General features: G+C 44.1%; 1 protein-coding gene across 1 annotated transcript; it reads right to left on the bottom strand.

Annotated features, from left to right (window-relative positions):
- Positions 1–46,482: 46,482 nt before the first annotated feature.
- On the bottom strand, positions 46,483–67,832 carry TNFSF15 (TNF superfamily member 15). The gene is made up of 4 exons (XM_058694378.1): positions 67,537–67,832; positions 56,083–56,125; positions 55,312–55,359; positions 46,483–52,062 (listed from the first exon to the last, which is right to left on the bottom strand). Exons 1-4 carry the CDS (start codon positions 67,756–67,758, stop codon positions 51,608–51,610), a joined length of 768 nt encoding a protein of 255 aa, XP_058550361.1. The 5' UTR covers positions 67,759–67,832; the 3' UTR covers positions 46,483–51,607.
- Between the last annotated feature and the right edge of the window lie 4,257 nt (positions 67,833–72,089).

The following is a 72,089-nucleotide window of genomic DNA, read 5'->3' as shown; positions in this document are numbered from 1 at the left end:
CCTCTGTGCCAGGCACCTGCTCAGTGCTATACACGGCAGCCCCCACCTTCTCTTCACTTTACACGTGGGGCCAGGGAGGCTCACGGGGTTTCCCTGGCTTGCCCAGGACGCCGCCGCTTGTAGGGACTAAGGTAGAGTGTGAACCTGGTTTTGCTCGCTCCAGAACTGAGTCACGCCGGCCAACTCAGAAAGAATGGTGTGTAATATATATACACACACAGCTGATGTGAAGGGGCGTTCATCAGGAGAGCACTCCCCCTCCACAGTCTGGCCTTTGTGAGTCCCTGGAGGGCACTCCGTTCCCCGTAGCCATGCTTGTCCGAAAGTGATTGGTAATTCTGGAATTGGGGTGAGGAGAGTAAGTATGTGGTTTTTTGTTTTTGTTTTTTTTTCCATTTCTTGAGCGAATAGGGCACAGTGGTTAGGAGAACACACCCTCGAAGCCAGCCTGCACAGATTTAAATCTCAGCTTCATCATTGCCAGTTGTGTGATCTCTGGGTGCCTCGGTTTCCTCACCCACACAGGAGGTCGTACTCACAGAGCTGTCCCACCTCCCGAGACTCTTGGGAGGACTGGGGTGTCCATGCTCCCAAAACTCCTCACGGGCCCCCATTCCAGGCGGGGTAAGGACCACCATTGAGGGGCCCAGTGTGCTGAGAGTCTGGAGATCCAGACACATTCGGGGCGGTCTAGGGCGGCTCGGCCAACACCTCCCTCTTGTCGCTCCTTTCCTGGACATCCTACCCGATCGGCTCTGCTTTGTTCACTATCTTCCTCCTCGTGGAACCCAGTCTGATGCCTGCAGATCACCCTTCCAGGAGTTTGGGAAACCAGGCTCTTCACTCACATGTTTGCTCCGTCCGTGTGGGGTCTCATCTCTTTGCTTTTGGTGACTTGAATCCTTTTCCCCCTCTCTAGCTTCGAGGCCTCTGCACATGCATTTCCCTTTGCTTGGAAGCTTCTCCTCCTCCTCTTCACCTGCCCCACCCCTACTCATCCACCTGGTGCCAGCTTGAGTGCTGATCTCTCTGAGAATCCCAACTTCATCCTGGGTTTTGGGCCCCCACAGATCCGCCCATAGAAATGACCATTGCACGGCAACTGCTCCTTCCTTGTCGGGGTCTCTCTGCCCCCTGAACCGCATTAGACATGAGTTCCCCGAGGGCTGGAGCGGGCCCTCTTGTCCACTGTTGGACCCTCAGTGAGTGTCTGATAACACAGCATGGGCCTCACACATTTTTATGGGCTGGGTACATCTGAGGTGATGTTACACAAGACAGCAGAAGTGATTGCCGGCCCAGTCATTCCTCCTCCATTTTGCAAGGGGTGCCTTTGATTGATATTGCCCGCTGGGGTGTAGAGGGAAACAGGGTGGAAGTCTCTGGGGGTGGGGGGAGGGAGAAGGTTCTGGAATTTGAACAAAGTGAGAAAGACTGGGGAAGAGGACCCTGTGAGCAGTCCATTTAATTTCTCAATGTCCTCAAAGGGTTTTCAGTAAAGCAATAAAGGATGTTCAATAAAGTGTGGTCCCCAAAGCAGTAGAGCAGCAGCAGCATCATCACTCAGGAATGATTAGATAAGGGAAGGGAAGGAAAAGAAAGGCAAAAACAGAGGGGGAGGCAAGCCGTAAGAGACCCTTAAATACACACAACAAACTGAGGGTTGCTGGAGGGGTGTTGGGTGGGGGGTGGGCTAACTGGGTGACGGCCATTAAGGAGGGCACTTGTTGGGAGGAGCACTGGGTGTCATACGTCAGTGATGAATCACTGAATTCTACTCCTGAAATCATTTTTACACTACATGTTAATTAACTTGGATTAAATAAAATTAAGAAAAAAAAAGATTAGAAATGCAGATTCTCTGACTCTGCCCTGGATCTATTGAATCAGAAACCCAGTGGGTGAGGCCCTACAGTCTGTGCTGTAACCGGCCATCCATGGGGGTTCACATGAACCAACTGCTGTAGAAACTTACGTATCTTTCATCACTCTTTGGAGCCACTCTTGGGCTTGGGCTTGGTCTTGGGGAGGGCTGCCCGTGAGGAGCTAGGCTGCAGGGTGACGCAGCAAGGCTGAGTTCTGTTTCCACTTACCCCCGAGGTCTCAGTGTGCATTTGCTTTAACCTCCAGGTCCTGTCAGTGACCTCTGATGGAGAAACTGAGGCTCAGAGCGGTAAGGAGCTTGGCTGAGGGAGATCGCCAGAGTGAGTGAGTCAGGCTTTAGGGTTTGGAGCCGACTTCTAGCATCAGTTGTGTTTTCCTAAGGCATTTTGTCGCTGAGACCAGGTTTCACGGTCTGCAGAATGGGAATATGGGTGCTTGGAGCCAGCCATGGTTAAGGATGTGGAAAGAAAGTGCAAAGAGCGTCATGTAGAAGACGCTGTAGAATTCCAGGTGCACGCCTATTGCTCACCGGGGAGGTGGCTTCACTGATTTGACCCTTCTAGTAATTTGGCAGTTGCCATCACCAAAGCGTACTGTCCAGGACTGGGAGCCTGTCAACATTGCTGCAGTTTCTGCTGGAGAGAGAGGGAAGGAGGGAGGGAGGGAGAAGATGCCGGAAGCCTCCTGTTTGTTAATACATTTTGGAGGAAGACTTGGTCTGTATCTGATATCAGTGCATTTGTTCAGGACTGGGTGGACAGTCAGCAACCTGAGTCCTGGGGTGTGGCTGCAGACCTGTGGTCCCCAAAATTGCCTGCTTGCTGGAATCTCTGGGCAGATTTTAAAAACTTCATTGCCTGGCTGCATTTGAGACCAGTGGCTTTAGAGTCTTGATGGATGGGGTCTGGGCTATTGATGAGGCCTCCCTAGGAAGAAATGACTTCTGACTGACATGATAAAGCATCCAAAATAAAATCCCAAAGATGGTGACAAGGCAAGAGAAGAGGGGAGAGTCTATTTATTGAGCACCTGTTCCTCCATGGTCACACCTTCTTCTGAGCACAGCTGGGAAAGTTTCTTGGCTGTCAAGGACCCAGTGCTTAGACTGATAATCCAGATTAGGCCCAGATACTGCACCATAATCTCCCCACCTCAACGTGCTTAACTTAATCACACTGCAATGCCCCTTTTGCCATATAAAGTAACATATTCACAGGTTATAGGGATTAGGACATAGACATCTTTGAGGGTCCATTATTCTGCTTAAAACAAGTGCTTAGCACTGTCAGGGCTCAGTAAAAGTCAGCCATATTCCAGCAATGACTTGGAGAGGCAGATACCATTAACCTGCACTCTGACCTTGGGCTGGTTACTTGGCATCTCTGAATGCCAGGTTCCTCCTCTGTATAATAGGGATAATGGTACCTGTCTTATGGTGTTGTTTGTGATAATTAAGTGAAGTAAGGCAAGCAAAGTGCTTCTAACATTGTCTGACACATAATAAGCACCCAGGAGACATAACCTAAAATAATAATAATGACGACAAAAATAGCATCGTCTTCAATTTCCATGGCACAGAGAAACAGGCCATTGAAGATTGAAAGGTCTGTTACAGACACAGGCATGTGACTCCAAGCTCTGTGCTCTCTTTAGGAGAGGCAGAGTTCTGTGTAGTTCCCTGGGGAAGGACGAAGGCTGAGTGGACTCTTCAAGAAGCAAATTTCTTTTTTTTTTTATTTTTTTATTTATTTTTTTTTTCAACGTTTTTTATTTATTTTTGGGACAGAGAGAGACAGAGCTGAACGGGGGAGGGGCAGAGAGAGAGGGAGACACAGAATCGGAAACAGGCTCCAGGCTCCGAGCCATCAGCCCAGAGCCTGACGCGGGGCTCGAACTCACGGACCGCGAGATCGTGACCTGGCTGAAGTCGGACACTTAACCGACTGCGCCACCTAGGCGCCCCAAGAAGCAAATTTCAATTCATGAAAGATCTTTTTACCAGGCAAGGTGTCGGGCAAAGGCGAATCTCCTTCCCTGGCAGCTGCAGGGAAACCCCTCCACAGCCCCTTCTTCCAACGATCTCGTCTGTGAGTCTGGCAGAGGAGCAGGGTCAGGGCCCAGGGAGGTCTTAGGATGCACTTTGCTGGCTTCCAGACCTCCCCCCTGCAGGAAAGGGGCTGAGGGCCCATGGAGGCTCCCTGTGTAGTGGGGTGGTTTGGCTTTCCGTGAGGAATGCTAAGCTCCTGCCCCTCCTCTGTCCGTTATCTTCTCTTTCTCAGGAAGTGACAGCCCTGTGGATGCACTGTTGGCAGAGGCGTTTGACAACACAGAAACAGAACAATAGAGGTGGCGGCCCCTGCCCATTTCGCAGATGAGGAAACTGAGGCTCAGAGAGGTGCCAGGATTTGCCTGAGGACATAATGCAGAGGGGAGAGAGCTGGGACCAGAGTCCAGACCTCCTGGCTTCAGGACCAGCTCCTTGTTCCCCCATCCCTCCCAGGACAAACAAGTGCGTTTGGGGCATCGTGCCAGGTGCTCCGTGCCCAGCCCCCCACCTCCACGCAGTTGCCCCCTCCTGCAGCCCTTTCTCCATGGCCTCCTGCCCATCACCCCAATGTGCCAAACTCTTTGCAGCCTCTGGTATCTTTGCCCCTGCCAGTCCCTCTGCCTGGAGCCCCTGCTGCCTGCTCTGTGCATAGCTGATGCCTTTTCCTTTACATCTTGCTTATATCCTTACAACCAGGGCAGTCACATCCGTGAGGCCCACCTCTTCTTCCTGTCCTGGTCTCGTTTTGTTTCTTTCTTTTACTCCCACATCCCAACTGGCTTGCACTGACTTGCTTGCCTGTCGGCGGTGCCCCCTCAAAGCCTCAAGCCCCTCAAGAGCTGGGGGTGGGGGGCTCTGTCGTTTCACCATGGGTTCTATGCAAGCTCTGCATTTAAAATATACCTCGTGACTGGGTCACCTGTGCAGCTCGGTCGGTTAAGTGTCCGACTTCGGCTCAGGTCGTGATCTTACGGCTGGGAGTTTGAGCCCCGTGTTGGGCTCTGTGCTGACAGCTTGGAGCCTGGAGCCTGCTTTGGATTATGTCTCCCTCTCTCTCTGCTCCTCCCCTGCTCACACTCTCTCTCAAAAATAAATAAACATAAAAAAATTATTAAAAAAACACAAAATATACCTGGTGACTGAATGAATAAGTCTGTTTCCAGCAGGCAAATAAGTAAATACTTATGAATCGTGGCCACTGCAAAGAGGGAGGTTTGCAGCACACACAGGAGGCAATCTGTAGGGCCTGACCTCTGTCGAGTTTCCACTGAGGACACTGTGGGGTGATAACAGGGTTCCTCTGAGAAGCATCCCTGATCCCCCAGACCAAGTCAGGCCTCCTTGTCCTGTGGCCAGATGGCTCCCTGAAAGTTTTCCCTACAGTACTTATGCAATTATACCCGCTTGTACACTTAGATTTATTTTTATTGGGATAAAATGCATGTGATATAAAACTTACTATTAGTGACATCTCATACATTCACAATATTTCTCGACCATCACCACGATTTGGTTCCAGACATTTTGCATCACCTCGAAAGAAAACCGCACACACCTTTAGCAGTCAGTCCTCCTTCTCCCGCCCCCCCCCCGCCCCCCTGCAACCACTGATCTGCTTTCAGTGTCTACGTATTTGCCTATTCTGCATAAATTCACATTCATGGAATGAAGTTAGCACCAGAAAAATTTTTTTCTATGTTGTCATCTCCCCCAGAGTAAGAATTGTGCCAGTCTGCCTGCTTGCCTTTGCTAAGTCCCTGGCCCAGGCAAACAGCTGGCGTGACAGGAGTATGTTTTCTCTACCAGGCAGCATGAGCTGGTTGGAGGCAGGCTCTGTGTCTTACGGGCCAGGCCAGCGCGAGTGCTGGGTGTGGTCCCTCCGGCTGCCTCTTGCCACATCGAGTGTTACCTGAGGACAGTTACTTAATACTTTGAAGCATCAATTTTCTCCTCAATAAAATGGGGATAATGACAACGGTTGCCTCCAAGGGGTGACATGAAGACAAATGACCTGCTGTCTGCACGCGTGTACCTGGCCCAGAGTAGATTCCTGTGAACATTAGCCATTATTCTTATTGTCCCTGTGGTTTTCAACCCCAAGCTCTGGCTGGGTAATAGAAAGTGTCCAAACTTGGTAAATACATTTTCATTGGAATGATGCCTAAAAGGGTTTGCATATTAGGAAGGTGGACGTTTAGGTCAGAAATGCAGAGAATTTCGTGGGATGGGGATAAAGAAGAAATTCTTTGCATTAGCTTTTGCGCAGTTATTCTGTGGGGTCGAACGCCACCATCTCAAAGGCTTGCAACAGCAAGAGTGTTTTGCTCACTTGGTAGGTCCTTGTGGGCAAGTTGTGGCTCTCCTCCATGTGCTTTCTTCGATTTCGGGGTCCAGGCTGAAAAAGCAGCCCTCATCTGGGATGTACCATTCCTGCAACTGAAAGAGGAGGCAGCGGATGGCTCCCCAAACTGTTGCTTACATCATCATTGCTCACAGCCAGAGGCCACACCGATCACATGGCCACTCCTGATGTCTGCAGAGGGGTGGGGGCAGGGACTGGACCACCCTCTTCTTCTGAGGATGCGCTGCAGGTCACAGAGCAGTGAGGGGGGCAGCATAATCCTCTTCCAAGGGAGGACAGCCAGTAATTGGAAATGCTAACACACTGACCACCCTCTGTTCTGAGAGCTTCGGTTATTTTGGGAGTGCGTTCTGATGTATTCCTTCTGCTTGCTCACGTTGAGTCTCCAGAACCGTGACCCTAAGAGACCTGGGTCAGGGGCAATGTCAGCTAAGAACAGGGCAGTGAGTGGTCTGTCAGGGTCTCTTGCTTTATAGATTTGGTCCACAGACCAAAAACTTTGAAGCTCTCTTCATGGCAATGTGATTTATGGCAGTTGAAAACTGGGAACCACCTAAATATCCAGGAATAGGAGAATGGCAAGTGGACAGTGGTTTGTTCGTGCAATGGCATCTATACCACCATTAAAATAAATGCACTACAGCTAAATATTAAATTGGAAGACTCTCCAAAACATAACGGTGAGCTGAGAAGGATACCAATAAAAAAACATGCAAAGTCGTGGAAACAGGTTGGCAATTCCGCCGAATGTTAAAAGTGGGATTACCATACGACCCAGCAATCTGTTCCTCGACATATAACCAAGAGACTCAAAACTGTTTGCCCACACAAAAATGTACATATGATTATTCATCCCAGCATTATTCACACTAGCCAAAAAGTGAAAGCAATCAAAATGCCCAAGAGATGAGTGGCTCCATGAAATGTGGTACGTCCGCAAAAGGGAATATTATTCAGCCACAAAAAAAACAATGATGTGCTCACATATGCTACACCATGGATGAACCTTGAAAACACCATGCTAAGTGGCAGAAGCCAGATTCAAAAGACCATATGTTGTATGATTCCGTCCACAGGAAATATCCAGAAGAGGCCAATCTGTAGAAGCATCGATAAGATTTGTGGTTGCTAGGGGCTGGGGAGAGGACGGAGTGACTGTTTAAAGCATTTCCTTTTGTAGGGATGAAATGTTCTGGAATTGAATAGTGGTGATAGTTACCCAACATTGTGAATGTACTGGAGTTTATACTCTCCAGTGATTAAGATGATAACTTTTTATTATGATTGCTTTACCACAATAAGAAAAAACAAAGCAGAACTCATATAGATGTGTGTATGAAACCCTGAATGGAGCTGTGTATCTTGGTATCAGGATAGTGGTGATCTCATCAGAGTAGTAAAATGAATGGGTGGCTGGATGGGCAGTGAAGGAGTTTCAGTTGTATCTGTAACATTTTATTGCCGAAAAACACCCTGTAGTGAATGTGGCAAAAGGTCAACACTCCTTAAATCTGGGTTAATGTGTATTTATTGTATGATTCTCTGCATTTTTCCTCAATATTTGAAATCTCTCATAATTAAAAGAAAAGAAAGCCTGGTGGCTTTGAAAACCATTTCTGAGCAGCTCTGAATGTGTACGTGCCTCCCACCCACCTGTACTCCGAGAGTAGGTGACTTAGGGAACAGGGAACATTAGATTTCATTGTATTTTTGCCTGGCTGTATCCTATTATTTTAGATTCTATTGAAATTAATGATGTGGGCACATTATTTTTTCCCACCTAGACCTGGAAATTTGACTCTGATCAATGAGTCCCATCTTCCAGAGGCATAATGATGGGCTGGGGGTTTTCATCTCAGGTAATTGCTTTTTCTCCTTTATTTGGTAGAAGACAGAATTTTCCTTTCAGGCCCCAAGATAAGGCAGTAAGCTTGTTTTCTCAGTTTGCGATTTTTAAAGTGAGTTATTCCATCGTCATTATAAGCGATTCTCCAATCTATAGAACCTCTCAGAGATGATGAAGTGGGAGAGGGGAGAAGCATGGGTGCTAATTTTAGATGGTACAGATTATGTCACGGAACAAACAAATTTGGAGAGTATCACTGCAGATGAGGCGGGAGTTGGTTGGGGGTTGCTTTTCCTCAGTAAGATTTAATACCTTTCACATCCTGTTCTTTTTGCCTGTAAAATAAAGTGATTGTCCTTGTTATTTTGGAAGCCCCTATGCAATAAAGCCAATGATAATTTAAGAGAGATTTAGCTACATATCCATCCATCAATAAGAATAAGGCCGCTGGGATGTTGTTGTTCAAACTTTTCCTGAAGGTCCCTTCAAGGTCATGTTGTCCAGCAAACTCATTTTACAGATGAGGAAATGGAGGCCTAGTTTGGCAATGAGCCTTGCCCCAGATCCCAAAGTCTGATTTCCTATGTCAAGGTCAAATTCCTACGTGGTCTGTTGTGCATTTCTTAAAAAACAAACCCTTCCTTCCAAGGACAGATTCCCCACCGAAAAGATTTTTCTATGGGATAATTGTGCTGTGAAAAGAACCCTGCATATTGGAGTCAGAAAATCTGGTTCAAAATCTGCGTGATTTGGGGCCACTTGTTTCTTTTGTATGTGCATTCGTTTCCTCTCCTACAAGCTGGGCTAAGGATCTCCAAGTCCAAGGGTTGTTGCGACACGGCAAATGTTCCCTGGGCTTGAGAAACTTGGAGTCAAAGAAAAGGGTCCAGCTGGCAGGAGCTGGGCCTGTGCACGAGTCCAGATGGCAACACAGAGTTGGGCTTCACTCGCCGGCACATTCCTGGTAAGAGGCTTCTCTCAGGCCCTTGCTATGTGCTAAGCACTGTACTGTCACCGGCTGTGGACTTCCTTCTTTCTGTGAGCCTCATACAACCCTACAATGTAGATGCTGTCATTATCCCTTTGACTGGCGGGAAGGAGCCTCCAGTGCTCCCTGAATGTGGCCCCAGAGCTGGGGTTCCTTTCCGCTTTTGTGGCCTACGAGACACTTACGGATCAGTTAACATCCTCAGGCTGGGTTAACATCCTGAGGCTCAGGTGGGCCCCAGCACCTTCTTGTCCCAGTCCTAGGAATCTTTGGAGCATCTTCATGGGTCAACACATCCCTGCAGAACCCATGCTTCCGCCTTCTCCAGCCTCTTCTTATCCCAGGAAAGTGAAAATGGGCAGATTGTCTAATTGCTACCGTTTCTGGCATGTCCACTGTGTGGCAGCCAGCCACCTCTCGACACTCATGGATGGGTCTGAATGAATCCTCATGATGGTTGTAGAATGTTGACATTATGGTCCACGTTCTCTAAGATGAGAAGAATGAGGTCCAGAGTGAATACATACCCAAGGACAAACAGGTAGCAGAGACAGAAGAGTTGGGTTTCAAATGCAGGTCTGTTTTATCCCAAAGCCTTTATTCTTCCTAAAAAATATCACGTTGCCTTCAGAAGGAGGAAGCACCAAATGTGCTCTGCATGTGGTGTCACTTCCTCTCTGACTCTGATTGTGCGTAAACACCTGTGCTTCTGGAAGGAGGCATAATGAGGACAAACATCTTAGAATGAGCATGGAAATTCCAAAGGCATTCTAGAGGTGTCTTTGGGAGGTGAACAGAACCTTTAGTGCTTATGACCTTTAAGCCTTGATTGACGCCCCCCTCCCTACTGGGATTTAGCTGAGGGATGTAAAGAAGTTGGTGCACCTCTGCACAGATCATCTTCAGAGTGAGACTGAGGAATGGCTCTGAAGTTGGGTGGGCTTGGCGTTAATTGCTGACTCTTCCACTTAAGTGCTGTTTGATCTTGGGTGAGAGACTTCACCTCTCTGAGGCTCAGTTTTTTCATCTTTAAAATGGGGATAATTTTTCTGGCGGAGTACTGGTGGAGGTTGAATTGATCTATGCAGACCTCTTGGAATAGCGCCACATCCAAGATTAGCCACTGCTATTGCTGAGTAATAATGACACAGAGGCGTGAATCAAGCTAGGCTTCAGGGTCCTGTAAATAAATGAGAGGAATACTCAGGCTATTCCTTCTCAGGGTGTTTCTGATCCTGGAATGAAGCCCACTAAATTCTCTCAGTGGCCCTACCCTGCCACCCATGAGAAAGCTGGGGTGGGGAGAAATGGCTCGCTTGAGGTTTGACCTGCTGTGTCCAGGGACAGAGCTCAGGTGGCTTATTTGAGCCTTACCTTAGACAACATCTTTCCGTGGCCTTTCCAGGTTCTGGACAGATCCAGGGGCTAACACAAAGGCTTCTAAGAATTGCCTTTGGCATTTATTAAGATGGCTAACTGGACATCGTTAGAATGTGGGTTTTAGGTAAGTCATTCTCGGCAGCTGTGTTGATGAGAAGGTGATTTGCTTTTAATCCTTCTGGACTGTTCTCTCTTCAGAGACAACCACCTGTGGGAGACTGGTGTCTCAAATAACGGACTTATCTAGTTCATGGAAAAATCAGTCATTCTGGTCTTATTTCTCTTAGATTATCCAGTCATGCTTGAGAGTGTTTTCTTTTTAAGTTGCCAAGAAGTTGCCATAGTTACAGCCAGGTTTGTTTGTACCCAAATCAGAACATTAACATGGTAGGTTTTAAATAGAAGGAATGTAAATTTTTGACAATATAATGGGGAGGGGAAATACCCAATCCCCTGATGGCATGGCTAAGCTGTGCCAAGGATCCAGGGACATGTGAACACCGAGCAGTGAGGGCTTCTGTGTTTCATTTAGGAGACAATGATCTCGGCCCTAAATGGGCATCAGGGTCTGTGGTCTGCCCTGGCTTTGATGTTCATTCTCAGTGTGACCTCAGACAAGTCATTAAGCCTTTTGTCACCATCCCAATTGTAAATGAGGAGGTTAGACTAAATGGTCTCAAAACTTCCTTTCACTTCTGGAATTCCAGGATTCTGAGTTCTGTTTTGTAGCTTTCTAGCTCATTCGAAAACCATACCCTTTCCATCTAAGCCCACCAGAGGGCACTATGCCCCGTGTTTTGACCGCACCCATGGGCTGAGAGACCGGCTCACTAGAGTAAGAAGTAAGCGCCTGGAAGAGGAAAGACCCAGTCCCTGCTCTCCAGGGGAGGTAGATGAAAAAAGACACTACTGAAGTTGTCCTTTAGGTCTGCAGTTGACAAGGCATCTTCAGATCTATTGTAATTTTGATCTCACACCAGTTGCCTAGGCCAGATGCTATCTTCCCATTTTACAGGCCAGGGAACCAAGGCCCAGGGTATTGTAAGGACTTACTTTGGACCATGTGGGTTTCCAAGGGTGGACTCAGACTTCACCTCATCATTCCCACTTACTCCTTTGGTCATTTTCCACTGGACTTCAAGAAGCCACCTCTGTTTCTAAGGGGCTACTGTTGAGCTGAGAAGGCAATTCACTTACTAGTTGATTGGGTTAAAATTTGAATTCATAGTAGGTCATGTCTAGACTAGGAGCTGAGCTGCATGGGTAGACTAAAACCTTTTTTTTTTTTTTACATTTATTTATTTATTTTGAGAGAGAGCGGGCAAACAGGGGAAGGGCAGAGAGAGAGAGAGAGAGAGAGAGAGAGAGGGAGAGAAAGAATCTCAAGCAGGCTCCGCACTGTCAGCTCAAAGCCCAATGAGCAGCTTGAACCCATGAACCATAAGATCATGACCTGAGCCAAAACCAAGAGTTCAATGCTTATCTGACTGAGTCACCCAGGCGCCCCATGGGTAGACTAAAACTTCTTTCCAGTGAGGCTCTTCTTTTGGGATTTAGACCAAATAATCTGTTTGTGGTGGGTGAGGGAGCTATAACAGTCCTGGTCCTGCAAACAGCAATCTATCCTGGCTCATTTAAGTGGCAAAGGAATTTTTGAAAAGGTATCAGGAAACTCTCAGAATCTCCAGGAGGGCCAGAGAGCAAGAATCTGAAATTACATAGCCAGAAACCATGACCATCCCACTGTGGGGGCTTTTCTAGGAAAAAAAAACACTGCCACAGCTGCTTGGTACTTATGGTGCTTAGGGACTGGGTACCGCCACGGAACTACTGGTGACCGAGCCCCTCCTACGTGCTGGGCATGTAATTTATCTCAATTGATTCTGCAGGATCCCTGTTGTCCTTCATTTACAGATTGTTGCTCAATTAAACCCAGACCTCTCTGATTTTAATGTCTGGGCTCCCGCAGCGTAAGATACAGACATTGGGCTGGAGCTGGGGTTTATCACTGGTCCTCAGTGGGCGATTTCAGAAGAGAAGGGACTTTCTGGGTGTTTCTTACTGCCTTTGTGATGCTTTTGATTTCTGGCAATGTGGAAGGAGTGGAACAAAAGGGAATACTACATTCTCATTTTCTGTTTATTTTATCTTCTTGTGCCTCTGGTTCTCCTGACAGTAGAAATAACCCCGAAGGAAGGGAGTCCTTCCCACCTGACACTCCATGGATGTTTTTTGGATTTGGCTGTGTTCAGATAAGAAGTCCTTGAACTTGGAAAAGGCCATGACATAGACTCATCTAATCCTGTTAGTTTATAAACCAGAAACTGAGTCCAGAGCAGGAAATTCCTTGCTCAAAGTCATATAATAAGGGAGTGGTTTTAATACATTAAACAAATATTTAATGAGTGCCTGCTTTAATGCCAGGTACTGTGCACAGAGTGAGACAGACAACCTTGCTGTTGCCATGAGCTTAAAGTAAACGGGGGTAGGGTGGAATGGGGGCTCCACACGTAGCCTCGCCTCTAGTTCTGCAACTGAAACCCGATCTGGAGCAAAAGCACCTTTGGCTCTTTATTTTAATTTTCAAAAATAATAAAAATAAAGAATAGCCAATGGCAGGTTTATAAACAGAAAAAAATGTTGACTTTATTAGTACCACATGTACAAATGAGACTTCTTTTTCCTTTCTATTAAATTGCAGTGTTTAAGAGAAAAGACTACCCAGGGGCGCCTAGGTGGCTCGGTCGGTTAAGTGTCCAACTTCAGCTCAGGTTGTGATCTCGCGGTTTGTGGGTTCAGGCCATGCGTCTGGCTCTGTGCTGACAGCTCAGCAATACAGGCCTGGAGCCTGTATTGGATTCTGTGTCTCCCTCTCTCTCTCTACCCCTACCCCGCTCATGTTCTGTCTCTATCTCTCAAAAATGAATGAACATTAAAAGAAAAATTAAAGAAAAAAGACTACCCCATGATGATGAGGCATGTGGAATTCTGATCTCATACACTATTGATGTGAGTGCAAACTATAGGAAAAAATTTGTAATGTGTATCAAAACATTCTTCACCCAGAATTAACTTCTTAGACCTTCTCCTAGAAAAATAGCTATGAATGTGTCTGAAGGTATATCTACTAAGGATCACTGTATCCAGTTATAACAAATAGCAAACTCTGGAGAAAACCTAAATGTTCAATAGTTGATTGCTTATACGAAGCATGCGATAGGCACTCTACCAGTCAGGATTAGGTTTGGCTATGTGTAACAGAAAACCCCAAATAACAGTGACTTCACATGTATGGATTTACTTTTCTCTACTGGAAAGAATCCTTGGGGGTCGGTGTGGAGGAGTGACAAAGTCGTCTGGAACCCACGTTCCTTCTGTCTTTTGGCACTGCTATTCTTAGTGCATAGTCAAAAGTGGCTGCTGGAGCTCTAGCCATGTGTTCACACCCCCTGTGGAAGAGATGAATGGCAAAAGTGAGCATGTAGTTAGCCACCACTTAGTCCCTTGGCCACATGTATCTTCTAAGAGACTTGGAGGGTGGATTTTCAGTTGGGTACATGGCCTGCAGTTCTGGCTTAAGAGTAAAGAAAAGAAGAAAAATGCATATTGGGTAGGCACATGGTGTTAGTTTTTGCTCGCATATCCCTTAACAGAATTTTGAAAATTATTGACCACGTTGTACATTTTTAGATTGTCCCTGAAATTTTTATTTTTATTTTTTTTATTTTTTTTATTTTTTTTATTTTTTTTTTTTAATTTTTTTTTTTTTTTCAACATTTTTTTTAAATTTATTTTTGGGACAGAGAGAGACAGAGCATGAACGGGGGAGGGGCAGAGAGAGAGGGAGACACAGAATCGGAAACAGGCTCCAGGCTCCGAGCCATCAGCCCAGAGCCTGACGCGGGGCTCAAACTCACGGACCGCGAGATCGTGACCTGGCTGAAGTCGGACGCTTAACCGACTGCGCCATCCAGGCGCCCCGAAATTTTTATTTTTTTAAATCACCGTGTATACACATGTGAAGGAGACAACTTCTGGTTCACTTTTATATTGGCACAAAACAATTATATCACCTTTAAAAATATGTCCAGTGGCACATACATGCCGTTGCGATATGATAGTACAATTCTCCATCTAAAAAATAAACAGACAAACTCTTAACCATTTGGAAATTTTCTTTTACTCCTTTTTTCTCATTCTACTTCCTCTACAGACTTTTTTTCCTAATATATATTTTTCTAACATATATTTTATCACTTTATCATACCCCTCAGCTACAACAGTATGTACAGAAATAGAAATTTTGCTTTTAATTTCATGTGGCTATAAGACTCCACTAAAATTTTTCTTTGAATTAGCATTACAATAATAGATACTGTACAATTGATACAAATAATATAAACATAGCATTCTTTTGGCAATATAAAACATAAAATGAGCCTTATTGATTGAAGGATTGAAGGATAACTAATGTACATGGTTATGTTAGTTTCGGAGTAATGCGGCTTTTAAAAAATTTATTTATATGTCTGTGGATGACTATTTGTGCTGGGAAGAATGGGCACAGCCCTTAATTATATTTCTGATTTTATCCTCACAGATTCAAGCATTGAAAACCTTGTTCCATAAATAAATAAGCAGAAATAGAAGGTACATTGTCAGACAGGTCAGTTGTAGGAAAGTATCCAAAGGGACATAGAAGATCATTGATTTCTTTAAGACAATCCCTGCCCAAGTACCCTTTGGAATAATCCCTAGGAGGCAACTAGCAGTTTTCGTTATATCTAAGCAGGTTATACAATGCCATTGTATCCTAGCAGGTGCCATGTTATTGAAGGGTAAGATACAAGATACGTTGTTAATTTAAAAAATGACTACAAACCAACAGGAACAGAATGATCCTATTTTTGCTATCTGTGTGTCTGAAAGGTTAAAAGAAAATTATTTTACTTAGGCAAAGGAAGTAGACAGAATTTTAATTTTTCTTGCAATCCAAGAACATCTAGGTCTCAAAAACGTCCTTCCTCCCTGTCTCCCTTCTTTATCTTCCTTCCTTTCACACTTTAATATATATTTTAAATTAACTTTATAAATTTTAAATTTCAAATGATCTTTTGTGTATTTATATACATTTATTTATAATGTAATAAACATATGTATGTTTGTATTTATAATATAATATTTATAATATATGTTTAGTTTATGTATAATCTTATATATTTATATATATTTATTTATAATATATACTTAATCTATATGCTTAATTCAGATCTTAAGTGTACCATTCAAGTAACTTTGATAAATGCATATCAAAACACCAAACATTTCCAGCAGCCCAGAAAATTCCCTCATGTCCTTCCTGGTCGACTCTCCCCTTTTTGGTAATCCCCAAATAACCACTGATTTGACATCTATTGCCATAGGTTATTTTTGCCAGGTTTTTTGCTTATCCTAGAATGCCAGGTAAATGGAATCATATGGTATATGCTTTTTCGTGTTTGGCTTCTCTCACTCAGGACAATAACCTTAAGATACAATAATGTTGTAGCATTCACTAGCAGTCTGTTCCTTTTTATTGTTGTGTGGTATTCCATTATGTGAAGATACTACATTTTGTTTCTTCTCCTGTTCATGGACATACGTTCGTCTTTTCAAAAATAATGTATTTGTTTTAGAATAGTTTTAGATTTACAGAAAAGTTGCAAGGATAGTACAGTTCCCCTATTGTTAACATCTTACATTAGTATGGTACATTCATGCCGACTCATGACGCCATATTGTTACAACATTAAGTAAGGTCCACAATGTATTTAAATTCCTCCCTTTTCCCCTAATGTCTTTTTGTTGTTGTGATTCTAGAATTCCATTCAGGATACCACATTACATATAGTGTTTTTTTTGTTCTCCCTCTCTTTTTTTAAAGTCTCCTCTGAGCTGTGACAGTGTCTCAGACTTTCCTTGTTTTTGATGACCTAGAGAGTTTTGAGGCCAGATATTTTATAGAATGTCCCTCAACTGGGATTTGCCTGATGTTTTCCTCATGATCAGGCTGTAATTATGGATGTTGGGGAGGAAGACCACAGAGGTGAAGTGCTATCACATGATAAGGGTACATGCAATCATGCGTGTGCTATCAAATGCACATGCTATCAACATGACTTAACCACTGATGATGTTAAACTTGATTACTTGGCTGAGATACTGTTTGTCAGATTTCCTGCATATAATGCTATCCTTTCCTCCCCTTTATACACTCTGCTTTCTGGAAGGAAGTCACTTTGTTCAGCCCACACTTAGAGAGTTAGGGAGTTACGCCCCACTTCGTTGAGGGCAGACTGCATAAATTATCTGGAATTCTTTGTCATAGGAGATTCACTTATCCTTGCAGATTTATTTGTTTACTCAGTCACTTATTTATATCAATATGAACTCATGAATATTTATTTTATACCTTGGGGTAAAAATCCAACACTACCTATTTATTTTGTTGCTCGAATTGTCTTGACTTTGGACATTGGGAGCTCCTTTTAGTTGGCTCCTATGTCCCTTGGATATGCCTCCAGCCATTTGTTCTTTGAACATTTTTTTACTTTTGGCACTATAAGATGCTTCAGGTTTATCTTTTATATCTCCTGCTCCAGCCATAGAACCAGTCATTTCTCCGAGGAGTCCTGTGTTTTTGTTTTAATTTTTTTTTAATGTTTATTTATTTTTGGGAGAGAGAGAGAGAGAGCAAGTGGGGGAGGTGCAGAGAGAGCGTGAGACACAGAACTCAAAGCAGACTCGAGGCTCTGAGCTGTCAGCCCAGAGCTCGACATGAGGCTCAAACTCACAGACTGCAAGATCATGACCTGAGCTAAAGTCGGCCATTTAACTGACTAAGCCACCCAGGTGCCCCTTGTTTTTGTTTTTAATTGGAGAATGGAGTTATAAACCAATATTTGGGTGCTGGGTCATGCCTTTTTTTATATACAAAACTTTTTACCATTCACAGCTCAACTCTGAAAGGCCGTTTTTGATCACACAGTCTAAGATGGTACCCCATCCCCAACCAATTGCTGCCTATGATTAAAATATTTTTATAGGACTTATTATGACTTAATACACCTAACCTATCTCTCTCTCTCTCTCTCACACACACACACACACACACACACACACACACACACTTGAAATCCAGCTGTATACGGTGTTCTGCAGCTTGTTTTCCCCAATCCCACAATATATTATGGATATTTTTGCAGATCAATATATATGATTCTATCATATTTTTTTTTTTTAATTTTTTTTTTCAACGTTTTAATTTATTTTTGGGACAGAGAGAGACAGAGCATGAACGGGGGAGGGGCAGAGAGAGAGGGAGACACAGAATCGGAAACAGGCTCCAGGCTCCGAGCCATCAGCCCAGAGCCTGGCGCGGGGCTCGAACTCACGGATCGTGAGATCGTGACCTGGCTGAAGTCGGACGCTTAACCGACTGCGCCACCCAGGCGCCCCTCTATCATATTTTTAAAAGTAACTATTTGGTATTCTTTCTCTTTTTCTGTTTCTTTGCACACACATGTAGTAAGTGTTGCATTGATGGAACTTCAGAGAACTTCAAATTTTCTAGTAATACCAGCAGTGCTATGAAGAATGTGTATGCCATTGTGAATTCTTTTTCTCTCCTGTGCTGACAGCAGAGAGCCTGATGTGGGGCTCGAACTCATGAACCATGAGATGATGACCCGAGCCTAAGTCAGAAGCTTAACTGACTGAGCCACCCAGGTGCCCTGCCATTGTGAATTCTTGAGTGTTTAATAGCAGCTAATATTTTTAAAAGAATTAATGAATGACTTCTACATGTAACTCTCATATTTGTGGGATAACTGCTGCCATCATTCATTATTTTACGGATGAGAAAGGCTGCGTTGGGCTGGACAACTTGTTTTATGTCACACACTTGATGGGTGGCCATCTGGATTTGAATTTCAGATATGTCTGATTCCACAACCAAGGAGCTTAAATATTATGCAACTATTGCATTTAAAGGCAATTCAAGGTCACATGGCATGCACATTCTTAAAATTGCAATCTGTATCCAAACTGCCTTTCCAAAAGCTGTATATGGTTTTTCAATCTATAGTTCTGCTCTGTATCTGGAAAAAATAAGAATTCCTACTTTTGTGAAGAGTTATATGGCTACTCCTCTAATAAAAATATTTCCCAGAGGAACGTATGTTTCTTTACTTTGATTTCCAGGACGCTCCTCTTTTGAACCTATAGTAGCCATTACTGCTGTTTAGCAAGTATTTCCAGATCTTTGTTTTCTGGGTAAATTGGTAGAATTGTGTTTGCCCCAACTTTGAGCTTCAGTGTGGTGATATTACTTTCCTTGACCAAAAAATATGATCGGAAGTGATGTGTGTCTAACTCCTGGGAACCTGCACTGGACATGTGGTGTGAGCCAGAAGTAAACTCTGGTTGTGTTGAGTCACTGAGATTTTGATTCTGCTTGTTAATGCAATGTGGCCTAATTTACCCTGTTATACCTCAATCTGTATTTCCAATTTTCACTCCTGTAACACTCCAGCAAAGAACATTTATTCCATTCTTATTCCTCAAGAATACTTTATTGTCCTCTTTTCTCTGACTCTTTTCACTGCTACCTTCCTTTCTGTCCTTATAATCTTATTTGCATAATGAAGTTAGACTTCCTCCAGGAAACCTCTGTAGACCATGGGCAAAATGTGTGACATGGCGGCTTTGGAATAAGGTAAACTTAAATTCAAATCTGTTCTCTGCCACTAACCAGTTGGTGGACTTTGTGCAGGTGGTTTGATGTCCTTAAAGCCTATCGTACTCATTAACGAATGTTAGGTACAAGAATGGATAAATCCCTGAACTTTGGTGGCTTATCACAATAGAAATTTGTCACTCGCTTGAAGTCCAATGACAAGGCTCTGTGCTCCAGGCAATGATTCAAGGAATCAGACCAAAAGAGTCTCAATCATCTTCAACATGTGACTTGCAGCATTCTCCTGGGTATGACAGAGAAAAGGGAAAATGAAAGATCGCACAGAACTTTCATGGGCCAGGTCTGGAAGTGACACATGTGACCTCTATTGGTCATGACTCATACCCTCAGTCGTACCTACAAGGGAGTTTGAGAAATGTAGTCTACATGCATGAACAGGTAGAAGAGAACTGAGCTTTTTCAGGATTTACTAGTCTTTGCTATATTGAACTTCTTCTCCCACTGTATATAAAATGTGGAAAATCACTTCCCTTTCATGGCTTGTGGTGAGGATAGAATGAGTTACCATATGGAAAGCACTAATGTCATACCTGGTGTCTAGTAGGTGCTCAAAAGTGTTGTTGCCCCAGCTTGTGAGTCTATGACTTTAATTTGGGTCTTATACACAAAACTGCCCTGGCTTATAATGAGTCCTCATTACTGGGCTTTCCGTGGTGCCAGACATGATGACTGGCATAGAGATGGTGTTGGATATAAATCTGATGGTTGACTGAGTTTGCTGGGAGGGGAAGAAGATGAGGTCTGCGTGCTCCAAAAGTCCAGAAGCATGGGTTGAACTAGGCTCATATCTGAGCAGAGAGAAGTAGTTTAATAATTGTGGTGGTATGTTACTTCTTTTTTGCATGATTCAGAAGTGAGGGGAGTGGACATTGCTGTAACACCAAGACCAAGGAACTATGCATGTGCGAGGTGAGCCTAGGGAGTAGGTGGGGACAATTCTCCCACAAGAGGAAATGCTACCTTTTGCCTGATGTTAACTCCCTACATATAGGGACCATTTTAACCATGGGCGAAGGGCTGGCAAATTGTGCAGTGGAGATACAGAAAGTCCAGGACCCAACCCTGTCTGGTGGGGAATTTCAAATAGACAGAAATGACTATGGGTGATATCTCCTGGATTTTCTTTCTTTGTTCTTTTAAACAGGAAGAGTGAGTTCCAGGATGATATTAATGATGATCAGCCCCAACTTGGTCGTGGGAATTTGGCCTGCTGAGGTTTCCTTGTTCCTTGGGGCCCCTGGAGTCAGGAGGAGTTCTGCCCCAGCTCCTCTTCTTCCGGGTTTCATGACCTTTCACCTCACAGACTGTTCGTGCCTCCATTTAAGGGATGGAAAGAGTGTTATCTATCCTCCAGGGTTGTTGAAGGGAGTATGTAAACCATGTACACTATTAAATACACCACCTTCCTAGCCTCCAAGCCAAATCTGTTTTCTCCTGGGGTCATCTAGCTTTGAGAGTAGCACTATCACGTACTCAATGACTCATGCCAGAAACATGTGCATCATACTTGCTTCCTTCTCTTTCAACCACTACATTCTACATTCTACCAGCTGTCAGGGGCTGCTGGCTATGCCTCAGTGTCTCTGGTCTTCACCTGTCTCTCCATCCCTCTGACAATGCTTTAGTCCAGGCCATTGTCCTCTCTTCCCTGGGTGACAGCAGTAGTAGCCCAATAGGCTTTCCTGACTCCAATCTTGCCCCCGACCAGTTTTTTTTGGTCTTAAGTGTGGCCAGAATAATCTTTTCAAACTGGAAATTGTATCAGGTTCTTCCCTGGTGTCAAGTCCACTCATAGCTCCCCAGGACTCTCCAGGGAAAGTCCAAAATCATCAATATGCCCTGCAGTGCATCTCATCTCTGGCTCCAGCTACGTGTTCAGCCTCATTTCTCTCTGTGCCCCTCAATCTGCCCTCCCACCCCCAGTGCTTTTCTCTCCATCATATTAAGTCCCCCCAAGCTTCCCAAACACGCCAGTCTGCCGGTACCTCCAGGTTTTTCCTGGGCTCGTTCTTCTACCTAAAACTTTTCTTTGCCAGTCTCACTCCTCTTCAGCCTTGGCAGAGTAGCTCTGTTGTCCCTTCCACTGGGATACTTGCCTGCAACACCCCCTTCACTCCTTCCTCTCCTGTAATCGCCTGGTTCCTTGTTATTTCCCAAGCTAGGCATAAACTCCTTGAGATAATGGCTAGCTGTGTAGTTAGATCACACAAGGTCTTTAACTGATGATTGTTAGATTGAATTGAAGTGACTTTAACAGCATACAGTCTCTTTTCTGAAAGAGTCCCCAGTCAAGACAAAGACAGTGATGACTGGTGTTGATTACTACACAGTAACACTATGATAGGTACTTGTTTTCTCTTTCTGAAGGAATAGGTTAGTCTGAAACTGCATATTCTCATGTTGCTGGAGGTTACCAGACAGGACTGGGTTTGCAGTAGAGACAGAACCCTGTTGAGTTAGTAGACTCCTCCAGATCTAGGTTAAAGAAAGTCTAGTTCTTGGTGAAAGACTTCCCCTGTGTCCTCAGATCCCAGAGGGTGGGCAAGTTTGATGGTCTTTGCTAGTGAGAGGTGAAGGAGTGGGGCATAAGAGCCAGGAGAAGTGTGGGGGCAGGGAGAAATGATTTTGCGGACTTTCCACTCCCCTAACTCTTCCCTTCCTCATGGAAGAGAGTCTGACTTGCCCCTCTCCTTCCTAAAAACTGGGAAAACCCAACATCTGTTCCCCCACCCTCCCACAAAGCTAGAGAAGACTGATTATTTCACTTCTGAAATCGTTTGAACATCTGGACCTTTAGAAAACCTGATCCTGTATGGCTGATGGTGCTGGTTGTGGAGAAGAAGGAGGTGAAAACCAGTGGATCTGAGAGAAGCATGGGGAACTTCATTCCCACGGAAATGATAGAGAGGTTTCCTTTGGGTGTATTGAACCCCAAGGAGACACTTGGAGCTTGAATCTTCTTGCTGATTTTTCTAAGTGGACCACTGATGGGGGAAGAGGCCTCTGCACACAGAGGGTGTAGAAGGGGCTGCCTAGGGGTAAGATGTCCACATCCCCTGGCTTCCTACACCAGGGAGTTGAGTAGAGGGCACTCCAAAGAACCACAGAGTGCCTCTGCAAAACAGCCTGCATTTGAACACTGACCCCCAGAGAGAAATAGCTTCAACAGACAGACCGAGAAGCAGAGACATCCGACAAGAAGGGGACTCATCTTCTCCCTGAAAGATCCCTGTGGGTTTGCTCACACAAAGGAATGGGTGTCATGAGCAACAAAGAAAGCAGACAGTCCCCTCACCAATAGTTTGTCAAGGACAACATCGCCTTCCTTCTCCCTTCTTTCCACCCTAAAGGTGGAGGAAGAGAGGCAGAGGAGATGGAAGAGCTGAGCCATGCACCATATCCAACTCCTTCTGCTCCAACTGTGGGTAACTCAAGCATGACTGGGCTAGAGGGCAAGGGAGGAGGGGAATTTTACGAGATGGGAATTAAAAAATTAATGGACCAAGTTATAATAATAGACATGAGACTCTTTTTAATACTGAAGGCGACTGAGCAGAAGTAGAGTTGGATTGAACCATGTTGAAGGAAGCCCATTACCCAGTGGGAAGGGAGACCTGGACAGAGGGTAAAAAGAGCAAGAATTTGAAAAATAGTCATCGGTTGTTTACATACCAACAAATTGAGAGTGTCTTAATTTTCCAACAGCCCTGAAGAATAGGCATTAATTTCATTTCAGATGAAGAAATTGAGAGTCTTCTAAGAGACTTGCTAAAGGTTTTACCCAGCTAAAATGTGGATGATTCTGTTGCAGCATAACAGCAGTGCAGACTTGAGAAAGGTACAGAAACAGTAAGAGGGAAGGTATGATTTCTCCTATCTTAGAAAGAAGTGGGTTTACAGAAGTCTTGCTGGAGGAATTCACAACTGAACTGGGTTTTACATGACAGTGGGATTTTCCTACTAATAGTGTGGGGGTAAGGAACCCAAGAGAGGAGATTCCTTCTTGGGAAAGGCCTGATGATAAGGAAGAACAATTTGTGTTTGTAGAGCAATAGTACCTGTATCCAGCTTGGAATTTTGATAAGGAATGCTGAGTTTTCCTTCTGAAAAGTATGTTCCAATTCATACTTTTTCTGGAAGTATCTGATGGTGCCATTTTCCTTGAAATTTGCCTACCTCGAGTGATCACTTAAAGACAGTTGCTCATTACCTTTTCGGAAAATGCCATCTCAACATTTTATTTTGCATTTTTTAAAATTCTGGCGAAGCTTAAATGTTTCATTATATATTTATTGGATGTTTTGTTTTTTTCTTTTGTCTCTATATCCTTTGCCTGTTTCCATTGGGGTATTTGTTTTTCTTGATTTGTAGGAATTTATTAAATAGCGATTTTATTAATGTTTCCTAGTTTGGGGTTGATTTTTTAAAATCCTACTTTTTGATTTATAGAAATTTTAATATTCATCCCATCCAAATGTCGTTTACTTCCTGGCTTCTATCGTCGGAGCTCTTAGGAAGATCTCCACCTTTTTATGCATAACTATTTTATCAATACTTTCTTCCAGTACTTTTGCTGTTTGATTTTTTATTCCCAAATAATTTAATATTTCTCAGTTTTGATAGGTTGTAAATTGGGAGTTAAGCTTGGAGGAATTGTTAGTAGGATCAGAATAAAGACCTTATTTTGTTTTGTTTTGTTTTGTTGTAGCCAAGTTTGTGTGCAGACAATTATGAGTTGTCTGAGGATTCTCACTCCCCCTCTCGTCTCAAATTCCTCTCTCAGCTTACTTCCATCAGACTATGGTAGCTACATATTCTTTGCTAATCTCCTATTGGAAGGTGAAATTTAGAAACCGACCCACAAAACAGAGAACGAAGTGGCGGTGGTCAGAGAGGAGGGATGGGGAGGTGCACTAAATGAGGGAAGGGGTATGGGAGGTACAGGCTCCCAGTTATGGAATGAATAAGTCATGGAATAAAAGGTACAGCATGGGGAATATAGTCAATGATACTGTAATGGTGTTGAAGGGTGACAGAAGGACTTGTCAAATCACTATGTTGTACACAAACTAATGTAACATTGTGTGTAACGTATACTTTAATAAAAACAAAGAGAAAAGTGAAGTCTCTTTCTCCTCCCCCCTGATCCTGGGCTTACTTTGATCAATAGAACATGATACAAGCAGTGTTCCGTGATTTCTGAAGCTAGCTCATAAAAATAATAAGCCTGCAGCTTCTGCCTGGGTGGGACTCATGGACTGGTCCCCTTGGGACACTCTTTCTCAGAAGTGATATGTTGTGAGAAACCCAAGCCACACGGAAAGGCCGCATGTAGCCTCTCTGGTTCACAGTCCAAGTGGAGCTCCCAGCCAGAAGTCAGGATCAAATTCTAGCCATTGAGTGAACCGTGTTGGATGTTCCAGCCCAATCGATTCCAGATGACTGAAACCATCCTGGCTCACCCCTGACACCATGTGCAGAGGAACTGCCAGTCAATCCACAGAATTGTGGGAAATAAAAACTTGTTCTTTTAAAGCACTAAGTACTTGGTGACTTGTTGCTCAGTGATAGGTAACTGAAGCAGACCCCCACCACCATGCCGAAACACTACTTATCAAACACACCAATGGTCTTCATGTTATCAAATCCAGTGGTCATTTCTTGGGTCTTACCTTATATGGTCTCCAGAAGCATCGCTTCTTGAAAAACTCTTTTCTTGGCTTCTCTGACCTCCCATTCTCCTGGATTTTCTTATAGCTCACTGGCTGATACTTCTGTTTTCTTTTCATTCTTTTATATTCAACCTCTAAATTTTGGGATGTCTCAGGATGGTCTTGGATATCCTTCTTCATCTGTATCTATGCAATCTTTCTAGGTAACCTCACTCAGCCCATGTCTTTAAAAATATCTGTGTAGTCAACTATACTGTACTTGAAAAAAAATCTCTTTGTTGGTGGTACCCAAATATATTAGCTAGGGTTGACTTCCTGTGGGACTGTAGATTTGTAATGCTTATTACTTGTCTGACATCTCCACCTGTTTATTCAAAAGACATCACAAAACTTACATAGTGTAAGTATAAGTATAACTCTGGATCCTCGCCACACAAGGCCATTTCTCCATTGGTTGACTTCACTTTAGTAAATGGTAACAACATTCACCAGGGCTAAAGCCCAGACACAGACAACTAGGTGTTACCTTGACTTCTCTCTTCTCTCTTCTCTCTTCTCAATCCCCATATTTAATCCAGTATTAAATCATGTGGAATCTATTTGAAAGACGTAGTCCCAAATAACCCACTTCTTTGGATCCACATCTATAGACTATATTCCCATTTTGTTGCCTTGGATCATCCAAATGAATCCTGCTTGGTGTGTTTTTTCCCACTTTTGCACCTCTGCAATCCATTCTTTAAACTGCAGGCAGATTGCTCTTTGAAAATACAACTTGGATTATGTTACTACTTTGCTTACTTATAATAGATTTCTTTAAAAAATTTTTTTAATGCTTTTTATTTATTTTTGAGAGAGGGAGAGACACAGCACGAATCAGGGAGGGGCAGAGAGAGAGAGAGACACAGAATCTGAAACAGGCTCCAGGCTCTAAGCTGTCAGCACAGAGCCCGATGTGGGACTCGAACTAATAAACCATGAGATCATGACCTGAGCCAAAGTCAGTTGCTTAACTGACTAAGCCACCCAAGTACCCCTATAATAGATTTCTGGTTGCCTGTAGATTAAAGCCCTCCTCTTCCTCGTTGTTCAGAGCCCTACATGGTCAGGCCCCTATATTCCTCTCTGACCTCATCTCCTACTTCACTGCTTGCCCCCTCCCTCCTCTTCTTAGACCACACTGGCTTTCTGTTAGTTCCTTGAGCACTTTAAACTCATCACATTTTAAAGTCTTTGCATTAGTTATTCTCTGTATCTAGAATCATCCCTCTCCTGATCAACTGCAGTTGCTTCCTTTCTGCCCACCCAACCACTCCTGATTCCATCACCATATTTTAGTTCTCCAGGAAGTAATTGATTTGTTACCAGTCTCCCCCATGAGAATGTTATTTCCATGAGACCACAGAACTTGTCTGTCCTGCTCACGATGGTATCTCTGGCAATAATGTCCAGACATTATTATTTAACTATGTAATGCCTAGGCATTATTATTTAATCACTGGACATCCCAGTAATGTCTGGTGTATAGTAGACACTCAACAAATATTAATTGAAATGAATATTCATGGATCCTTCTTTCTCACTTCCTCATTTTTTGTTCTGCTCCCTTTGGGCCAGAAATAAATAAAATGCTATTAAAAGTAAGAAACACCAGCAAGGCCCCAGGGCAAAAAACACACTGGATAAAACGTGTCTCCCAGAAGCACCATCTTGCCTACCAGCATCGGTGACTTTTGAACACTCAGGATAAAGTCCAGCTCAGGAGGGCCACACGAGCTTCACCTGCTGCTTTGGTCTTATCTGGCATTCCCGCTCTGGGCCAATCTCTCTCCCCAGTGAAGTCATCTTCCGCCCTAAATATCAACTCTTTTCTTTGTTCCTGTATTTTTCACATTGTTCCCACTATCAAAATGCCTGTCCTTTTTGTCTTGACGTATCCTTCAGGATCCACCCTCAGCCCAATCCCAACAGGCTGACACATCTTTATTGAGCTCTGGCTGCAAGTTAGGCCTGTTTAGTCATAAGATCTCTGGCAGTCCTCACAGTGGCAAGTGCCACATCTTCCATGCATTTTACAGATAGCTCCAGACTCAGTCTCTAGACAGGTGAAGAGAGTCAAGGAGGCTGCACTGAGGAGGAGAAGGCTCTTGGAGTTTCTCCCATGTAACTTCATCAGAGCAGAGGTGCTTTATCTGTTTTCATCTAATGGAATCCCATCCTAACCAGGGTGAGATTTTAAAGGTAGCCTGTGAAAACCCCTTTGGAAGGCACAGCTCTGAAAGGCTCCAGAGAGGCTTTGGAAGGCATGGCTCTCAACATTCACTCACAGCCACTTTTATCTCTAAGTGGGCTGCTCTACCTTCAGCTGAGTGACATCATCCTCAAATTGCTGGGTACGTTGCATGGATAACGCATAACCCATTCCTTAAAATGGCGGGGCCACCTTTAGCTCATATTCTTTAAGGACATGTGGGCTGAGATGTCTGCATCACACCTGTTCACCTAGTGAAATGACCAGCAGAACCTCACATGATCTACTGTGGTTACTGCCATAGTGGCCTGGGGTCTTGCCCACTGGCTGTCTCATTTTCAAAGCATCTCACATTTCATTTAAGCAAAGGGCTCTGCTGTTAACATGTTGAAACCACAGCTCTATATATACACCGTCTTCATACTTCAGCAAATTGTTGAATTTGCATTATGCAATATGCATATGCAATATGTCTTGGAGAGGACCTGAGGCCCTCAGTATAATTATTGCTTTGAAGTTTTAGGAGCTGGGAATTCATCACCTTGCGCCATAAATACAATCATGAGAAATACAGTCATGAGAAATGTGTACCCATAGAATTAAATAAAGCTGCTTTGGCTAAAAAGAATGCTATTGAGGTGCTTCCCCCCTTTCTCTTCTCACTTCTCAGAGTTTAAGGCTATTAAATCAGCAAGGTCTAGAGAAAGAAAGGTTTTTAATAGAATAAACTGAAAGCAGCTTCATTAAACATTGCATGAACTGAGTAATTAGGATTTCCAATCCTTTGTTAAAATAACCCAGTGAATTTCAGCAAGGGAATTTCCTTAGATTCACAACCTATCAACAGAAAGCACCTATGGATTTAACATCATTTTAGGAGGTCAATGCACTCAGTTCATTTATTCAATCAGTATTTGTTGAGTGCTTAGCTTGTGCCATGCCGTGTTCTGTAAACATTGGCAACATACGCAGGGTCTCTGCTCTCAAGGAACTTACATCCTAGTGGGGGTTGAGATAGATAGACAATAAAAACAAACAAATATGATTCTGGATAGTGCTACATGGTGTGCATGGAAAGTAGGATACAGTAGCAGTTGCAGGGTGGGGATCGGGCTTGTTATGGGGTAAGGAAGGCCTCTCCAAGAAGGTGACATTTGAGCTAAGACTAACTGATGGGAAGGGGTAAGCCACACAAAATTCTGGGAAAAACATTGTGTGCATGAGGACAGCCAGTGCAAAGTCCCTGAGTATCCCTGAGGGGGTGGGGTGGGTAGGAACAGTGGTCAAGGAAGGAGGGGTCCTATTATGTAGGACCTGTTAGACCACGTCCACAAATCCCCACAGTGGGGATTTGACTCTAACTGCAATGGGAAACCATTGGAGGGTTTCAAGTGAGAGAATGGGATTATTCATGTTTGGCTTGCTGTGTCCATCTATTCCCCCGTAGATTCTGAATCACACCACACAGAAAGAGTTAAAGGAATACCTATCCAGGCCTGACTCTAGAGATTCTGATTTACCAGACTTTCCAAAATTGGGATGTTGGCCCCTGTTGGAAGTTTCGGGTCTGCTGCTAGGGTGCTGCCATCATTTTTTTTGTTGAGCACCTATTGAATCTTGGGCACTGAGCTAGTGCTTTCTACACTATTTGTACCTTGTAGGAAGCACGTGTGAAAGAGATAAAGTCCAAGGTCATGGCCTGAAAGTATTAGGCTGAGTCTACATGTCAGAAGAGAATTGTGGCAGAAATGGGTGGGACATCAGGCAGAAATGGGTGGGACTGTGTGTCTCCCTCCTCTTACATGGAGGCCTCCATCACTGGTTCATTGCATCTTGGATTCAAGATCTCTCATACATTCCTTAGCAATAATCAACTCAGGGAAAAAAAAAGCCTCCCTTGTTTTTTTTTTTTTTTTTTTTTTCTGATGGCCTAAATTGATATTGGTGAATGACTGTAGAATTTCCAATCCCCATACCTTGCAGATTTCATTTCCTATGAGGGCTGAGATGTTTTCATCATCTACAAGGGAAATTAGTGTATTCACCCAAATGTCCTTTCAAATTTTTAGCTCCTGTCATGCTTTTGGTAACTTCTGTAACCTTTCCAATGCGGGAAGTATAGTGACTAAGCTTCCAAAGCCACACCTGGGCCCTGACATAGGGCTTCAAGCTTCTTCCCGAATCTGCCCCAGGTAAAGAGCATCTTCCCTTGGTTCCCGAAACTGTCATTGCTGAAGGTGAGAACCTTCTCTTGTGAGCTAAATAAATGAATGTTTCAAAAACACTTGTCAAGGGATACTTTCCTTGATTTTTACATTTTGCTCCTTTTAGAGCTTTGGCTTTATTCCAGTCTACATGGAAAATTCTAGACATATTCCACCAGGCTGGGCTTCTTGCTCCTTTTAGGTTACTTCCAAATATCTGGCCCTCCAGGCTCATCTACCCTCAACTTCTTGATGTGGCCTTTGAAACCTTCTCCAGGTCATCCCTGACGATCTCCCCCCCCTTCCCCACTGTTCTCTGTCTTTTGCCCTTCAACTTTGGGTCCAGCCACACTGTCCTCACTGTGATCCCTGGAAGATGTTAAGCTTCTTCCCTACTCAGGGCATTTGCATCTGTTGATCCCTCTGTTTGGAATGCTCTTCCCCCAGATCTGTACATGGCTGGCTCCTTCCCTTCATTCAGGTCCCTTCTCAGATGTAACCTTCTCAAAAAGACCTACCTGACCACCCAAGACAAACCAGTCCCCAAGATTATCCTTTATCACATTACATATCATTATCTGAAAAAAATTTTTTAAAATTATTTCTTAATTATCTGTCTTCCTGTCCAAGGACATAAACCCCATGAGGGCTGGGATTTTGCCATGCGTCTTGTTTATCTCTCCAGTGCCTAGCATAATGACAGGTTCAATAAATGTTTATTGAATGAAAGAATCTAATCTAATTGTTTTCAGACTATGCCCTCCCACCCTGGAATATAACCATGTTCTGTATCAAATATTAGAATGTCAAAATATCAGTCAGATGTCAATAGAAGTCAAAGTGAGGTGTTCCAATGGAGGCAGAGGCAGGCAACCCCACATCTAGGTAGTGCAGCGTCCCTTCCTGCTCCACAGAAGTGCTCAGTGCTCCAAGAAAGTGCTCATTGGCCACCCAGGTCTCCATGAAACTTAGTTGGAGAACCAGTGTTCTGGTCTAATCTTTTAATTGTGTGGATGGAAGGTTCAGGCTCAGGCAAGGGATGGGATTTGCCCAGGTTCAAACAGTGAATCCATGACCTACATAAAACTGGAACCCTGGATACCTTTATCTGCAGGGTTCTTCATTCCCCGGCAGTATTGTTCACCGAATTCATTCATCTCCTCACTACATAACTATTTACTAAATGAATTTCAGGTACTAGACATCAAAAAGGGACTTAAAAGGGATGTCTTCAAGTAGTGTTACTCAGTGTCTCTGGGTCTCTAGTCCTGAGATCCTCATGCACCAGTAGCTCCTCATTTCCTGTTTACTTTTGTGAGTAACAAGATGTACATGCACAGAAACAGGCAGTGGGTTCCCGCCATGTGACAGACCCTGGGACTCCGAGATGAAGCAAACACAAGCCATTCTCTCACAGAGCTCACAGTCCAGGAGGAGAGGCCAGTGCAAATGACACAGCAGAGCAGGTAAGTGCTCTGGGCGAGCTAATCTCTGCTAGGGAGTGAAGAGGGAGAAGCTAACCCAGCTGGCGTGTGTAGAGTCAGAGAAGGCTTCCTGGATGAGGGGCCATGTCATCAGAGTCCCAAACAATGAATAGGAGTGAGCCAGAGGAGACTGAGGGAGAGCAGGGGGCTGGAGATGAGAAAAGGCTTCCCAGATTCTTGGAACATCCGATGCAAAGGCACTGGGTTGTCGAAGAGCTTTAGAGAGAGCTTTGAGTGGTTCAAAGTGAGTGGATGTTCTGGGAATGTGGTACAAAGGGCTCTGGGTGGAAGAAGTGCTGTACCCCTCCATTCTTACTCTGGGCTCTATTATATCAGAATTGCTGTGATTGAGGACAATAACCCTTAGATCTGACTTTCGAATTTGTTTTATTCTTCCACTCGATGGGGACCACCCCAAGCATACTTTGAGCCCCCAAAGCAAGGGCAAATGCAACAAGACTGGCTAGGTGGGGGTTTTTCTGGTCCTTCTCCAAATGCGAGGCCACTGGTGTGTGGGATTGGTCCTCTGTCAGGAAGAGCAAAGGGACCCGAAGTCTCTGCGTGTGTGTGCGCACACAGCACAGGGTGTTGAATGTATGTGTGTGAAAGTGTATACACACACGGAGGGGTGAATATGTGTGTGTGTTCAAGCATGGGGTGTGTGTACATGTGGGGGTAAGTGTGTGTGTGCGTGTGTGTTAATGTATATATAGGCACACATGGGGCCATGTTGTGTGACAATGTGTATGTATGTCTGTGTGTGCATGGGGGTGAGTTGTATGTGAATGTATGTGTGTCGTGGGCCTGAAGCTGGAATAGGAGTAGGTGGAGGGCTGGGGACCAACACCATTGTGGTAGGGTCACCTCCCTAAGGAAAAAAAAATCTCAAGGCAACCTGACTATAGACGTACATGACAACATCCCTTGCGACCTTGTAACATGAGATCACTTAATCAGACTGCATGTTTGTGTGTTACCATATATGGGAGACAAAGAAGTAGAAAATATATAAAAAAACTACACCATGTGGCATTTGGGGCTCAGTTCTTCGAGTGCAAACCTAAATGAGCCGAGCTGGCACGAATAAAGTTGCTTCCTGGAAAGAAAAGCCTCCGTGTCACGACTCTCCGTGCGAGAATCCTGGTACACCATGACACAATTACAAACACCTTTTCTGAGTCTCACGTCGTTGCAGGAGCTGAGGGGTTAATACTGATTTCCCGAAGCCAGTGTTTTAGGCTGGAGAAGCTTATCTCACTCTCCCCAGGATTCTTGGTTCACCCTTGTAGTAACATTTAAATTAACTTGCTTCGATGGTCCAAATGTCAGTCCAAATGTTAGACTACACAAGATAGAAATGTGCTCACATTAGCAGAAAAACAGAACAAAACAAAACAAACAAAAAAACCCCCAATGTCCGCAGACCTGCCCATAACAGCTGACTCAAACCACTTGTGAGCTGATGTCCCCCAACAGGATTCTGGCTTTTCCTTCTTGAATATTTTTTGTAGAAATGGGGAGAAGGGCATGAGGACATTAGTGTTCAGCCCATGGAAATAGAAGTCTGAGGTAAAAGCGATAGTAATAGATAACATTCCGCAGAGAATGGAGAGGGCGCTAAGCAGTTTATACACGGGGTCTCATTTAATATTCACGAACGAGGAGGTATAATTATCCTCATCCTCATTCTGCTAACGGAGAGGGCGAGGCCTGTGGTCCTACCGCTGGTGGGAACTTCAAAACCCTACGTGGCTTGCCCACAGCAGGTCAGGAGCACAGTGGAGGACACAACCCCAGTAGTGGAACACTGTCTCCTAAGGTTTATTCTTTGTTAAACAGTTTCTAAGATTTACCATTACCATGGGGCTTCATTTGGGAAGATGATTACTTCTTTGCTTTTCTAATGGACTAGACGTGGAGATTTTTCTTTACAGAGAAACCCTCAAAGACCCTCATTTTTTGGAGATTTTGGTTTTGGAATGCTTGTAAATTTTGCAAATCTAGCTTATGAGATAACACATCTCTCAAGAGGCTCCTGTGTGTGGGTGTATGTGTGTGTTGTATGTGTGTGCATATGTATTGGTCCTTTATCCGAATGCTTACAAATGTCAAGAAAATCTGCAGTTCTTTTTTCCTGGGTCTCTTGTGTTCTCTCTGCATTGTCTGTGTTCTGTGTTCTCTACCAACACCCTCTCTGTTCTGTTCATCTTAACCAAGCCTTTGCAAAAGCTGAGGTTTGCTTTCATCTCAAAACATTATATTCCCCTGCTCTCAGTTTAGCTCTTTTCTATAGCTATCACCCAAATGGAGTTATTCAGTTAGATGAAAATTTGAATTCTTAAGATTACCAAAATAAAATTTGTGTGTGCTTAAAATTCAGCATATGGGGAACTCTCTATTAAGGAGTAAATGTAGATGTATTCTGGCTTTGAGGACTTTTTTTATGATGATGTTTAAGCTGCAATATTTAGTATGCCTCAGGAATAGAATTAATATCCTTTGTAGAATGTTTATGTTTTTATACTTCAATTTCAACTTAAAATTTAAAGTCTCTGACTCTCTATAATTAAACACTATAAGACTACTCAGTGCAACAACTATTTAAGGATGTTTAAGTCTAAATTTCTCCCTTTAAATGAGTGATTTCCCAGTTGAATTCCTTCATTCAAAACATTTTTGTTATACAGCCATTACCTTCCAAGCACTGTGCTAGGTGTGGGGGGCTTCAGCCCTGAAAGGCAGATGTGGCTGCTGCCTTATAAACACATAAAAATAGGGGCGCCTGGGTGGCTTAGCCAGTTAACTGTCCAACTTTGGCTCAGGTCACCACCTCATCATTTGTGAGTTTGAGCCCCGCGTCAGGCTCTGTGCTGACAGCTCAGAGCCTAGAGCCTGCTTCAGTTTCTGTGTCTACCTCTCTCTCTGCCCCTCCCCCACTCACTCTGTGTGTGTCTCTCACCCTCAAAAATAAATCAATATTAAAAAAAAAATAAACACATAAAAATACACCACACAAGGCACTATGAAGGAAACAAAGGAGATGTGGGGCTCTACGAGAACGATCAGGGAAATTTGCTTCACGAAGGAGGTAATCAATGTATTGTATGACTTTGCGTAACTACTGATAAAAATGTGGATGAGAAGAGGGTGGATCTCAATAGGCCATCTCATGGCAATATGGGATCCAGTTTCCTTTCATTCAGTCTTAGTTTCTATATGTGGCTGCTGAACTGGAGCGATTGCATATGGATGCAGGCTGGCTACCTTAATTGCTGACTTGTTAAGTACGTTGTTAGTATGTTGTTAGTATATTGCTGCCATGAAGGTCTGCTGTTGGTAACTGTGGTCTATGGGCCTATGGTATCTTTTTTTCTTTTTTAAGTTTTATTTATTTATTTGAGAGAGAGAGAGAGAGAGAGAGAGAGAGAGAGAGAGAGAGAGAGAGAATGAGTGGGGGAGGGGCAGAGAGAGAGGGAGAGAGAGAGAATCCCAAACAGGTTCTGTACCTGCAGCACAGAGCCCAACATGGGGCTTGAACCCATGAACTGTGAGATCATGACCTGATCCAAAACGGAGAGTCAGATGCTTAACCAACAGAGCCACCCAGGCGCCCCTCTACTGTATCTTCTGAGGAGTCTGCTGGTGCCTGAATACTAGGATTGCCAAAGTAAGGAATGCAGACCACCTTGTTCCAGGCATCCAGAGTCTGAGTGTTAGGATTTGAAAATTCTTCCACTAGTGCTTTATTAGCTATAGAATTAATTAAGAGCCCCCCCCCCACCTGTCCATCTGGGGGATTATTGCTGGGCCCCAGATTCTCTACTACTTTGGTTGGGGAGATCTGATGACTCTTAGAGGTACAGTTAAAATCTTTGCAGTCAACATCCTTTCCACCTGATACATTTTTTCCCCATTTATTTTAGAATCGTCATCATCATCTCCCTGTTTAGGGGTTCAGTCCCCATGCCCATCACTCTCTTCACTGCTCCTATTGCCCATACGTAGCACGTACATTGCCCTGAATCACATTTTTAAGAAATCCTCCACCCCCACCCCACTAGAATGTCAGCTTCTTGAGAGCAGAGACCCTGCTTATGTTTCTAATGGGTATAGTGTCATGCAGAGAGAACACGGCCTGGCACAAGGTAAGCTCTTCCCAAACGCTGGGGGAATGAATGAACCGAACGCATTGGCCTCCTAAAATGGCATCAAGTCCATTGGCCCTTTTGTTGATGTATGTTGTCAATCACAGGGAAATTCCCCTTCTGAAATTCTCTGGGGCATTTTAAACAGGGAATCCTATTTACTCAGTTCACACAACACTTTCTGATCACGGAGACAGTATCACATTTACTTTACTGTTTCCATGAAAACCCTGTCCAGATTTTCTCCGTACCATCAGGAGGTGGAACACTGAGTGATGGGAAGTTTCCCGTGCATTCTGTCTCTGTTCATCACCCTCCCCTCAAAGAAACGTGCCTTTTTGTCCATCTTTTGTTAAGATCCCCAAAGGAACTTTTTTTTTTCACAGAAAAAGTTTTCAAAACTTTTTGGTAGGCAAAAAGCTATTTCTGGATGAGTAACAAGAAGAAAGTGCCCTTTAGATGGGGTGGTCGGTAAAATTGCCATCCTCTCTCTTACTCCCCAAGATTTCAGGGGATAGGCTGGAGAGTCAGGATTTATTTCATCCCCCCCAACAAGCCTAGGCTACTGCACTGGTCTCCTGTCTCCCGTGCTGCTGTCTCATCTCTACTTTGCCTTTGTTTCTGAGAGTTTCACTCAACAAAGAATTGTGTGTTGATCTATTTTTCCTTCAGTAGTTTGAAGGCTTTATTCTATTGTCTTGTTTTTGTTGAGAAGCTGTGTGCAACTGTCATTGTTTGCCGAATGTCATGTGCCTTTTTTCTCTGACTGCTTTTAAGATTTTTCTTTTCTTTGTTCACTTGAATATGATAAGCCTTTGTTCATTTTTCCTTCTTAACTAGTTTCTTTTAGAAAAAAGTATCCTGTTTGTGTCTTATTAGATTTCTTGGGTCCACTGGTTTTGTTTTTTTTTTTGTTTTTTTTTTTAAATCAACTTGGGAAAGTTTTGGCTGTTATTTCTCTAAGTATTTTTTCTGCTTCAAATCCTTTTTTTCTCTCTTTCTGGGACTCTACTGAAACATATATTGGGCCTCAGGATTTGTTCCCTAGGTCACTGAGGTCCTGCTTCAGTGTTTTATTTTCTCTATATGCCTTAGTGTGGATCATTTTTATTGGCCTGACTTTGAGTTCATCAGTACTTTAAAAAAAATTTTTAAATTAGTTTTATTTATTTTTGAGAGGCAGAGAGAGAGCGTGTGTGGGGGAGGGGTAGAGAGATAGGGAGACACAGGATCAGAACTGTCAGCACAGAGCCCGACGTGGGGCTCAAACTCATGAACTGTGAGATCATGACCTGAGCTCATGACCTGAGCTGAAGTTAGACGCTCAACCATCTGAGCCACCCAGGTGCCCCCAACTGTTTTCATTTAAAATTGTGAACATAGGGGGGCTGGCACCCAACTCTTGATTTAGGTTCAGGTCATGATCTCAGGGTTGTGGGATCAAGTTCTGCATCGGGATCTGTGCTGGGTGTGGAGCCTGCTTAAGATTTTCTCCCTCTTTCTCTCTCTCCCTCTCCCTCTGTCCCCCTCCCCTGCTCATGCTCTTTCTCTTAAAAAAATTGTGAACATATCTATAATACCTATTTTAAAGACATTGCCTCCTGATTCCAACAGTTCCGCCATCTCTGGGTATGTTTCTACTGATTTCTTTCTCTTTCTGATTTATGTCACATTTTTCCTGATTTTTGTCCATGTCTAGTAATTTTTTCTAATATGCTGGATATGTGGATACAATGTTGTTGAGAGCCTGGGTTTTTATTGTCTTCCTTTGAAAGGTGTTGAGTTTTGTTGTTATGTTGGGTTTCTTTTATTCCTGGCCGGCTTGATTTCATCAAGACTTGTTCTTTAAATCTGCTTTTCTTTTCATTTTTAAAAATATTTATTTGTTTCAAGAGAGAAAGATAGAGAGTGAGTGGGGGGAGGGGTAGAGTGAGAGGGAGAGAGAGAATCCCAAGCAGGCTCCATGTTGTCAGCACAGAGCCTATTGTGGGGCTGAGACTCACGTACTGTGAGATCATGACCTGAGCCAAAACCAAGAAGAGTCAGACACTTAACTGACTGAGCCACCCAGGTGCCCCTGGTCAAGGCTTGTTCTAAGGGCTTGTTAGGATGAGACTCATGGAGTGTGGTATAGCCTACTCCTAGAAATGGCTTACTGGGCTCTCAACCGATTGCCTGGGCTTCCAGTCATCTGTTTCTACTCTGGCTGCTCAGAACCCCGTGTGAGCCCAGTAGTGTGTGACCTCTGTGATCCTCATTCAGTTTTTGGATCCCCTGGTGACTCCTTCTGCAGTGCTTCGGCACATGCACAGTTTAATATTCAACCAAAGGGACCTGCACGAAAACTTCTGCAGCTTGTAGCTTCTCTGCATAGCATCCTTTTTTCCTGCAGCTTTCTCCACAAATTCTAGCTGCCCCAGCAGACCAAAAGCCTGACACCTGTTTGCTCTACCTTGTCAAATGGCTACCGTCTTTGGATTACACTTCCCTGGGCCACCGTTTGGAAATTGCATGGACAGGAAGCTGAGGGGGATGTAGCTTATCACATATTTCCCTTATCTTCAAGGCCGCAGCCCTACGTTTTCTGTTGGCCGATGCCCCAAGGCAGCTGCACCATATATTTTGTCCAGTTTTATAGCTGTTGTGACAACAAGCTAAGTCCATTGGTCATTATTCTGCATGGTAGAAGTCCCAGTGTCTTCCTTTTCTCAGAGCTCAGAGTAGAGCCTAGAACTAAGTGCTGCTGTTAGTTGAATGAATGCACAGTGATTTTGTTCTGTGACCTGGCTAGGAGCATGTGGTAGAGCGACATATAGGGACCTGTGTCTCTGGCTTTTGGGTCTGGACTTTACTAGGCTGTACTGTGTGGGGCTTCGTTTTTCCTCCGTGGTTCTGCATTGGGGCCCAGGATTCATGCAACATATCTTTGTGGAAAGAAGGCTTAAGTTCCCTATGGTTGACTTCTTCTCTCCTTTATGAAATTGACACCCACACTTGCAATGAAACCACATTTAACCTTTCAGGATTCACTTTAGGGGACTAGCGGGGAAGCACAGGGAAATGTCCAGTGTTTTTCAGTACTCTCTTCCTAGCTTCCTTCTTCATTTCACAAAGCCACGGAACACTGCTTGAGTATCTGATGCAACCATGGGCTACTTTTCTGTCTTCTGGAATAGTCCTAATGCTAAGCCTAGTCCTTCTGGAGCAACTGTCTATTGATTTACATTCTTTTAAGCTGATGCTGAGATATTGATTTCTATTGAAGCTATTTCCTGGGAGTGGCCGCAGGCAGAAGTAAGGTTGGGAGATTGTGTCAGGTCAGAATGGTGGGGCATGGAGGGAAGAAAGCCTCTGGAAGCTGAATTCTGCTTATGAGACATGCAGGCCTGGTCAATTTTCTTAAGCTCTCTAGGCCTCAGTTTCCTCATGTATAAAATGGGAGTAATAATACCTATCTTCTAGGTAAGGTTAATGAGTTAACAAGGGTGAAACTCCTAGTGTGGTACCTGCCTCAGGGTAAGTTCTCAATAATGGTAAATGTTCCTTCCCTTCTTCCCTCTCTCCCTTCCTTCCTCTCTTCTTTCTGTCCTTCAGTCCCTTCCTTCCTTCACTCCTTCCCTGATCCCCTCCTTTCCTTTCCTCTTTTCTTTTCTTTTCTTTTCTTTTCTTTTCTTTTCTTTTCTTTTCTTTTCTTTTCTTTCCTTTTCTTTCTTTCCTTCCTTCCTTCCTTCCTTCCTTCCTTCCTTCCTTCCTTCCTCCCTTCCTTAGAGAAGACAGGGTAGAAAGGAGCAGTATGTTTTGTTATAGTGATGAAGAGAACTTAATAAAAACCACTTCCCTAAGGTGTGATTGAATCACAAAAAGCTGTAGAACATGGTTTTTGCAATCAGCCCACTCTCAGTTCAAATCTTGGTTCCCAAGCTCACGACCTCTAAGACTTTAGAAGAGTCACCTCTTCAAGCCTCAGGTTTTGTTTGTTTGTTTGTTTTTTGTTTTAAAGTTTACTTATTTATTGTGTGTGTGGGGGGGTGGTAGGGGCAGAGAGAGAGAGAGGGGAGAGAGAATCCCAAGCAGGCTCTGCACTATGGAGACTGATGCAGGGGTCGAACTCACAAACTGTGAGATCATGACCCAAGCCGAGATCAAGGTCTGTTGCTTAACTAACTGAGCCACTCAGGTGCCTGAAGCCTTGGTTTATTCGGCTGTGAAGTGGAGGTAATAATTCTGGATGGGTATTATGTTGAGAATTGAATAAAAATTGAGTAAATGGAAAGCAGCCACCTGAGCCTGCTATGGCTGTGCTCAAATTCTCTCTCTCAGTTCGTTCTGGACCAGTTCCAGAACAAGCTCCAGGATGAGCTGCTTGGTTGGTCTAGCTTCCTCTTGTCCTGACTTTCTCTCCTTTCTTCTTGCTGGGGAACATTGGTCTAGAATGGAGACGAGGGTGACATCTGAACTTATATTTCTGCCAAAACGTATGTGATAAAAATTTATTTTGTGGATTGCAGTTGGAAATGATCCCCCCATCCCCACCTTTCCCAACCTACTTCCTGCCCCCACATAAAGCTTGTTTTCATTCTGGGCAAGATCCTCAGGGATAGACAGGATTGGACAAATCCTCTAATAATTTATGATGGGAAATAAAGAATAATAATAAAAATCGATAACAATAGTGAATAAGATATAATAAAGTTAAGAATAACAGATAATATTAAAACAATAAGTCATCTCCCTTTGGAAATTGGAAGGCACATGCTAACGGGGAGAGACTACGTGTAACAGTCTGCTCCACAAATGTAGCTCTTGATGCTGTTCCAAAGAGGGAATAAGACACCATCTAATGGGGAGAAAGACAGAAAAACAATGAGCTGTGATGGGAGTGGGATGGGGGTGGCATCTGAGGAAACCCCTGCATGGGTCATCCAGGGAAGGCTCCACAGAGCAAGTAATGTTTGAGCTGAGACTTCATCCTGAGATAGGGGGCAAGGCAGGCACTCTACCCAGAGTGAAAAGTGGACCAAGAAATGAGAAAAAGCAGCACTTTGACCAGTGGTGTGGAAACCAGTGTGTACCAGTTTGCAAGAGCTGGATTAACTTTTCAGGAATTTTGGGAGCCAGTCACTAAACACAGCCATGATTAAAAATTAAATTATTATGGGGGCGCCTAGGTGGCTCAGTTGGTTAAGCGCCTGACTCTTGATTTCGGCTCAGGTCATGATCTTGAAGTTTGTGGATGGAGCCCAGCATCAGACTCCATGCCCATAACAAGGAGCCTGCTTGGGATTTTTTCTCCCTGTCTCTCTGCTCCTCCTCTGCTCATGCTGTCTGTGTCTCTCTCAAAAATAAATATTAAAAGAACTTTTTAAATAAAAAAATTAAAAAAACTTGTCACTTCTTAAATGGCACTACATTTTATTCTCATCTATCCTCTTGAGGTTACTTATTTCTACTGTATCTGTGGGGTGGAAATATGATATAATGATATGCCAGTATGTGTCTCTTCCTGACTCCCCACTCAATGGCAATACATCAGCTGCTTGAAATTGATCATGGTGAAAATACCTACACCCTGGATACCAGCAAATGGTATGCATTAGGGCTTTATTTTGGTGTGCTAGTTATTAAACATCCATCAGCATACCACTGCCTACAACATAGGGGAAGAGGACACCAGCTGAAGCAGAGAGACTGGTAGAGGCCTTGGGTGCCAAGTTCAGGAGTTTGGATTTCCCCTTGAAGTGGATAGGAAGCTGCTAGAGCATTTTATTTTTTCTTTTATTATTTTAATATAATTTATTGTCAAGTTAGCTAACATACATTGTATAGAGTGTGATCTTGGTTTTGGGGGTAGATTCCCATGATTCATCCTTACATACGATACCCAGTGCTCATCCAACAAGTGCCCTCCTCAATGCCCATCACTCATTTTCCCCTCTCTTCCACCCCCCCCCCATTCAACCCTCAGTTTCTTCTCTGTATTTAAGAGTCTCTTATGGGTTTGCCTCTCTCTCTGTTTGAAACTATTTTTTTCCCCTTCCCTTCCCCCATGGTCTTCTGTTAAGTTTCTCAAGTTCCACATATGAGTGAAAACATTAACAACTCAGGAAACAATAGATGTTGGTGAGGATGTGGAGAAACGGGAACCCTCTTGCACTGGTGGTGGGAATGCAAACTGGCTGCAGCCTCTCTGGAAAACAGTGTGGAAGTTCCTCAAAAAATTAAAAATAGAACTGCCCTATAACCCAGCAATAGCACTGCTAGGAATTTGCCCAAGGGATACAGGAGTGTTGATTCATAGGGGCACATGTACCCCAATGTTATAGCAGTGCTATCAACAATAGCCAAATTATGGAAAGAGCCCAATTGTCTGTCAACTGATGAATAGGTGAAGAAGATGTGGTTTATATATACAATGGAATACTACTTGGCGATGAGAAAGAATGAAATCCTGCCATTTGCAACAACGTGGGTGGAACTGGAGGGTATTACGCTAAGTGCTAGAGCATTTTAAAGCAGGAGAGCTATGTGATCCAATTTATCATAGAAAGGCCACTTGGGCTGCTATGTGGTGGCTGGACTGGAATGGGCTTCAATTGGGACAGGGAGACCAGTGAGGAGGTTACTGAAATAAAGAAGAAAGGATGGAATCAGCCTTTGTAAGTGATTAATTATCAGGGGTAAGGGAGTGTGGCCAGTCTAAGATGGCCCCAGGTCCTGCCTTGGAGGACTTGGTAGAAGACGGCAATGCCTCTGAAGTGTTGGTGGACAGGAAGAATGTCCTGGAGACATGAGAACATTCCTGTGCATCGGGCCCTTATTCTTCTGTTTCTGCTTATATCAAATCCACAAACACTCACAGGGGTTTACTTTTGCTGTATAAAGTTGGGTTTCTCTGACCTTTTGCGCATGGACTGCATCCTGTAGAGGGAATCCACAGTACTGAGGTAGATCTGACCTGGCTCCCTTTATTCTGATGATTCCTTGGGTATGATGGTCTCCTCCCTGACCCTCAGTTTACTTATCTGTAAAATGGGTGTTGTCACCCACATCTTCTTCTCCTCCCTATGGAACTCTTGAGAGAAGGGACACATACCAGTGTTTTTTTTTTTTTGTTTTTTTTTCCAACAGTGTCAGATTGTTTTCCCCAGCTCAGGGGTGAAAACTGGGAGAGTTCCCTAGCACAAAGGGAAGCAAAGTCTAGGTAGGTGTCATTCTTGAAAAAAAGCAGGGAGCACTAACAGGGATTCTGGGTCCCCACATGGTGGCTGCAGAAATGTTTCCCATGCAGAAATGTTTCCCATCTGAGAGCATGGAGTGCAAGGGATTGTTGGGGTAGTTGTCACCAGCCACGCCAGAGGAGTCCAAGGTGCAACTCATTTGAGATTGGCTCCGGGACAGCTGGCAGGTGGCTAGTGCTCAGACATCTTGTTCTTTGCCCCTGAAGTAATTAGCAGTCCCCACTGAGTGAGTCACACTTGCTATCAGTCTGCGATTGTGCCACGGGGTCCCAGGTCCAAATGTTAACTAAACCAAACACAGGGAATCACCCATATGGAATGTGAGCCCCCTTGTTTTTTTTCTTCACACCTTGTTTGTTTCCTTTAGGAGCACTTAACCAAAATGTGTTTTTATTTGTTACTTTCTTCATTGTATCTCCTCACAGTTTCCTCTCCATGGTGTGGAAGCTTGATGTGCCCAATAGGCATGTCTTTCTCACCGCCAGCTCCCAGAAGGGATATTAAATATCAATTGTTGCACGAATTAACCAAGCCTCCAGCCCATCATTTACTCTACCCTATTTTATTACAATCTTATAATTTCTATAATTTGGTTTGGTTTCCTTAAATGTGGAAGGGAAGAAATAGAGAACAGAAATTTCAGGTCACTTTCTGACAGAATGACAGTGGCCATTTATCGAGCACTGACCAGGGGTCATGCATCTTCACGGGCATTATCTCATTTACCCTCATAAGGGAACTAGCTGGGATGGTTCACTATTATCTCCATTTTGCAGATGAGGAAAGTAAGGCTCAGTTAGAGTAGCTCTGCTGAGGTCTCACAGCTGGAGCATAGTGGAATGGAGAATGTAACACCTAAATCGCTCTAGCTTCAGGGTCTTGCTTTTTGCTTCATATGCCAGTGCTTTGAAAATTCTGGCTCTCAAGTCTGGCTGTACATTGCAACTATTTGGGAGTTAAAAAAAATAGGTTGCGGGGCAACTGGGTGGTTACTTGGTTAAGTGTCTGACTTCGGCTTAGATCATGATCTCACGGTTTGTGAGTTCGAGCCCCATGTTGGGCTCTGTTCTGACAGCTCAGAGCCTGAAGCCTGCCTCGGATTCTGTGTCTCCCTCTCTCTTTGCCCCTCCCTTGCTCATACTCTGTTTATCTCTCTCTGTCTCAAAAATAAATAATAAACATTTAAAAAATATATGGTTGCTTGTCTCCCACTGTTGAGGATTCTGATTTAATTAGCCTAGAGTACGACTTGGGGCATCGGGGCATTTAAATCTGTCTCCATTTCCTACACCCACAAATGTGCAGTCAAAATTGAAAATCATTGCTCTGAAAAGCATGACATAAACATGGAGCCAGTCAAGCAGCTTTGTTCGGGGCAACTCCAGGCAGGGCTCACTGGGAAAGGCTTTGATAATGGTGCATCATGGCCTCCTGGGATAAATGCACAGCACAGAGAGGAGAGGGCTCTTGGTAGGATGTCTCCCTAAAAGGTGAGACTTGATGTTACTCATCTGTAGTATGGGGATGATGACAACTCTGGCATTGCTTAGCTGGGATCCGAGAATCTTAGGTCTGGAAGTAAACTTAGAGATTCTCTCTGAGGTCCAAAGAAGTTAGACGACTTGCCTAAGCCCACACAGTGAGCAGGAGGCAGAGACACAGGCCAAAACAGTGAATGAGAAGCTGAAAGTAGACTGACTGATGGTCCAGCTCCAGATTTATCACTCTGGCTGTGTGGCTCTGGCAAGTCACTGTACCTTCCTGAGCCTCCAATTCCTCATCTGGAGAACAGCCTTGATGATACTGTATCCACTCTCCAGGGTTCTGTGATGCTGAAGGGAAATTGTGTTTGCAACTGTGCTTAGCCCAGTGCTTGACACAGGGTAGGTGCTCCAATCTTTTTGTGGTTGACAAAAGCAGAGTAGAGAATATAGACAAAGGCAAAATGGGGCCCCAGAGGTCATCCTGGGTGGGTGGCGACATTTCAAAGGACCTGGGTCCAGTGGAGAAGGAACCCAAGTGATCCTGTAGTTGGGAGCTGATGGGGTCGGGGGGTGGCTGACTTGAGGCCTGTGTTGCAGCCAGAGTTAGGGCACCTCTGCTTCGGTAAGGCTGGGTTGATAGGAAAGTGGCCCGTCAGAGAAATAGCACATCAAGTGACACCTGGCATTCCGGAAGGGACCACAACCTTGGATCTCTCCTGGGGTAAAAACAGTCCTTCAATCTATGCTCATTGTATCACATGGAAGACTGAGTCATCTTTTGAGGGTTTGGAGGTCCATTCCTGGGAGTGCCAACGTCTGTGGGAGAAGAGGAGTTTTACTGACTTGAGGTTAGGGAGCCAGGCTCTGTTAGAGGACTGAATGAGATGCTGCAGGGTGAGGCATTCAGGACTCTGAATGCCCAATAAATGTTAGCTAACAATAAACGTAGGGCATCGAACACTTTTATCCTGCCTGGGTTCAAATGCTGGCATAGCTCAGTAATTATGAATAAGTGGACTTCATCTCTCAGGCCTCATTTCTCTCATCTGTAAAACGGGCTGATAGTGCAATCCCATCGTATTTTGAGGTAAGGGAACCATATGAAGTTGAGCTCAAGTTTCTGGAAGGAGGTAAGAGCACAGGAAATGGCTATCCCAAGACTGGTGTTGAAGTCTGGGTGATATGCGATGGTGAGTGTGCCCCCCAAGCCCAATTATGAGTCAGGGGGATCTGGTGAGCAATGCGGGGATGGAGATTGTTATCAACATAGAACAGTATTCACCAACCCCAGACTGTACTTACATTTCAAGTCTAGTTACTTTTCTGTGTCTTGCACTGACAGGGTGAAAAGTCCCTGCATGCCAGCTGGAGAGTTTTGTAGCTTAAGGTATGAGGGGAATTTTGCTTTCTTTTGGAGAAACTCTCTTGTCTCCCGAAAAAGGGAAGCTTGTTGGAGAGTCAGGCCTTATAAGCACAGAATTATTGAGACCTGTTTGTAAACTGCTTATGGAAGGGATTTTAGCTCCCTGCGTCCACCTCTGCTCAGGATTCTCAGAGGAAGAAACTGAGATCCATGGAAATAAAGTGGTTCATTGGCCCAAGGCCTTGGAATTTGCCAGGTGGCAGACGTGGGCCTGGAACACAGGTCTGTTGACTCTGGATGCACTGTTTCCTACAATTCTACCCTTGGGCATTGTTTTTGTTATTATTATTATTGTTGTTGTTGTTCTTGTACGTGTGTGGGGGTGAGTGTGAGCAGTGTAAACATGGATAGTAGTCACAATACGTAACAATCGGTTAGTTTTGTCCTTTTGCTCCCAAGTTCCTAGAGATGGAGAGTCCTTTTGAGACCTGATTGAAAATGTTGTCTTTGGTAAGCTTAGATCAGATGACTTTTCTCATCTGGAGAACTGCCATTATGACTTTTGTAGATATTTGTTTTTTAATAAGGTTAGGGCCAATAATTCATTTCTCTCTTTAAGTGTAAAAAATGTTTTGTCCTCCTCACTCCCAGGAGTGAGTGCCCACTGAATGTGAGAAGAGTGCAGAAGGGCACCCGTACAGCCACAGGGTTCCCCCTGGGAGGGAAATTTTGAGACTGAAGTTTTGGAGGAGAGCCTTATCTTCCCTTAATCCATGTCTGATTTTACACGCAACTATTAGCGGGAAACATGATATTTCTGTGTGACAATTTTTGACCCACAGAAAGGGCGATTTAGTATGGCCCCAGCCTGATATTGGTGAGTCCAGCTAATGCTCTGGAAAATGGAGAGAGATGGCTAAGTTGAACCCTTTCGATTCTTGCCGATTTATATTTTTGTAAGAGGCAGTGGGATACCGTGTCAGGTCCTGGGTCCAAATTCTAGCTCTGTCAAGCACTAACACAGGTCTCTCTGGCTTCTCTTTCTCTTTCTCAGGATTGGTGGATATGCCACTAAACCACAGAGTCTTCTAAGAAGCTCAGTAGATCCCCTCCTTGTCTCCCTTCCCCTCATTTGACCAGAGTGGCACATTTTGGGGACTTCACCGTTTTTGTAAGATTCATCATAACTTGCAAAAAATCAGTTGCCATTTTGCATTCAAGTACACAGAGCACTAGATGAATTTTAAAGATCTCAAGAGGTTATCCTTAGATCTTAATCTAGCAAGAGAATTAAACGAACAGGTTAACAAAAGGATTGATCTAATTATTAACATTCTGCAGCTTTCAATGCCAATTTATTAAGTTACATCTATTAAATACATTAACACATACAACACATCATTCACAGTGATTAGAATTTGCACAGTAGTGCCCGGAGACACAAGATGCTTACCAGTTAAGTACGTATCCAACAACATACAATATGCACTTTACCTTGGGATTGTGACGTTTTAACATAAAACATAAAGTCAGTGAAAGTGCATGGGGTTTATCAGTAAACCACATAAATACCTACATCAGTTCAATCTGTATACCCCTGGAACAAAAGTGGGGGAAGTTACATGTTTCAATGACTTTGGGAATAAAGTCATTTGATTAAGGTCAGGTGCTTTATTGGCCCCACATCGTGTTTCTCCTTCCTCCTGAAGGCTTGCGACAGGTGAGTGGGACTTGCCTGTCATGTTCTCTCTTGCCTTGCTCTCCAGTATTTAGATGAGTACTGTCAAGTGATGACTGCTCAAAACAAAACAAAGCAAAGCAAAACAAAACAAAACACAACACAACTGATTCATGGATGAAATGAAAAGGCTGTGGGCTGGGTGTCAGGAGCTATGACTTCTAGCTCAGCACTGCTACCAGTTACCGTCTGACATTGGGCCATTTATGTCACCTTCCTGAGCCTGGATTTCTTCATTATTAAAATGATGTAACTTGGAGTAGATAAACTGTGCAGATTCCCTTGGCTCTACAATTCCATGGCATTCTCTATTGGTCAAGATCAAACAGTCACTTGGTGTTGGGCACTCTCTGAACAAGTGGGAAATTGCAGCCAGTTGTAGGCTGGGAGCCGCTGAACTCTTGACATGGCTTGCCAGGTTCTTAAGGATCCAATAGAACACACAGAAGTCAGTTTAAAAATGGCCACGTTCAAAAAAGATACAAATGGCCACATAATCATAGATTCGGAAAAGACCTGAGACATCCTTTGGTTCCATCCTTCGGTTCCATCCTTCCTCCCACCTCAATGATGGAAAGGCTTCTACAAAACCCTTGAGATAAGCCCCTTGCTTGAATGTATCCAGGGCCTGAGAAATCACTCTTTGGGGCCATTCTATTTTTAGGGTAGAAAGTTTCTTTGGGTATCCAGCCAGAAATGATGACCCTGTAAACTGCAACTTCTTAGCCCTAGCTCTTTCCTCTAAGGAGACATGGAAGAAGCCCCCCACCTCACCCATGGTTATTTGGTAACACTTCTCCCGTCTTCCAACAGTTTCTCTTCCAGTTATTAAAACACTGTCTGCTAAGAGCAGAGGGTAGCTGGATGAGCCCAGGATTATGATTCAGGAAGACAGTACCTAGCTCTAGATCTGCCATGAACTCATTGTGTGACCCTGAACAAGTAACTTCTGTCTGGGCTGGTATGATATTTTCTTCTTAAAATGGGGCGAGGGAAGGGGTGGGGGGCAAATTCATCTCAGAGCTTGGGTAGCTCTAAATATGGTTCTCAGCGTGGGGCACGACAGAGATGTGACTGCTCTGATCCTCACTCTCTTTCACCATTAGAGCAAAAGGATTCAGGATTTAACAGTCAGTCCACTGAATCCTCCCCAGGATCAGCTGCCAAAATGATGCAATAGCTGTTAATATCCAGGATAGTGGCACACGCTTAAAAAAATAAATTCTGCTAAACATGGCAAAACAATTTCAGGACTCTAAGCCCTAGGAGAGCAAGGCATCTTGAGGCAGGAAACTACTGCATGTGTTTTGCAAGGTGCAGAGTATAACAAATAATCCTGTCCTGAAGAATTAATCCCCAGTGTCGCAATCATGGGAACATGATTGGGAAAGGACTGGGGAAAATACCCTGCAAGAGAATATTGGCAAAGGACACGCCTCGTGCACACTGAGCTAGTCAATCTTTTATGATCCAGAGGGGTTACTGACGAGCATGGAGCTGGAACTTCCTCTGGGGTTGACGTAGCTTAAATTGAAATGGAGCCAAGGGCCCTGGTATGCCCTGTTATTGAACTGAACCAGACACTTTTCAGGATGTGAAAGTCCTACTGTACCTTAGTCAAAACACTTAGGAATTTTAGTAGCTTAAGCAATGCCGTTCTGGTAAATAGATCTAACCCATGCTAGGGTCAAAAATGCTAGGGATCCTGCGCATTCTCAGCATAGATCTTATATTTTCTGAAGCATACAGGCTTTTCAAAGCACCTCTGCCTCATCCATAAGTTCTAATATTTTCAAAGGTGTTGATGGCCAAACTCAAGCCTGGCAGATGATAACCTCTCTCCATTTGTGGCCTAAATGATGGATTCTACCAGAGGAAATGGTATCTTCATTGTGTTCCCTTTTATTAACAGAAAACTCTCTTTGAGAAGCTATTAAAAAACAAACACTTAGTGTAAACACAAATCATTTTGTTAATAATCATCCTTCATCAGATGGCACCCATTTTCCTAATGAGAAAATATCCACGTGCCTAAAGTTAGCTAATTAATTAGCTAATACTGCCAATATAAATGAAAGACAATGGAGGTGCTGAGCAGTTAGAATGAACACGTCTGGGACTAAAATAATTTCTCTTTGTGTCCCCAGGGCGAGTAGGCACTCAATAAATGTGGAATTGATTTGAATTCAACCTTTTGAGACACATTGAACCAGCAAAGCATTTTCCTCCTAAATTAACTATTTTCTAAAGCACGTAAGCATGTTCCTTCTTCCCTTGCAAATTTCTGAATGCATCGCATTTACCCTTTTTAGGAGACCATCACATGTTCTTATGCATTCTCTCGCCTCATTCTTGCACCTAGAAATGGTCGGCTGGGCCTTTCTGAACGGTACAAAATACAGGGATTTAACAAATTCAGCAGTGAAAACATCAGCATGGTACACTCTTCGACAAACAAGCTTATGACAGGCGCAAAAATAGATACGTGGCAGGGATTTTGACCCAAAGTGGTCAAGTCTTTTTGAATAGTAGGAAACTTCTATTTCATGGATGAATTTCCACATCCACCAGATCCCCTAAGGCGCTGTGGGCAGGTCTGAAGAGCCTGGGTAACAAGGGTTCTTTTTAGTGAAGAAGAAGGTGAGCTGGCCATTCTGGCCTTTTCCATGCAAATCCTCTCTTGCACCCCACATTGCTTGGGCACTCATGCAAATGTAGACAGGGCATTTTATTTTCTCCATGGGGTGTGAGTTCTGATCCTGGAGCCAGACTAGAATTATTGATATCATTATCCCAATCTGCCAGCTAACATTGTTCTAGGAGTAGGTTGAAGGAGCTTTGTCTTATCAAGCTGGTTTTGTAGTTACTGAGAAACCTTTCCTTTCTGCTTTAAGTAAAGGGTAATTCCTCCATCTGAGATGCCCTTTCCCTGAGGCCTTCTGTTGTCCCCGCCCACTCTCTTTTAAGACTGGTTCAGGCTTCACTTCCTTTATGAAGTCTTTTTTGAATCAGGTGGAGATGACCACACCCTTCCCTCTGCTGCCTTGGGTTCTGTGCCGGCAGTTGTGGGAAACTGAAGCCTTTAGAGACTCAGTCTCCCAACTGAGAAACCAGAAATCAATGTTTATTTAATTATAACTTGACCAATATTGATCAAGTACTGTTACACCAATCATCCTGCTTAGAAACCCCATCACACACCTTGGTGCCTCTGTAGTTTCCTGGCAACAAGGGTAAGAGTGATTTTGGTGCCAAGTTTGCTTTTATACCCATTCATGAGGTCTCTTACAATAGGCAGCATTTATTCCAGGAGCCAAGGTGCTGGATGTGGCTCCCCGTGTCATACTCAGACTTCACAGAATGATCGCTGTTCGTGTGTTTCATCCCCACGAGCTCATCTGATCATGGGAGACAAACTGGTAGATGCCTGCTTAACAGACAAGTTGATTGAGGCTAAGAGAGCAGAAAGGTCTCTCCTACTCTTGGCATATTAGTGCAGGAAAATCCTACAGATTTGAGGGTAGGAGCTCACTGTGGTGCAGGAGGGACTTTCTTAATGTCCACCCTCCTCCTCCAGCCTGGACTGGGCTGATTAGCTGATTATGATTTACCGTATTTAAATCCCTTGAATATTCAAAGAGAAAAACACCATATAACACTCTTCCTATCAAATTGTGAATCAAACCTCAAAGCAGATCTAAGTGAACTTGTCTAGATTTGGTGATCGGGATTTTGAGACCAAGAGAATAAGTCTACTGTCTCTTGGTGTCCATCACACTTGTTGCATAGTTGGTCTAGTTGGTGAGAAATCTGTCTTCAAGTTTCCCAAGTGACCTAATCAGCTGGATATCTTACATAGTCAGGAGAGCTCCAGAAACTTTATGTACCAGTGTCAGGCCTTGGAATTACTCCTTGGAGTATGTTGAGTGGTATTTGACCAAGAGCTGTGTACTGGTATCATTCAAGTTTTGAGTAGAGTCTGTCTTGTTCTTCATAGTATATTCTGGGTCAAGGGAGTGCCCAGAACATGAAAGGTGCTCAAGAAAACTGTGCTAAATAAATGCTATTGTTGTGTATTTGATATGCATTTGGAACTCATATTTGCTTGTTTGATGCCCATGTACATAAAAAAAGGAGAGGTTGCTTTTCTCATTTGCCATAGATGGCACGAAAACAGTTGTGTGGGTTTTTTTGGTTTTTTTTTTTTTGAGAACGTTCATGAGAAATACCAAACTTTTTCATTTTTTTTTTTAAGATAAGGCATTAAAGTATATATTTGGGGAAACCGTTGAAGGATTTTGCTTCTAGGATTTATGTTTTCTAGGGCTTTGGATTTTGTTCATGGTTCCTGAACTGAATTGAAGCAAATATTTCATAGTCATATTGCACAATCATCGGACCCACTGGGGACAAATGTGTAGTATGAAGGAGTGGAAATGTTCTGAGTAGATCTCCATTCATTTGGTGAACGGTGTTCCAATGTTCAGAAACTCACCACTTTTCCAAGCAACCAAGATCACATGTCTGTTCTATTCTGCCTTTTTCTGGTTAAGATTTTCATCAGTTAGTCATATAAAGTATGAAATTTCGGGCTTCAGATTTCATAGTTAAGCCACTGTTTCTGTGGAATGCTCCAAAAAACCCCTTGTTATAATTACATATAAGGGAGGAAAATTAGGAACTAGGAGGCAGAGGACCTTCACCCAAGGATGTCCGCATTGCCCCTATAGTAAGAAGGCTCCAAAGAAAGTTTTATCTTCTTTTGTGTAATCCACCAAAGAGATGTCACTGACATTCACCATCAGCTTGTCCCCTTCCTGTAGGGAGAACATGGCCCCTAGGTAGATGGGCTGGAACCAGTTGCTGCCTACTTCACACACTGACTTGGTCCCCATTAGGAGCTGGGTCGGCTCTGGGTAGCTGTCTGTTACCTTGGTGATTACTACGATGATGGAGTCTGGCTTGTTCAGTCGGCTCCCTTGACGGATTTCACCACACTCAGATGTGGTCCCTCGGAATGTGACCTGGGAGTAAACAAAGTAGTCTCCAGACTCTGGGATCACCAGGAATTTATTTGTATAGTTCATCCGGTTCTTGATGAAGGCCAAGCCAAGTTCATGTTCCCAATGCAGAGCCGGGAACTGATTTTTCAAGGGCTGTGTGGGAGTTTGTCTCACAACTGCAGAGACAAAAGAGGTTTAATTTGCTTGTGTCAGAACTTGTGGACTTTGCCAAAAAGAGCCTCCTATTATTTACAGAGTGTAGTGATTGAATAAAACCAATGACTAACAAGCTCCTTGAGGAGGAACGAGTGGTGGAGATGTAAGTGGACATACTTTTGTTCAGAGAGGAGCATCTTAGGGACACATTACTTTGCCTCTCTGCACCCAAATTTTCTTTCCTGATAATGTAGAATTTTACCTGAGCCCTGCGATCCTGGAAAACAGTGAAGGTTAAGAAATCTCACTCTTTTGTGTTTTGGAAAACAGCCTCCTTGCAAAGAACCACTTCTCCAAATGGCTTAGATAAAACTGGTGGGTTGTCCCCTTTATGTATCTCTGATACGACCAGACTCCAGATCCTCCAAATCCTCACTCTCTGCCTCACAAATGATTAGCTGAACTGTTTTGTCCCCACTGATCCATTGGAATATACTGCTTGTTAACCAAACTTTGGTTAAGCTTCTCTCCTTCCTCCAGGCCCCTGAGCTTTGGCCCTGCACTCAGCCTGGGCCAGCATACAGTCTCTCCTGAGAATAGGCTGCCCTCGGGGTAAAACATGACACATGCCAACCTTCACCCCACTTCCTTACACCTGGTTGGTTCTACCTTTGTTTACTCCTTTCTGTAAAAGAAAACCCCTTTTAGCTTAACCCCTGAGACACTTGCAGGCCTTATGGGCAGAGCATTCTCTCTATTGCGACTGATTTTCCTTCTCTCTTCTCCCATCCTGCAATATCTTTTGGCACAAACTCTCTCCTTACTAACTAAGGATTGGTTTTTCACTTGACATCTCTTTCCTTAAAAAGAAAAAAAAGAAAAAAGAAAAAGGAAAAAAAAGGACAAAAAACACCCATGGAAAGGATAAAAAAGAACAGTGTGTATAAAATACCTAGCTTTTAGCAATATGCTCTAAACTGCTTTCTCATTGATTAGCCTTTTGTTTCAGACATACTGTCCGACGGAGAGGGTATTTCAGAGTCAGATGTTCCGTATAGCTCCCCTGCAATGACATGGTCCAAGGTTACATGAAACACAGGCAGTGTTTAGTAAAAAATCAACATGCAGGGTACGTATTGGAAGGAGAGATCCAGAACATTTGGAAATGCTTCTCTGACACCACCAAGGCCAAAATATAAGCCGGCATAATTGACTGGTGGAGTGGAAGGGGCTGGGACTTTGGGCCATGGAGGCCAGTTCCAGTTCTGGCTCTATGGCATGTGAAGTTATTCATCAGTGATGTAGGTCCCTTCTCTCTGAGTCTTGACTTTCTGTCTGTGAACTGGAGATAAAGCCCCTTCATTGCCATGTTTGGAAGATCAAGTGAACAAAAGAGACATGGACGTTTTTCTCCTGATGGGTGGATATGACAAGTACTCAACAGTTACTTATTTTCTTTCCTCAAATAAGTTAGTATCTTCCATTTTGGCAGATTAAAAAATAAGTTTATTCCATCTTATATATTTTTGCATGGTCTTATGTTTGCATTATTTACAAGTATACATGATATACTTGGACATATAAATGAAAGCTTTTATGAAGTATGGGTAGAGCAGGAAAAAAATGAGTTAGGACAAAGTCATTGATTTCAAATAAAAATAATCTGCAGTAAAATGAATACTTTTTAGGAAAATAAAGACAGAGTTTAATTTCCTATGACTTCTTTGGAAGTCCTTGGCAATCACCAATATGTGCTTTCTGCCACAGCTAAGGGATAGGTTATGATTAAGGAAATAATTAGCAACCTTCACACCTGGTGGCTGACTAGAAACTTGGTTCCTGGATGTTTCTAAATCCCCTTTTCTGATGCTGACTGGCCTATGGTTTATTTTGCACAGTGACACATGTTCAGGACACATGTGATCTCTCTGGCCCCTGCACTAAATGACCCCTGGAGAGCTCTGTTACTTCTGTGCAAACTCTGTGAAAGGCATTTTTATTACTTGCTCCTGATCATCTCCATTCCCAATGTGGATGATGCAACAGATTAAAAAAATCCTCTCAGGCGATGCAGAGACAAAAATCATTTAGTCTGTAGACAAAGCAAGTTTTGTTAAAGTGGTATGCAATAAGCTATGTCAACTTTGCAGCAAGTGGGAGTTAGGGGAGGAAGTACGTTGTGATGGAGACAGTGCAGGTCTAAGAGTCAAACTTGAATCTCAGCTCTTCCTAGACATGCATGTGACTTGGGGCAAGTGACTTTACTTGTCAGAGCCTCAGTGTTCCCCCTCATTGAGCTGAAATGAAGATTAAATGAGATCATGGATGTAAAATGCCTACCACAGTGCCTGGTACACACTAGGAGCTCAGTAAAACCTAGTTACCTCTCCCTCACCACCCCAGGTCCCCCATTCAGTAGGAAGAGGGGTGATATGTCCACTCTCTGCTCTTAGGAAAATCCTGCTCAGTTTGTTCAATCTGTCCCATTCTTAAAGGCAAGTGGTAAGTAATTGGTGACTTGGTATTTCTCTGGTCCTTCCCCTCACTCAGAACACACCACAAACACTTTCCTCTTGGTCAAACAGTAAGATACATGTCTTGGGCCACAGGGATATCCCCCTGTGGGTTGCAAATTTTCTTATAGGTCAGGAGAGTACGTTTGCTTTTAACTCTCTAATTTTTCAATGGGGTTTTAACACATATTTGTGCATGGTCTTGCTCTTTCCTCCGGAGTCTTTGAGGTATATGCAACTGTAGGCATCAGATGCCAGCAATTTTGACACTAGGCTTGGGAAACTGATATTGGCGATATCATGAGAATGCTCTTAATCTCTTCACATCAACAAAAATTCTTTGGAAATGTCTACCTTGAATGTAAATGTCCAATCACTTCATCCTGAATAGGGTACAGATGGACTTGATAAGTTGAACAACTCAGGGGATCTTTCATCTTCGACCAGATTCAAAATTAGGTGAATCTCTGAGGGAAGGCATTTCTGAATGACTGAGGATGTGAATGAAAGAGAGAGACAGAACAGAAAGGAAGAGGGCTGATAGAATCTGGAAGAAAATGCCCAAGGGTCATGGGCCTTTGGACCTCTTAAGGGAGGAAGACATCTGAAACCCCTCAACTGAGAGAGGTCTGTTACCAAGGTGTGTGGTTTTGGGTTTGAAGCTCCTAGAATGACTTTTGGCAAATTCTCTGAAAGAAATCTTGGGCCCATGTTCCATGCATGGTCTCCTGGAAAACACACCAGGGAGAAAAATACCTGTCAGGTGTGCCCTTGGCTTATCCCCACCAGCTCCGGGAGATGTATCTGTAAGGAAAAGAGAGAGATGCTTTGTCAGAGGGTGGCTGGAGGGAAGACAGTATTTTGGAGTTGCATGGTGCCTGCCACCAGAGAGAAAAATTCCTCTCCCTCAGCTTGGCCCACTGTAGATTGTTTTTGTTTCTCCAGGGACAGAGAGGCCTCAGGACAAAGAGTCTCGAACACAAATGAAGCTTGGCTCATAACTTTGGGCAATTTTCTAACCTGTCCAACACTCTGTTTCTCTCACTTCTAAGATGGGCTCATCAATTCCTATCACAAATGGAGAGTGCTCAGCATGATTCCTGACACATGGTCTATGTTCAGTAAACTCACATTGCTCTTCCCTCTCTGCTACTGCTTTAGGGGGAGCAAGCTGACCTTATGCAAGGTCCCTTTAACCATATCCATTGATCGATGGCCTAACAAATGGGATAGGGAGCAGGTGGAACATTGTTCTAATGCTTTTATAGGAATTTACTGATTTAATCCACACCAACCCAACAAGGTAGCTACCATTTTAACCATTCTTACAGATGAGTAAACTGAGGCAGAGGCCATCAACTCCAAAGGCCATGGACTTGGCCCCAGCACCATTTTGTCTTTTTAATGACTGGGGAGGAACCTCACTTCTCCTCTAGGTTTGCATCCCTTTGAACCTCCTACATACCAAAACTACTAGATAATGCCCCGTTCCCCACAAGAAAAGGCATCAGATATGAACACACTTACAAGCTCGCTGATGTGAAGGTCCAAACTCTCGCCCTTTTGGAGTCTATTGGGAAAGAAAGATATGATTCAGACCACCTGTAATCCTTTTGTCTCCCAACCCCACAGCTGCCCATAGCAAGGGCATGGTTAAGATGCTGCTGCCACCTAGCCTGGGCACTCTGGAATAAGGGATGCGGCAACGAGAATACGTAATTGAGGGGAATCTTGTGCCCAACACCCCCCTTTCCTCCTCTAGCAGTCTGAGGACCTTCTTTCTCCTATGCTTGTGTTGGAAGCTCAACTTTGCAGTTATGTCCTGAGAGCTTTCCCTGTTCTATTCTAGGACACTGTGACATCTGTCTTGGCTTATATCATTTGAACCAATGGTGGCATTTGTTTTCTTTTCTTTTTCCACCACGATTTAAAAACTAGAACTATTTTTAAAATTTTTAAAGTTTATTTTTTTTATTTTGAGAGAGAGACAGAAAGAGAGAGAGAGAATGAGTGGGCTAAAGGTAGAGAGAGAGGGAGAGAAGGAGAATCCCAAGCAGGCTCCTTACTGTCAAGCAAGGCCGATACGGGGCTTGAAATCATGAACTGTGAGATCCTGACCTGAGCTGAAATCAAGCATTGGACGCTTAACCAACTGAACCACACAGGCACCCCCCAAATTGGAACTAATTTTAAAAATGATCTAGAAAAAGAAATAAGGGCTCTGTTATCCTACCCATCAGCCCCCCTTTTCCATGAAATACATGAAGAAATTTGCATCCTTGCAATCGTAGTTTGCTAGCCATTTCAGATACCACATGGGAGTGAAAGAGTGACTGCTTTGGAGGCAGACAGACCCGAATTCGAATCCTGCTGTCAACACTGATTAACAATATGATCTCAAACAATATGATCTTTCCTCTCTGAGCTCTGGTGTCCTCATTTGTAAAATGGGAATAATAACATCCCTAGCCTCAGATAACTCCCAGATTTGAGATGAGGATCAAAACAGAAAATGCAGGAGTCAGGGCAAAGAACGCATGGAAAATGAAGGAATCACCACTCGTGTGTGTGAACGTAAAGCTCGGGAGCAAAACAAACTAAGTCCTTGGCTTAGTCCTTACATTTTAGTTTCCAGAAAACCTTTTCTGATATGGTATTGAATCACCTCAGAGTCTTCTGATTGGGTTTTTATAATACATAGTCCCCACAGACAGAGAGCTTCATATAACCAGTTTTACGTCTTAGAATCTGTGCGTGTGTGAGATTGTACTCATGAATGAAGAATTGTGCGTCCATGTGGGTGTAACAGAAGACAGCTCCAGCAGTGGGGGAGGGTAGGAACAGATGTGTTTTGTGTGTCTACATGTGTCTGTGGCATGGTGCTATTTGCACACGTGTATGTGGTCATGTGGGTGTAGCTGTGTCATTGCTGAACAGGTCTTTGAGCAGGTCTATGATAACAGTGACCTCATTAGAGCCCAGACTGCCAGGCTCTTTTTATTCCTAAGCCATACTATCTAACCTCCCCTGGAAGGCTTCTTGAGGACAGAGATCTTGTCTTTGAATGACTGAATCTATTGTTTCTCCATTGTCTGCTTCCTAATTCTGTTAATGGCACCATGACTGCTTCCCCTATTACCAGGCTTGAAACTCACTGCTTTCTTCTTCTGTAAACCCAAGCTGCCACTTCTATTTTGAAGCTTTTCTCATTTATGCCTCCCCTCCAGGCCTTAGCATGCAGTTCTCCTGGATTCTCCCTTGAGCCTCTTAGCTGGTCCTTTTGCATCTGGTTCTCCTCTTCTCGAAATTACCTCCTTGCTTGCTCTCAGAGTGCTCTTTCTAAAGCATCACTGTATTGGGACACAATTCTGTTCATACATCTTCAGTGGCTCCCCATGGTCTTTAAGACACAGGCACAAATACTTATCTTGGCATTCAAGGTTCCAGTTGACCACCCCATTCTTGTTACCTGCTCTTTACTCCTCTCCAAGTCCTCTGTGCTCCAGCCATGAGAGGCAACCACAGTGAATGACTCAAAGGGCCTGAGAAATGCAGTAAGTGTAGCCACCATCTGTTGAATGACTAGTGGCACTGACCTATGCTTAGCCCTTCACACACATTATCTCTTTCTGCTTTGCAAAGTCTCCTAAGGTAGATGTTATTCATGTCCTTATTTGAAAATGGGGCTTAAGTAACTTGCTCAATGTCCCACACCTGGAAAGTGGAGACATAGGATTTTAAACCAGGCCAATCAATTCCAGAATCCCTAGCCCTAGGCAATTGTACCTTCCCACTTCTGGACAAGCTCCCTCTCTGGTGAGGTGGATGGATAAGTATCCAGTTCTGTGCACTGTGAGAAGAGGGGAAGCACAGAGTTCAGAAAACAGGAACCTGGCCCAGGAGCGGGGGAATCAGGGGAAATTACCTCTGAAATGAGTCTTACAGGTCCCACAGGTATTAGCCAGGTGATAAAAAGTAATGGCTATTCCAGAAGAGGCCAACAGCTTGTGGGAGAGTAAGGAGGCCCAGCAGAGCATGGGAGCAGCTGGGAAACTACAAGGATTTTTGCTGCCAAATGAACCCATTATATACATTTTAGCATAGGGGTGTGAGTAGAGTGGCTTTGGAAGACCTAAACCCAATTGATGTGACTACTTGTCCAACATCAATAACTTTGATGGGCTAGGGTGGGGGAGCAGAGAAGCAGCCTAGAAAGGAGCTCATTCTGTAGCCTGTTTCCTTATTTGCTGTTGTCAGAGCTGGTAAAGAATCTGTCTCTGACGAGGCAGAAAACTGAAGTTGAACTCAAAGAGAACTGGGGAGAGTGCGGTCGCATCCTCTTGTGTACAAAATGATACTGCCCTGGCTGGTCTTCTGCTTCATTTAGTTCTGTGCTGAGAAATCTCCTTGAATATCTGCCTATTTTTGTCTAAGCAGACGCTCTGCCAAGAGATTGGAACCTTCCTTTTGGCTCAGAGTCTCGCTGCCATTAGTCTGTATCTGTGATGTGAACACATTTCCTTGTGGGCTCTGCTGGATTTCTATAACCTAGGCACATGTTTATTCTCATATATGGTTGGATGTGTATGGGTTTCAGTGGCCTGGAATCCACTATACATCTGGAGCCTGTGACAGTGCTGGTTGGCAGATGTTGAAGACCTCAACAGTCCAAGAGTCCCCAAGAACATCAGCTGGGACTCTCTTTCCCAGAACAGCACCTAAAGCCTTCCGTTGCTGCTTCTCTTAAGAGTGACTCTATCATGGGAGAAAGCTTTTTGTGATGGGAAGCAGGAATGAATGAAGAGAAGGTTTGAGACAAAGAACTAGTAGCTTATTTGGGAAAAGGTTTGTGCATCTGAGCTGGTTCCATGCCAGATCTCAGGATGGCCGCTGACAACACCAGGCCAATACAATTCCCAAGTGTCCTCCAGCCCGATTCATCTCCATTGCTTCTGGGTTACTCTGGGGGCACCAAGGAGACATTAGCTCCTGAGGGGTGCAGCATTGTCTTCCAAATCTGAATAGTCACAGAGTCCAAGAGCATCCCTGGGAAATGTGATTTATTCTCTCATAAATGCCTTCTCACACCACTGGCTGAGAACCAAGACCCCATTGCTTTCTCTTCCTAAGCATTTATCACTCCCTGAAGTGATATTGTTATTTGTGTGCTAATTGCTTTTTGCTCTCTAGTGCAATTCAAGCTGCCTGTGGGCAATGACTCGCTCCATCTGTCTCTCGCTTACCACCAGATTCCTGGTGCCTCAGACAGTGCCTGGCACTTCTGCTGGATTATCCAAAGGGCAAAATATGCTGTTGCTCAGATGTCAGAAAGATAGGAAGAAAATAGAGCCAAGAAATGAAGCAAGGTTTAGCTTCAGTGACTTTGGCCTGAGTTTTGCAATCCAAAAAACTAAGAAAGAGACCTTTTTTATTTTAGAACACATGCCACATTTTGAGTTTTTGTTTAAATAAAAAACAATTAATTCAAGAGTTGGATGGCCATCATCTTTTAGGACTGGAGCCTCCAAAGGTTTTCATCCCAGGCTCTGCTGGCAGCATAGTCATGGCTCCAGAAATGTTTGTTGATGGTTGTGAGTTTTGGCCAGGAGTCAGAGGCAGAAAAGGCAAATGTGTCTGCCCATGGGGATTTGTATTAGTGGAATGTGGGGCACCTGTGGCCACCAGCATTTATGAGCCCAAGCAAAGCAAGCTGGCACTTTTAACCCCTTAGTTCCTATAGGTCAGGGGATTTACCTCCTCATTTGATTTTCTTTCTCTCACTTTTTTTTTCTTTGTATGTTAATTGGTAATCCCTGACACAAAATAACCATGACCTATTGCTATAAGCATATTTGGAATTACTCTAATACTCCAACCAGGGAAGAAAGAAGGATGGAGGAAGGAGACTACTATCTAGTTGGGTGCTCCGGGGTGTGAGGTCCTGTATTGGTGTTTATGTGTGTTTCTTGTCTACCGCTCCAGTTATTCTCAAAGAAGGGCATTACCTTTCTTAAAAGATTTTTAAAAAATGTTTATTTATTTTTGAGGGAGAGATAGAGTGCGAGTAGGGGAGGGGCAGAGAGAGAGGGAGACACAGAATCTGAAGCAGGCTCCAGGCTCTGAGCTGTCAGTACAGAGCCCAATGCAGAGCTCGAACTCACAAACTGTAAGATCATGACCTGGGCTGAAGTTGGATGCTCAACCAGCTGAGCCACCCAGGCACCCCAGGGCATTATCTTTTTTTTTTTAATTTTTTTGACATTTATTTTTATTTTTGAGACAGAGAGAGACAGAGCATGAACGGGTGAGGGTCAGAGAGAGAGGGAGACACAGAATCTGAAGCAGGCTCCAGGCTCTGAGCTGTCAGCACAGAGCCTGACGCAGGGCTTGAACTCACGGACCGTGAGATCATGACCTGAGCCAAAGTCAGACACTCAACTGACTGAGCCACCCAGGTGCCCCGGCATTACCTTTTTATAGCCTTTGTAAGCCAAACGTCAAAGAGTAAATGGAGGGTCTGGGATCTGAACTTGTAGACCAAGTGCAGACCCTGGCATGTATCAGGAGCCCCCTAAACATTAGCTGAGTATACACCATGGATAATCGAACTTGAAGATAGATGGTCTTTGAGACTCTTTTACTGGTATTTCCCCAGAAAAATCCCTTGAGTGTGTTATAACTAATGACCCATTTAGCCCTTCTCCTGTGTCCCATACTGACTATCTTGTATACTCATAAACAGGAAGAGATATCCACTGCTTGCCGTCATAAATGCCTCAATTGCAAAAACACATAAACGTTCTATGACCCATAGCATCCTCCCAGGACTTCTAGGAGAAATATACAGACAGTTGTCTCCTTGTCTTTTGTTTTTGTTTCTCTCTGTACTCGCACGGGGATAAATCCAACCTGGAGAGTGTTTTATTCCAAGGCTATTTCAATTCATTATCCTCCAAGGCACACTGGTCAGGGCTTTACACACAACATTCCGAGTGGCTCACAGCTAAGAATGTGGTGTGTGCAGCCAAGCAAATGTGGAAATCTCAGCTCTAGTGTTTCCTAGCGGTCTGATTTTGGTATGTCACCTAACCTCAGCGAGACCCAGTGTCCCCATCCATGAAGGCAGGCAATAATTCTTTCCTCCCAGAAGCATCGTGATGCCTAAGAAAGACCACACACATAAAGTGGATATCCAATTTATCTTCCTTATTTCTTTGGGCTCAGTTAAAGTTTGTGGTACATCTTATTGGTTCTGCATAACTTCCTTTTGGTTTTATCGCTTCAGTGATACACAGAAGCTAGCCTTGTGTCTCTTTACGACCAGTGGCAGATTTGAACCCTTTAGGACCTCTGGAAGGCCTCCTCCTTCTCCCAGCAGAAGAGGCTTCCTCTCCTCCATCTACAACTGTCTTCTGGACTTCTGCCTCTTCCTGTGCAAAGGGCTTGAGGGAAAGGAATGTACTCCCTCCCCCATGTTTCAAAACCCACACTTGTTACTGCCATGGGTGGCTGCGACTTATTAAGGAGACCTGGCTGGGAGATGACCTGTTACAGCTGGACAGTGTGTGGTCTGTCAGGTGAGGACACGGGAGCTCACAGTGCTGGGCACGGAGTGATGTGTGTGTTTATTTCAACAGGTCAACAAATGGATCCTGGAGTCACCAGTTCCGGGGCTGCTGTGTCTATTTGGGGTTCGCACCATGGCTGGTTCCCCCTCCTTTCCTGTGGTCTCTCTGCCTGACACCGACAGCCTGACCTTGGGCGTGAGTTGGGCTTCTCTTCCAGGTTTGCCAGGACTTGCTGAGGCCACAGGAGAGGCAGGGCCACTGAATGCTCTGTGTGTTGCAATTTCCAAAGCACTTTTATCTCAACCATCTGTTAGTTTTCTCTAGACAACACTGAAAAGGGATTGTCATTACTGCCCTCATTTCCAAAGAGGAAGCAGCCCGAGTGAGACAGAAGGCTCACCCTCAAGGTGGAGAGAGCAGGGGCATTGTGTCTGTTGAACATCAGTCAATAGCTTCCCAACATCCTCTTGCTGAATTCTCACCTCAGAGCTATAAAACAAGTGTGTTCACCTCCCCACGTTATAGACAGGGAGTGGATGACTTAGGGAGGCCGGGGACCTTGTGCATCCTTTCCTCTCTCTCTACCCAGCTAACCCTTTGTGAGTGCCTTCTGTGTGCCAGGTACAGCTAGGAGCCCCCAGGGGAAGGAGGAGATTAGCATTTATCGAGCATTTACTATGTGACAGGTACTTTTTAGGGAATCCTTGTCAAATCCTCCTGACCATGCCACGAAGTGAATGATTTCCTGCGTTTACACCACAGGCAGAACAGTGTAGTGCTTAGAAGGAACGTATATGGTGAATCTGAATCCCAATGGTCACGTGGCTTAGATTTTCTAGGCCTCAGTTTCATCATCTCTAAAATGGAGATAACAGTAGCACTTTCTTTCCTTGTTGTGCGGTTTCAAGGACTAACTGAGATGATGCATCTAGTAATAATAGCAAATGTATCATACATGGATACATGCCAGACCCCAGGCTAAGGGCTTCATAGGCATGATCTCATTTACTCTTCTCAGAACCTTAGGTTTGAAGAAGCTTAGAATGGTGTTTGGTACATGATCAGTTATTAGAGGGTCACAGATGTAATGTGGTGGAGCCATGGCATTCCCTCAAACCTGTGCAACTCTGAGACCTCAGTCGGCATCACTGTGGGGTCCTGTGGGTCTGGATGGAGACCAGGGCTGGGGTGTGTCTCAGGGGCAGGCGTGGGGGGGAGAGGCGAGCAGGGAACAAGGGCTAGGAGTCTTGCAGGGGTTTTCAGGAAGGGGTGGAAGGGAGGTTGTAAGGAAGCAAGAAGAAAGTAGGGAGAGTGTGTGGGGATTCCAGAAGAGGACCTGGAGGGGAAGGACAGAGATAGGGCCGTGGTTCAGTCCAAAGAAACAATGCTGCTAATGACATCCCTGACAATTTTTCGCACAGTTCTGTGTGCCCACTGTGCGCCAGGCTGGGGCTGAGTCAGCATGGTACATTCTGCCATGCCTGGAGTACAGACCCTGTATGTGCCAGAGCAGTGGCTGGGGAAGATGGAGGCCTGGCCTCAGGGCCCCTGTGGGCCAGCGTGGGGGCTCACAGACCCAGCCTGAGGGAATCGAGGCCACTAAGGGCCCCAAGAAAGCCCGGGCTGTGGTCCAGGGCAGCTGGCAAAGAACGGATTGGAGTGTGGGTTGTGGGTGCAAGGCCAGGGTGGAGAAGGAGGCAGGGAGATAGCTCACAAAACGTCAGAGAACAAGAAAGTTCCTCCAGGGTCAAAACCCACTCTCTGGCCTGGTGATTCCAGAGCGGGAGGAGAAGTTGCCCTGTCTGATGTAATTTCCATGAACAGGAAGTTCCCTGGTCATAATAATAATAATTGCTACCAATTACTAATCTCCCACCTCCTGCCAGACACCTTAAATACTTTATTTCTAAGTATCCCCTGTCACACATAAGGAGCCTGAGGCCCAGGGAGGTTAGGTAACATGGCTAAGAAGTATCTAGGCAAGAATTTAAACTGAGTTTTTCCCAGATACCTGGCATCTTCCAGGAGTCTAACGACCCTAAAACATTTTACTATCTCTCTGGGTTTTGTTTTACATGTAACATATACATTTTGTACAAAAAAGGTATAAGTTTAAAAATGCTTCTCTCTTGCCCCACCACCCAGTTCCCCAAGCTAGATGTGGGCAGAGTTACCAATCTCTTGTCCTTTTCCTGAGAGGTTCTATACATTTATAAAAACATTCATAGATATGAATATATATATTTCCTGAAAATGAATGTCCCCCATTCTATGTACCATTAGGTACCTTTTTTTTCCTCCCAATTAATGATATATCTTGGAGAAATTCTCCATCCTTACATCTAGAGATGTCTCATTTTGTTTTTTTAATTTTTTTTAATGTGTATTTATTTTTGAGGGGGGCGGGAGGGGCAGAGAGAGAGGGAGACCCAGAATCCAAAGCAGGCTCCAGGCTTTGGGTTGTCAATACAGCGCCCGACACGGGGCTCGAACCCACGAACCTTGAGACCATGGCCTGAGCTAGAGGCTCAACCGACTGAGTCAGCCAGGTGCCCTGAGATGTTTCATTTTTTTAAAAACAGTGGCAACTGCAGATTTTCCCCGCATGGAGGTGCCAGGATGTATACAACTGATGCCATATTTATGGACACTTCCCCTACAGGTGGTTATAAATCTTTCCAAATCTGATTTTGATCTCTGCTCTGCAAACCTACCTGGGTTAAGGATTTTGTTGCCTTGAATCTTTCCTTACATGACCCCTGAAGGGAGAGTCCAGTTTAAAATACGTATATTTTACCAGTTTTGGTAACTGTCTTTGTTGCTATTTCCTACACCAGTTGCTACTGGTTTTCAGTAGCTGCTGGGTGTCTGGCGTGGTGTGAGGATGGATATCACAGTAACGGTGTGTGGGTCTCCCTACATTCTTGCACTCATCTTATCAGTGCTGCCAGAGGGTTGACATGTGAATCCTGTTTTGGTAGAAAAGGAAACAAGTTCAAAGAAACGAAACCACATTCCTGTTCTTACCCAGCCAGAGGTGGGTGAGCTAGAATTCAAACTCAGATGTCTACGAGCCATGACATAGTTCTGCCCACTCAACCTCTCCCTGGTGACCTAGTTTTCCCTCCTGAATCCTATTTTCCATGTTTTCTGAACTGGTTATTCTCCATTAACCCAGTAGGATCCACTCTTTTCCCTTCTTGGACCCGCCCTGTGTCCTGTGAGGCTGTCTTCTGGGCACTCTTGCTTTCCTGGCTCTTTTGAGCCTGATTTCCAATCTGGCCAGTGGGATGAGAAGCAGGGAGCAGAGAGTGACCAGTTCTCCTGCCCTTTTTCCTGTTCCCTCCCTGCTGTCTGGGAAGCAGACAGGCTCCACTTAACCCTCAGCGCCTCCAGCCAGCCCTCTCCTATGTTTTCATTCTCCCTGGGTCCCCCTAAAACTGCTCCCTCCCTTTGCTCTTTCAGGCCAAGAGGTGATGACCAGCCTCCCACTGTTGCTAACCTCACGATGCTTCCAGCTCTTCTGCATTTCGGCAACGAGACTCTTCTTTGAACCTTTCCAAACCCTTTAAGCATTCTTCTTTAAACTCTCTTGTTTGAATGGGCCGGGTGTTTCTTTTCAAGACTCTGATTGCTACATGTGCCCCAGCCTCACCCTTGTTTCCCTTTCTCTTCTTCTGACGCACCAAGAAGTTGGATAGCCTGGCCAAACCACAGCACTAACCATCTCTGCATGTCTGCTCTCCAGGGAGATCGGTTTAAGCATCACAGAATGCAATATTAGCCTTTTCTTTCTTGAGTACCTATGATAGGGCAGGCACTCATGCCTTCTCTTGTGGGCTTCCCTGTGTAGTGACAGCTCGTATCTCAAGCTCTCTTCCTGATGGAGCAAGTTACCAGCCCTGTGGACCGTGGCATTCCACCACCAAGGGCTGGTGACCGGCTTCCCACGGTTGCTAACCCCAAGGTGCTTCCAGAGCCCGATGGTCTTCTAGATCAACAAAAGTGTTCTTTGGCATCTGCCGAAATAGGGGATCTCAAGACATCATTTTAGGCAGAGGCACTGTTTCCTTACAGATCCCAGGAGAGTTCAGATTTTTGGAGGTCTCTCAATGCCTCATTCCAGAACAACTGTCTCATTCCAGAACAACTGTCTCTTTCTGGCTAAAGAAGGACAGAATCCCAGAACACCGACGAGATGCTCTGGTTTGACTCCATAGGAAGCTTAGGGGGTTAGGTAGCTTAGGGGTCACAGCCTGACTTCCCATGCCTTGAATTTCTTCTCTAACATGACACCATTTCCAGGTTATCTGCGTATTTCTATGTTTTCTGAATGATGACATGTGGCTGTGGACCCTGCTGCCTGAATCAAGATCTGTTTGCTGACTCTGAGGGGGTGGTGAGAGTTACATATTAGCCATGGCTTAGTCTCTCCTGGTGTTCCTGCTGTGAAGCCAGCCAGCATTGCTTAGAAGACAGACTTCCAGTTAAATCAATTAAAAAGCCTGTTTTCTCCTCTGGCATATAATACCTTTGACTGAAATGAAATCAGTCATGACAGATTCGCAGGAGTATTTTTTTTTTTTTTATAAAAGGGTATTATTTGAATGACACTTTCTTTGGTCTTTAAGGTTTTTGATGTAAGTTTCCCCTTGAGACCTGTACCCACCCCACTTGGCACCAATGTTCTCCCTACATCTTACATTCATTTTTGACTAAGCTCCTCTACCCTGAGCCCCCAGCAAGGTGTGAGAGATAGAAAACAAGGCAAGAGATTCTTTCTGGAGCATTGAAAAAGAATATTTCTAAACCCAAGAAAGGGGGTTGGTTAGATTATAGCACAGACATATCATATATAGGAACATAATGCAATCATCTATATCATCATACTGCTGTGAATTTACCAGCAATAAATAAAATCATAACATATTTGTAGACTCAAAATAATCTCATCTTGTTACAAAATACAGAATTCTATACCCCAAAATATCAATAGTGGTCACTTCGATGTGGTTATGGGTAATGATAATTATCATCTTTTCCTTATCTGTGTTTTCTAACTTTCTTCAATGACATATGTTAGTTATATAATTTAAGGAGGTTTTTTTTTTTTTTTTTTTTTTAAGAAAAGGAATATTCCCAAATAGTCATAGTACACTATGATTGTAATTATCTAAAACTATGTTATTGGAGGTTGTTCCCATATAAACATAAAGAGGACAATTCATCTCCTGGAATCATTGAGGATAAACACCAGATTGGACCTCTCTGCCCTTCCCATGGTGTTTCCTTAGCATGGGGAAGCAGGGAGCTTGGTGGGTCAAAGGAGTCTGTCCACAGCTGCAGCGGCTGCCAGGTGCCTGCAGCAGGTCAGTGGGCCCCTGGCTCAGGGCTCAGGGGAGAGACTGCTTACCTGGAACACACAGGCGTCTCCTCTGGCCTGGAGCTGGCCCACAAGCAGGTAGGTGGTGAGTCCTGCCAGGATGGGGAGCGACAGCAGGCAGCAAGTGAGAGCCCAGCGTGCTCTGCTCTTGGCTGCTAACCTGGCTCTGGCCTTGGGGGTGCAGCTGCCTTCCTCGGGCAGCATTTCCACGCTGGCTGTTTCCCTGAAGCCCAGCCCCAGATTCTCTGCCATGCTCCCGCTGGTCCTGGAGACGGCTCTGACTCCCCCTGGGCAGAGAGACCCCTCATTAAATAGAAGACAGGCTCTCACAGTGGGTGCATTAATCACTGCCTACTCCACCCCCTGGCCTCTCCCCTCCCCCTTCCACAACACACTGGGCCCCGCCTGGCTAGGGAATGCACCGCCTACAACAGAAACCAAGTCTGGTTTAAGAAAAAAAAGAAGAAGAAGAAGAAGAAGAAGAAGAAGAAGAAGAAGAAGAAAGCTTTCCCAAGCATATTTATATACAGTGTGCTCATGTGCTTCTTCCTTCGTTTACAGAAGGAAGTGAGGAAAGTCCCTGGAGGAGGAGAAAAAGAATCCATCAAGACAGTGGGCGGGGCGAATTAAAATATAGCTGTTCCCAGCGCTGGAGACCTTCCAGCCATGCCAGTCTGGGGAGTGTGCCGCTTCTGGAAGTGAAAGTGAAGGCCCGGGAGATGTGTGGTGTGGCTTGCAGACTGGGAAATAGAAATCGTGTTTGCATCACTGCTGTGCAAAATGCTGCCGAGCCCTCTGCAGTTTTGAGCTTCATAGGAGCTCATTTTTCTTGCACAGCCGGAAAAACCAAAGTTCTGGAAAGTGAAAGGCACTTGCTTTAGGTCATCCAGGGATTAGGACAGAGGAGCTAGGATGATGGTTTAGTTCCTCAAAATCACTGTTTGGGGTTCTTGCCTCTACCACACATCCATCTGTGAAAGGAAAGTGCATACCTTGCCTGAGTAGACCAGTTGTCTAAGCAAAGAGTGTGAGGTCATAAAGGTGACTGCTCACGAAAAGAGGACATTGACTTCTCTCTTCTCTGATTAGTTCCAAGTTGATTGAACACAAGTGATAGGCCTTGCCCTCAGTTGGGTGTGTAGAGGGCCCACAACATGTAATAAAGGCTAACATTTATTAAACATTTCCTTTGTGCCTGTCACTGTTCTAGGGGAGTTAAAGGTATCAATGGAATTATTCAATCCTGAGATAACCTTTTGACGTAGTAATGTTATGATTACCACTTGACAGATAAGGAAATGGAAGCATAGGATCTCGACTCAGGTAGGCTGGCTCCAGAGTGTCGTAATCATTGCGCTACACTGCACGTGCTGCTGTATTGTGCACGTACACAGACACCCACACCCAGTGTGCCCAGAAAAAGGCCACCCTTCCAGTTAGGGGTTGGAGAAGCTTCCTGGAGAAAGAGCTGGTGTAAGAACTAGGCCTTGAAGCTTAGGGAACATGATGTTGGAGAAGAGTAGAGGACTCTGCAGAAAGATGGGTAATAGAAATAGGAAAGCTTAAGGATGTCCTGTGGCAAGTGGTGGAAACTAGCCTGACAAGCACCTCCATTCAGTTGCTACTTGTGCTATTTCACATTGTGATCCTTGTGGGCTACTTGCAAAGGCGTTCCATGATCTGGTCCCTGCCCACCATCACCCCTCACCAGTGTCCAGCCTCAACTCTTACTCTTTTCCCAAGCTGCAGTTCTCCCAAACGCATTATGGATTAGTGAACTGTTGCACATGCTAGTCCCTCCACTGTGACGGCCTCCAATCCTGTCCTATCGTATCACCATGCTCCCCTATTTCACACTTTGTATTAAAAACTTTTCTGCATCCGTGGCCTCTGAGATTGGGTGAGATACTCATCTATGTTTTTATAGCTTCCTGTTCTTCTCTTATCATAGAATATTTCATAGTAAACTATGGCAGACTACTTTTCCATTGTCCCCATTAAATCATCAAATGTAGGAGGGCAGGTGCCAAGTTACTCACATCCCTTCCCTACAACTGTAGCTCCTAATGTAATAATGGTCATAACTGACATCTATTGAAATAAACATCTAACACATTTCCAAAGAATTCCAGCAAAGGATGATTTTTATGTCTCTTGGTTACCTATTCTTGGCTTAACAAACCTGGTAAGACACCTTGAGACTAACCTAAATCTTTGCCATTGTAACTTTTGAACACACAATCACCCTTAATACTGGATCATCTTGAAAGAGTTTACAAATATGTTCTTATTCTTGTGTTTCTTTTTTAGAAGCTTGGTATGCTTAATCAAACCAGGGTCTTAAAAGTGTTAAATGTATGGGTTCACAGGAAGAAGTATGTACTCTCACCCACAAGATCAAAAGGCCTCAAAAGATGAGGAAGATTAAAAACACCAGACTGGGGATCTGGAGGTGTGGGTTTTAAACCTCAGTTGTGTGACCTTGAGAACTCTAGCAGACCCACCTCATTTTAATGTACCTGGCTATCTACAAAACCTGGTAAGTAAGCTTGTGATACTTCTGTTTAAAGTAAGATTCAATGGATTCTGAGTTTGTGCCCAGGGAATGTCCTATAAGAAGAGAATAAGAGTGTTAGGGCCTGGACCTATGGACATTTGTTTGAGGCGGTTGTAGATGTAGATTTACATGTAGTTGCAAGAAACAAAACAGAGAGATCCTGCATGACCTGGACTCAGTTTTCCCCAAAGGCAACATCTTGCCTAACGAGAGCATAACATCACTACCAAGAAATTGACATTGACATTGATATTCAGACTTTACCAGTTTTTTATGTATTCATTTGTGTAGACTTATTTAGTTTCTGTGTAGTGTGCCATATGTGCAGATGTGTGTGACAGTCACCACAGTCAAGACAGAAAAGCTCCGTCCCTAGGATCCCCCATGCTACAATGTATAGCCTCTGCTACTCCCCTCCTCTTTTAACCTCTGCCCTCCAACTCAGTAATCATGTTCTTTCACAAATGTTATACAAATGGAATTGTGTGGTCTGTATACTTCTGAGATTGGCTTTTTTTTTTTTTTTTTTTTCGCTCAGCACCATTTCCTTGAGGTCCATCCAAATCATTGCATGATCAATGGTTCATTTCTTTTGATGGCTGTGTGGTATTCCATGGTACAAATGTAGCATGGTTTGTTTAACCAGTCACCCACTGAAGGACTTTTGGGTTATTTCCAGGATTGACTTATTTATTAACAAAGCTGATATGAATATTGGTATATAGGTTTTTGTGTGAACATGGCTTAATTTCATTTCTGGTATAAATGCCCAGAGTGAAATTGCTGGGTCATAACAGTAGGCACTTGCTTCATTTTGTAAGGAACTCTATTTTCTAGAGTGTTGGTATCATTTTGCTTCCCACCAGCAATGTGTGAAAGAACCAACATCCTTCTCTGCATTCTCTCTCCAGCATTTGGTGTTATCACTATTTCTCCTCTTAGCCATTCTTGTAGGTGTCTGGCGATATCTCACTGTGGTTTTACTTTGCATTTCCCTGACGGCTAACAATGTCGAACTCATTTGCCTTCTGAAACCTGTTTGGTGATACAGACATCTGTTTTGGTTGCTGAAATTACTTATCATTTCCTTCTTGATTCTCTCTCAGTGGATTCCAAGGCAGAAGGTAAATCGCTTTTAGATAAATAATGAGCTCTTGCACTTGAGTGCCAGCTACGTGCAAGATAGTGTTCTTGGTACTGGGAATAAAGCAGTAACAAGAACAGAGAACAATCCCTGTTGTCATGGAGCTTATGTTCTAGTGGAGTGAGATGGCCAGTAAATAAAAGAAATGAGTTAAGCGTATTAGATGCTCTTGGAGCTTTAGGGAAAAAAAAACAAACAAACAGAAAGGGAGATAGGCAGTTACTTTAGTTACAGTTTAATGTAGGGTGGCAAGAAAAACCCATGCTCCTGGCCTTGAAAAAGCTGTGTGTCAGGAGCATCAGTGTGGCCAGGAAGACTGGAGTTGTGAGTGAGGAGGAGACCAGGGGCAATGAGGTCAGAGCAGTATCAGAGGAGGCTGGCCATGCGGGGCTCTGAGCATGGGTAGGAGTTGGCTCTCATTCAGTGTGGTGGGGAAGCTCTGGAATATGTAGGGCAGAGGAGTGGCAGGATTTCATTTCATAAAAATCTTCCTGGCTGCTGTGTCAAGAATAGCCCAAAGGAAGGGTGGAATCAGGGAGACCAGTTTGGAAACTATTGCAATAATCCAGGCAAAGCAAGATGGTGGATTGGAAAAGGTGATGACAGAGAGGGTAACAAGAAATCATGGGTTCCATAAATATTTTGAAGTAGAGAGAACATAACTTCTCATCCAGTTGGATGTAGGGTGAGAGAGAAAGAGAAAAGTCTGGGTCCAAGCTTCTTGGTTGGAGCATTGGAAGAATTGAGATGCTATTAGTGGAGATAGGAAAGGAAGCTTGAGAGCTCAGGTCAAGATGTGCACCATTTAAGGTGACTTTTAGACAACCAAGCAAAGGTGAAATTATGAGGAGGCAGTGGATGATAAGTCTGAGGTCCCAGTCA

The sequence above is a fragment of the Neofelis nebulosa genome, chromosome 12, assembly GCF_028018385.1.
Source record: "Neofelis nebulosa isolate mNeoNeb1 chromosome 12, mNeoNeb1.pri, whole genome shotgun sequence".
In the NCBI taxonomy this organism is placed as follows: Eukaryota; Metazoa; Chordata; class Mammalia; order Carnivora; family Felidae; genus Neofelis; species Neofelis nebulosa.
The sequence above is the reverse complement of the archived record's forward strand: the minus strand, read 5'-3'. Positions and strand labels throughout refer to the sequence as shown.

Excerpts from the sequence above, each read along its gene's own strand:
- TNFSF15 (XM_058694378.1), bottom strand. The coding sequence starts at position 67,758 with ATGGCAGAGAATCTGGGGCTGGGCTTCAGGGAAACAGCCAGCGTGGAA. Across the intron at positions 56,126-67,536 it reads GAGACGCCTGTGTGTTCCAG|ACTCCAAAAGGGCGAGAGTT; the intron begins GTAAGCAGTCTC and ends CTTTCCCAATAG. Across the intron at positions 52,063-55,311 it reads GCCAAGGGCACACCTGACAG|TTGTGAGACAAACTCCCACA; the intron begins GTATTTTTCTCC and ends TTGTCTCTGCAG.